The 62,343-nt window shown below is 41.2% G+C and overlaps 2 pseudogenes and 6 gene segments (V, D, J or C); all 8 read right to left on the bottom strand.

Annotated features, from left to right (window-relative positions):
* Positions 1-14,034: 14,034 nt before the first annotated feature.
* On the bottom strand, positions 14,035-14,616 carry LOC113838264. The segment is given in 2 exon segments: positions 14,035-14,489; positions 14,571-14,616. Coding segments are annotated over 2 exon segments (501 nt in total).
* A 4,572-nt stretch (positions 14,617-19,188) lies between these two features.
* LOC113838263 lies at positions 19,189-19,732 on the bottom strand (annotated as a pseudogene).
* A 3,580-nt stretch (positions 19,733-23,312) lies between these two features.
* Positions 23,313-23,972, bottom strand: LOC118238999. The segment is given in 2 exon segments: positions 23,313-23,821; positions 23,927-23,972. Coding segments are annotated over 2 exon segments (555 nt in total).
* A 2,402-nt stretch (positions 23,973-26,374) lies between these two features.
* Positions 26,375-26,996, bottom strand: LOC118239000. The segment is given in 2 exon segments: positions 26,375-26,868; positions 26,951-26,996. Coding segments are annotated over 2 exon segments (540 nt in total).
* A 3,657-nt stretch (positions 26,997-30,653) lies between these two features.
* Positions 30,654-31,147, bottom strand: LOC113836153. The segment is given in 2 exon segments: positions 30,654-30,982; positions 31,102-31,147. Coding segments are annotated over 2 exon segments (375 nt in total).
* A 7,515-nt stretch (positions 31,148-38,662) lies between these two features.
* On the bottom strand, positions 38,663-39,132 carry LOC113836151. The segment is given in 2 exon segments: positions 38,663-38,976; positions 39,084-39,132. Coding segments are annotated over 2 exon segments (360 nt in total).
* Positions 39,133-44,365: 5,233 nt separating this feature from the next.
* On the bottom strand, positions 44,366-44,846 carry LOC113836154. The segment is given in 2 exon segments: positions 44,366-44,703; positions 44,801-44,846. Coding segments are annotated over 2 exon segments (384 nt in total).
* Positions 44,847-53,950: 9,104 nt separating this feature from the next.
* LOC113836155 lies at positions 53,951-54,531 on the bottom strand (annotated as a pseudogene).
* Positions 54,532-62,343: the final 7,812 nt, after the last annotated feature.

A 62,343-nucleotide genomic window follows, 5' to 3' on the forward strand; every position in this document is an offset into this window, starting at 1 on the left:
GTGAATGTGTGTGTGAGTATATTGTGAATATATATAGGAAAGTTCATCCGACTAACACATGAATGTTCGAAAGAAAAACTTTAAGTCAGACAGGCCTGTAAAGATGTATGCCTAGAACTTAAAGAAACAACTCTCAACCCAGATAATTACATATAGGAAAACTATATGTAAAAATTAAATGAAAAAATAAGACTTTTCCACGTGGAAAAAATGGTTAATGAAACGTTTGATCACTAAACAAGATATCAGGCCTTAGACAGTGGCTTCAAAATGTGACTAGTTTATCAAATTGACATACAGATGGCTGCTGTGATGATGATGACAGTGATAGGGAATTTAAAACCTGCTGAGTTTGAAACTGACAGCCTCCTTTCAGATATATGAAATTAATATTTGCCTTTCCAACAAATTTTACACTAAAAACCCCTCCCAAATGAACCAAAGCAAACATACCTCAGAAATGCTTGCACAATAATGATGGTTGCAGCAACATCCCAATTACTAAATTATGGAAACAAACTATGTATCTCTTCATGATGAAAAGTTTGTATAAGCAAAACAACAAAAGATTTTCATCCACATGGAATATGGAACTTATATCAGTTAAAGAAAATGAATGTAGCTAGAAATAAATGTATTAAGACCATCTCAGAAATCAGACAATAAATGAGACTAAAGTCAGTAGTTTTCAGATATTACATGCTTACATACAACTCTGAATACAGATACAGGATGAAGTATAAGTGAAATTGTCTAGTAGAATAAAGGTAAATTAAGAGGGAAAAGAATATTAAGGGGGGAGATTACGGAGAAAATAACCCACTGTACAAAATACATGTGTATAAAATTCTAAACCTATGCAAAATTGATATTTTTACATTTCATATCTTATATTCTTTGACATTTTATTCCATGTGTCAAATAAAGTGTTATCATATCAAGACCCCATACGCCCCACGGGTTCCTCTTGGGACTTTCCAATAAGGCTTGGGCCTCTTCATGACCGGTCTTTATTCATTAACTAATGACACAATGAATCCAATCAGTTCTATCTATATACACATAGGTGGAGTCTTTTACTAGAACACAAGAAATCTCCATAAAACTTCCAAAGAAAACTGATTGTATTTTTCTCATCAGTCATCAATGCCAATAGATTCTCAGCTGAGTGTGGGTCCTCAGGAGTTTCTTTCCATCCAATGTAACAGTTTTAAAAATTGTTATACTATCTTCAGTGGTGTGATCAGGAGAGACAGGCACCAAGGTATATTGTGATCCTCAGAGGAGAATTTATGGAATTCAGTTCGAGTATCCTATCATGTGGGTTCAAGCAATCAACCTGATGTTGCCAAGTTTGCCAGTGGACACCTTTACCCACTCAGCTACTTCACAGGCTCTGACAAAATAAAATGAACCCAATGTTATTTTTAAACTGTTTTCTCTCCTATCATACTGTGCATTTTTTGTTTCACATTTTGTCGGTATATCATAGTTACAGAGCTGTAGTTTTGGATTTTTTGTGTGCTGGTGTGTAAGAGCATTCATTGTTTGCTTTTTGTTTGGTCTTATTCCCTTTGCTAAATATATTTTGTTTATTAGTATTTTCCTGGAGAGAGAGACAAGGTGTAGATTTGGGTAGAAAAGGATAGATACATCAAAGATCTAGAAGGAGTAGATGGAAGGGAACCAGTGACCAGAATATATTATACAAATGCAAAATGTAAACTGAACAAAATAAACAATAAAATAAAAACACAAAAAATTAACAAAGAATGTTTACTGTATTTGAGCATGGAAACATCCCATGTCAACAACAGCAGGTGCAGGTCAGCTAGTAGACTCAAGAAAGGAAACCACAGAGAACACAGAGTCCCCTCCACACCAATCTCATCTCTCTACTGGGATTCTTGACTATATTGTGCCCCCTGTTGTTTCTGAGCTCCCTTGTTGGTTGGTCATTGCTTACACTGAAACTACACTCTCTGTCTTGATCAGTGACATAGTCCTGAAACTGCAATGCTCACAGAGCTCAGGTGCAGGGATAATCAGCCTTGTTTACTGGAAGATGCTGACTGGATGTTTCAGAGATGGATTTCATGTGGTGTCAATATTACTATCAATGTACCTCTCAAAGCCAGGCTACTCTCAGGTGGAGTAGGATCCAGCTCTAGCAGTTCCCAATATAATAAAATGGCAACAATATAGAGCAGGGTATTTGCTGCCTTCATCAGGCTACACCTGGGGTAGAGCACCTGAGGTCAGAGACAAACAGTAGGTCTTCAGGTCAGCTGTAGTCCCCATATCCATGTATGGCACATTCAGATACAGGAGTCAAGGGAACCAGCAGGCAGCACCTTGGTTCTCATAGAGAGGTTAACAACTATAAAAGATATATTACATTGAGAAGGATGTAGAAACCAAACAAATTTACACTGTAAATCAATTTCCTGTCCTCCAGTTGGGGAAAGAGAGGAAATTACTTTGACAAGAATTCTCACGGATATAGATACATATCGTTAGACACCTCTCTCTCCCACACTCTTTCCCTCATCTCCTTCTCTCTCTCTCTCACTCTCTCTTCCTCCCTCCCTCCCTCTCTCTCTTTCCCCCTCTCTCTGTACCTCCCTCACTTTCTCCATCTCTCTCTCACACTCTCTCTTCCTTCCTGCCCCTCTCTATCATCCCCACTCTCAAACTCTCTCTCTTTCACTTTGTCTCCCTCTCTCTCTCAACCTCTCTCTGTGTCTCTCCTATTCCAGATCCATGGTGCTCTTATCCATGGACAGGGCATGGGGTAATATAACTCTCCAGGATTTGAATGTTTTCACTCATTAAGGATGGATCTGGAAGGGACTCCCAGGAGTGAGAATAGCAAATATAAGTGAGTATAACATTGTTTCCATGTCAGTATAAATGTCTTAATTGTAGCTACACATATTAAAACAAAAATATATGACACAGAGACTCAGCTGACTGCTGTGTGTTTTGATCTGATTCAATATCAAGAATCAGAAGCACTTAATGTTGCCAGAAAGAAGCATCAGGAGCTAGGAGCTTACATAGCTTCCCTTCTGTCTAATCCACAGTATCTTAATGTAATGATGTTGGCAATGAAATCTACACAAAACATTGGAACCTGTTCAGTACACAACTTTCTTATCAGCTTCAGCTACCATTTACTTCTTAGGGACTGGGGCATCTACAGTGCTGCCTGCAGGTTTGGAGAATCTACTGTCATAAGTTTGTCTATGGAATCATACACAGTGCCCAAACTATGGCTATAGACAACTTGTTTATCCACCAACTGTGGAAAATAACATTAATTCATGGAGGTTGTAGCTACTCCTCAACCTGTGAGAATTTAAAGAGAATGGTTTTCAGATGACTTAGAATTTTCTGAGATTTCCAATTGAGCTAATAACCATCACCAACTCCTAGAATTACAGATTCATTGAAAAATATGGAAAGGTTTATTCTTATGTTTATTTCATCAGATATAACATGCAAATGGATGCTTTAGATTCTCCATAGGTAAAAATTGATACTCTTATTAGAAACTAAACAAATAGTGGTTGTGATGGGTTATGACATTGCAAGGGGCCTCCAAAGGATTGTTTAAGCAGGAAGGGGAAGCTGCTTATTCGAACATCTAAGCAGCCAAAAGTCTTGTTTTTGAGAAAGCACATGGAACAGTCCCCATCCTCCCATACTCTAAGACATGTTTGCTAGTTCTAAGCAGCCTCAACAGTTCTTCATTGTCTCTGTTTGTCTTGAAAACAGGGATAATTGTGTCTGTGCTCACACTGAAGTTTCCTTCCCATGTCTTTGCAAAGTAATACATGGCAGGTGGTTCAGATTTTAACTATTGGCTTTTGGAGATATCTCTGTTAATATTGACTCCAACTAGAAGCTGTTTCTCCAAAAGTCAATACTATGATACCAGACTATTCTAATCCTGTGGGTCTTGACTTGTCGGATTTGATGCATATCCATTTCTTCATTCTTGCAAATCTCGTATTTGAGTCTTGCTTATGTATTCCTGACCTTTGGGCTATGAATAAGTGAGATATAGTTTTTTAATGGCATTGGAGAGGCAGGTGTCAACTAAAGGCTGTAAGGGCTCCCTAATCATGATCCAGTAATAATCATTGGTTGGAGTAGCCTATATATATATATATATATATATATATATATATATATATATATATATATCCTTATCCTGTTCCTCTTTGTCTGTGATTCTATGAGAATTTCAGAAATGTTGTTCAGGCTTCATGCCTCCTCTTCCTTTTGTCTCAAATTTCCCTAATGATGAGGTAGAATTATATAAAGATTTCACAGAAACAAATGTCACTGCTGTTGAGTGAATTGGGGGAACTGTACCATGAGACCACTTACTCTGCTGAGTATGACTATGTGGGTGAGGCTCTGTGTTTCAAGATCAACACTTGTGTTGGATTTCATTGCTATGACATTTGTAGGAGGAGATCACAGAACACAGACCCAGGTAGGGTTATCTGAACACAAAATATTCCCTGCTTTGAGGATGAGTTCATGAGCTTGGTTAGGTCTGAGCTCCCCCTGCTGGCTCAGAGCTCCTCTGCAGGGAGGTTTTTGTCTGGGCTCATGCTGAAGTCCCCTCACTGTGTCTCCTGCACAGTAATATGTGGCTGTGTCCTCAGTGGTCACAGAGTTCAGCTGCAGGAAGAACTGGTTCTTGGATGTTTCTCTGGTGATGGAGATGGGGCTCCTCATGGATGGGTTGTAGACAGCATCTCCACTGTGGGTTATGTACCCCATCCACTCCAGCTTCTTCCCTCTGGACTGCCTGATCCAGATCCAGTAATAACCACTGGTGATAGAGTAGCCAGTGACAGAGCAAGTGAGGAAGAGCGACTGTGAGGGCTTCACCAGGCCAGGTCCTGACTCCTGAAGCTGCACCTTGGACAGGAATCCTTCGGACAGGAAGAGTCAATTCTGTCAATCACATGTTGTCACATCCCCTCATGGACACATGTATGAAATGGTCACACTCACCAGGAAGGGCTGTCACCAGGTACAGAAGACCCAAAAGTCTCATCTTCTGGGCTACACCCTCTTTTCTCAAAAGTCAGCCTCTGTGAGAGAGATGTGAGCTCCCACAGCCCAGGAGGGGATTTGACTTAGATCTATAAGATCCATTTGCATGTGGGGAGTCAGCCTTGTCTTTATAAATGAGAAGGGTGGATAACACTCCATTTCCTTTTAACAATATGGCCATCACTGTGTCTGACTTCCTACACTGTGAGTCTGGAATAGAGAGCATGGGGACTACAGGGATCCCAGGAAACACATCTTGTCAGGACCACACCTCCTAGCCCAACCTCCCACCCAACACTTCTTCCATGCTTATGTTTTGTAGACACAGGAAAGAGGAGCCAAAATGGACACCTGAAAAACTTAGAGGCTCTGAAAAAAATTGGCTCTTAATGTTTTCTTTAAGAATGTTCCAGGTGTGTTTCTTTTGAGTTTTCTTCTTTAATCCCTTTCTTTTTTCTATTTGTTTGCTCTCTACAGTGATGAAGATATTTGTGGAATTGGACAGTCCTTGTATAAGAAGAGAAAATTGTCCTAACTTGAACCAGCTTAGTCCAGACAGTACTTGATACTAGCCAGAACATCAATCACAAAAAGAATATAAGTCACCCAAATTAGAAAATTGAAACCTATTTACTATTTCAGAAGACATGAATACACTTACACACACATACACACATATACATACATACATACACAAAGCAGTCAAGATTACAGAAGATAGTAGAATGATTAAACAAATTGATAAAGATGGTGGTATACAACATAGCTATACTCTATGACACATTAAGTAAATCCAAAGGGAAAAATAGAGACATACAGGCATACCCTATGCTTCCCAAACTCTCACTCCTAATTATAGCTTACACACACACAAACACACACACACACACACACACACACACACACACACACACACACACACAATATATATATTTGTTGTATTGGATATATATATATATATATGTATATATATATATATACATATATATAAATATGTTCTCAGGGATGACCACTTCACATTGGAAGTTTGAAAATCACACAGCATAAATATATTCATAAGCCCATATAAACATATGCATGTAACTCAGTCACAAGAAGAAAAAAATCAATTAAAAAGTAAAAATACTTTATAGGCATTTATATAAACAATACTAATCTGTGTTCATAGATGCGTAAAGAATTTCCAGGTTTAATTATTATTGATTCACAGATTAAATGCACATGAGAATGCCCATCACATAACTTAGTATAACTTGTCAGAAACAAGAGATAACAAGGGCTGATGCTCAGATCAGGGCATTTCATTGGTTTGTATGTAGACGAGTCTGGTGAGACTGGTGTGCACTCTTCACCAAACAAAACACAGCTTCACCATAAGTTCTCCCAGTCAACCAATAGGCTACAGATGAGAGACAGGAATGTGTGTTCATGAGAGGTCTACACCAACATCTGCATCTATTGCAGGGTCATTCCTACCTAGGAGTCAAGGTAAGAAAAGGACTTCACTATGAAGCTGAGAGTGGTTTGTGGGGTGTGGGAATTGAGGAGTTAATGGGATGATTGGCTGATCACTATCATCAAAATATGTCATAGATGCATAAAATGATTGAAGATACAATAAAATGATTCAGAAGAAATTATTTACAGAATAAGTCATTGACAAAGAAAGGATGGCAAAGAGAATCTGTGAGAATACAGTGATGTGGTCTTGAGATGAGGAAAACTCTGTCCTGTGTGTGAAACTGAATGGACCTGAGTGAGTTACAGCAAGTGAGATAATCCAGGGACAGGAAGACAAATGCTGCCTGACCTGAGACACATGGAGAATGAAAAGGTGGAAATCCTGGCATGGACAGCATTGTTCTGATTCCCAGAGGCTGAGGTGAGAGGGGGAGGTGACAGAGGAGGAGAAGAAAGTCAGAAAACACACTGGGAATTCACATTACAAAACTGTTTCATGATGTAAACTCAGTATTTGAAACAGAAAGAATGATATGAGTTAGTAAGTTAATTGCCCAGGCTTCTGTTTCCACACCAGCTCATAAATTTCATATAAGGCAATGTTATTGATATAGAAATTAGTGATTTGAAGCCTATGACTTTTGAAAACCAAATTTCAAATACACATTTTCGCACAGCGAGGGCCTATGAGTTTAACATCCATAGATGTGCAGACTGTAGATCAGGTTAATGATTAGGGAAAACATTGAGTCACTGGAGACTCGGCTGCCTCAAATTCTTTTAGTCCTAATGTTGAAAGATTCATTCACAGGTTTCTGTAAAAGATAGTGGATTCCAAGTTAGGAATACTTATATTAGGAGATGCTATGAATTGACCATTTGGCTTAAAGTCTTTACAATAGGAGGAAATCACCTTGATATCCTTCCTTACCAGCCTCCATTGTGCTCAGACCTTACTAATCGCCTAATCTGTGAGTCCTTCAGGGACAGAAAGTGAGGTTGTCCCTCATAGGCTCCCAGGTTTGAATCATTGGTTCTCACTTGGTGGAACTGTTTGTAAAGTTTAGTATGTGTGACCTGGTTGAGGAATATGTGTCATTAGGGAAATCTCTGGGGATTCTAAACACTCGGGCTATTTCAGAGACCACTGGTTCTTGCTCATAGATCGAGCTCTGATCCCTCAGATGCTGTTCCAGTCACCAAGCCTTTATTCAGCCATCATCCACTGTAAGGCTCTGAAGCTGTAAGCCCAGTGAACTGCTTCTTCTGTTTTTTTTTTTTTTTTTTCATTGCCTTGGCCATAGTATTTTATCACAGATGACACAGCCATGAATTTCAGAAGGAGGAAGGAATGAATATGAAAGGTATTTGAGTGGGGATATTAATGGGTCCTTCAACTAGATAGAAAATATAAAAAAACTTTTATTTAAAAATATTTTCATTTAAATTTAATAAAAAATCTTATTATAAATACCAATCCCAGTAGAAATCAACAAGGAAATCTGCTCTCACAGTGAAGTCAGGGAGAATGTTCTGAGCTCAGTGTTGAACATGCAATGGGAATCCTGGGAGTAAAGGGCTGGACTCCTCAGCCAGAGCTACAGGGTCAGGGATGGCTATTTATTTATGAGCATAGGGAGGCCTCCTCTGCATTTCCTGCTGCACAATGAGTTCTGTGGTGAAAGCATTAGCCATGAATGAATTGAGCAGATGAAGGAGACAAAACTGAGAACCTGGGAAATACTTAAGGAATTGCCTATTATTTATTACATGTGTGTGATATAATCCAAAGTCTTATTTTATTGTGTTATCGACTATAGACACCTCTCTGCCTGATTCATGCCACAGAGGCCAATAATATAAAGTTTTGATGATTTTAGAAGGAATATCAAAATTTTATGAATATTGAATCCAGATATTAAATTGTAGGAATTGTATACAAGGAGGTAGCTTAAAGCAGATTCATGAAGTCAACTGGTATGTGACACTCAGTTTCAAAAAATAAACATATTTAAATTGTATAAATTATTATTTTTCTGTAAATAACTTTTGAAAATTTACACTTGTTTGTGTTTGTGTGGAGTGGGCTGTGTTTCATGCAGCGCTCCTGTACATAGGTCAGTATTTCTGAACATTCTCAAAGTAATAAAGGAGCCTGTCTGAGAGTACAGAGAGATCTTAACACTCCACTGTGGGACCCTGCTCTGATATCCTTCCAACTCTCCAGTCTTGCCCAATCCCTCTCTACTGAATGGAGGTGACTCTCAGCATGAAGAGCCTTGAAATCACCTCTACAAGTGTCAAAGTGCCAGTTTCTAGTTTTCTAATCGAGGAATTCATTCTACCATAGGTAAACTCTCTACATGGTCTGGGGAATGCCTTTGAGTTGTGTCATTTCTGTTTCTGTAGCATCCCCATGAGAGTGACAGATTCTAGGAACTAACTGAACTCATCTCTGCCAGATCTGGTGTCCTTCAAGGCATGGGCTCTAGCTGACATCAAGAGGTCTCCTGGGTCTTGCATGTGGTTAACTGACAGGAAAAAACCTCAGGGTAGAGTAAGGAAACACGCTAGCTGTCCCCTCTCTGCACCTGTTTTTCAGGTCTGCACAATTAACTTACTTTGGTTTTCCTTTTTGCTGCTTCCTAACAATGCTACTGACCAGATGAACGTGATTCTATTTGCTGAGTGACAAGTGACACATAGATAGAGTCTCCTCAAGCAGCACCATGGAGGACGGGGTGGAAAGACTGAGAGAGTCAGATACAGAGAGGAATGCTCTGTAGTGCTGACTTTTGTGAAGACAAGGACATCACAACCATGAACAAGCAGATTCTGTGACATCCTGCAGTGAAGTAAAGGGAGAGAAACAGAATGAGAAGGTTGTCAGTAGGAGAGGTAGATGGAGAAAAGATTGCAGAGGAAGCTGAATATGCTTACGATTCTTTCTTTTTCTATACAGAATTCTTAAAAAATACATCAATATGTTTTCTCCCACTGCATTGATTCCTTACTCTGTTAAACACTTCCACACACACATGAACTCCTTGTCCTGCCGTCTGTCTATGCCGTCATGAGGAAAGGTTTCACTTGTTATCACCACAGAAATTACAGTGTCTATAGTGTTTTCATTTTGTGTAAATGACACTTGCTTTCTTCTTGTCACTATTTTTAATATAATATCTATAACAAACTTGCACAAATCTCTGAGGGGCCAGGGTCTTTCCTCTTCATGGATCCTTCACAATCCCACAAGCCACTAAGCACACTGTGTTTATCAACTGTGTGACTGAAGCTAAGCTAAGGATAGGATGAGCTCTAACATACAGATATCCCTGAGAGTGCAGTGTGTGAGTGAGAAACAATGAAACCAGATTTTTATTTGAAAATTAATGCCATGTGTGAACAGCTGAGTTCCAAAAAATTCTTTTCATCAAAACATATTCCTCAACACAGAGAGACTGCTCAGCCTGTAAAGACTTCGAAAACTTTCAAAATGACAAGAATATTACTGTACACGCTGTCCTGAGAAACACAGTGAGACACAAACAAATGTGAATTTACATAAACACAACATTTCAGCATCAGAGTGAGAAGAGACCCCCTGTCTTCTCTGTGCATGTGGAGTGGGAATCAAAGGCAGAGGAAACCAGGTGTTTTTCTTTTGCTGTTCTGAAGAATTACAGTTCCTATGATTTCTTAGGGCTGAGCGCCCCCTGCTGGCCCAGAGCTCCTCTGCAGGGAGGTTTTTGTCTGGGCTCATGCTGAAGTCCCCTCACTGTGTGTCTCCTGCACAGTAATATGTGGCTGTGTCCTCAGTGGTCACAGAGTTCAGCTGCAGGAAGAACTGGTTCTTGGCTGTGTCTCTGGTGATGGAGATGCGGCTCCTCAGGATGGGTTGTAGTCGGTGCCACCATAATAACCTATGTACCCCATCCACTCCAGCTTCTTCCCTCTGGACTGCCTAATCCAGATCCAGTAATAACCACTGGTGATGGAGTAGCCAGTGACAGAGCAAGTGAGGAAGAGTGACTGTGAGGGCTTCACCAGGACAGGTCCTGACTCTTGAAGCTGCACCTTGGACAGGAATCCTTCGGACAGGAAGAGTCAATTCTGTCAATCACATGTTGTCACATCCCCTCATGGACACATGTATGAAATGGTCACACTCACCAGGAAGGGCTGTCACCAGGTACAGAAGACCCAAAAGTCTCATCTTCTAGGCTACACCCCATTGCTCAGAGGTCAGCCTCCTGTGAGAGAGATGTGAGCTCCCACAGCTCAGGAGGGGATTTAACTTAGAGCTAGAAGATGCATTTGCATGTGGGGAGTCGGCTTAGTCTTTATAAATGAGAAGGGTTCATACCACACCATTTTGTTATTACAACATGGCCATTATTTTCCCTGACTTCCTACACTGTGAGTCTGGAAGAAGAGAGCTTTGGCACTCAAGGATCACAGGAAACACATCTTGACATGATGTCCACTTCCTGTCCCAATGTCCCCACCAAATTCTTCTCTCCTATATTTTTAAGTATCAGGTCAGTCCTAACCATTTTTTAGCCTCTTGGTTTCCTGAGTTCCTTGTTTCTGATTAGGAAACCCACACGGCTCAAGTTTTTCTTCCCTTCTCCACATGTATGATGGGTTTCCATCTGTCTCATGAATTTTGCTCGCTGTCATCTTGTTGTAGCACAGGGTCCACACCTACTTCTCGCTCCCTCCAGACTGTGGAATGTAGAGGAAACACCTGCTGATAGAGTCAGCTGCATCCAGAACTCCCTCCTCCCTCCTCAACTCCCAAGTCCTCCCCATCATTGTACAGCACCTTGCTCTCTTTTGAAAACAGACATCTATCTAGTGAATGTGAATAATATTAAATCAACTAAAATGATATAATTAATATGTTAATACAAGACTAAACAAAACAAAAACTGAAGGGAAAGAGCCCAATAAATGGCACAAGAAATAGGTATGGTTGCAGAGACCTCCTGATTTACATACTCAGCAATCCCATAAAAACACAAACTTAGAAGCTGTACTCTATAGTCAAAAGAACTGTGGGATAAAATAAGAGATAAATAAATAAATGTATAAAATGACAATAAAACCGGGTGGTATTTAGCGACAGGGAACCTCCTGAATGCATTTGATTGGATTCCTGATGACATCAGTTAATGGACCTCAGCCTATGATTAGGAGTGTTTGATTTCCTCAGTTAGACTCCTTTAGAGAAATCTCATTTTTCATGTGAAGAATGTTATAAATGGAAATAGCTTCTGGTTACATGTGCACTTCTGTGCACTCTAGAACCGCAACTGCTATCAAACCTTGCAGATCCTACTTTTTCATTACAGAAATTGATTCTACTGTGAGATAAATTGTCTTCATGGTGGTTGAGAGAGCCTTTGAACTGGGTCATTTCTGTTATTGTAGCATTCCGAGGAGACTGACATAGATTCCACGAACTAACCGACCTTGTATCCTTCCAGGGGAGGTTTCTAACTGTCATTGCAGACGGTCACTTGGGCTTGTATGTGGTTAGCTGAGAAAAATAAACTCTTGAGTAGAGTCAGGAAATGCCTTTGCTGGCCACTCTTCCCTGGTTCCTCAGGCTCTGCATAACTCATTCATTTAGGTTTTCCTTTTGGCTGTCTAAAGCAACAATATTTAACAAAGTTATTGATCACACAAATTTAATGTCATTTGAAAATCATAATACTAAATATCAGACTTGTCACACTGTGTTGACTTTGAAAGCACATGGTCTTCAATAGATTAAACTCATTCCCAGGGAGGGATTGCTCTGAAATGTTTGTAGACAGATTTGTAATGTCTCCACTCATGCACAGCTCAGGAAGGATGTCCTAGGAATCTTGTGTGACTAGGCATCAGGGCAGCTATAAGAAGGAGTTCTGTGGAGACTGGAAGCTTTACCTTCTCTTGAGAAATCCAGTGTGTCCCCACAAATGTCAGTCCTATTAAACTTGTATCAGTCCAGCAAGTTCAATTCTAACAACAACCCATTATTCATATCACTGTTAATCTTTCTGTTGAAGTGTCCCTGAAATGCACAGATATGGGAGCTTTCTTTCCTTTCTATCCTGACAGGAAGATTTCTATTTGAGCAAGAGAGTTCATGATGTCATAAAAACTTTACCTTCCAAAGACTAGAGGGCACTATGCCTTTGTGGACAAAGGAATTTTGTTCACCGTTACTTGTTGCAGGAAACAATCCTGAGTATCATGTTATCTGCTAGAAATGGCCCAGAGGTTAAGGAGGGATAACGAGGAACTTTGAGAAGAAATTCCAGGAGGAAAATAAATACACTGGCAAGAAAACAGACAAACGAATCAGCTCTCAACCTGAGGATGCTCATGTATGTGAGAGGAGACAGGTCACATGGGAAGGAAATTGGATTTGCTAGCAACAAGTTTGGTTTAGGCAGCTTGTTGACTTTATATGAGTAAAGATGTTTAAGTCAGAGAATCCACTTTGGTGATTGTTCTTATTATTGTTCTCTTAATATACATTGTCAGATTTTTGCCATGATATCAAGACAGAATTATTTCTGTTTTAGATATTCTCTGTTTGTACAGTCAAGGTGAATATACATTCTCCTAAGTAAAAAAGAATAGAAAATCAAAATCAGCATTCATAGACAGAAATAATCAGGTTCAGATATGTCAAAGTTATAATAAAGCATTGAATCAACAGAAGTCATAAGTGACCCTTTCTGCCTCTTAGAAGAGAAATATTGTGTATGGGGGAGGTGTATTGTGCACCATACACCAATGTCCAGTAAATGTCAACCAATGTCAATCTAGAACCTGTGTCAAGAGATTCCAATTTCAGGGAACAGGGGAATGATTACCTAGGGATCCTAATGGCATGAATTCTTCTCTTACACTGCCAGCTTGGAAACACATGGCTCTGGCCCCAATGTTATCTGAGCATGAGCACAAAGTAGCAAATCCCACACCCTGAGGACTCCATTGCATGACATTCAGCACCTTCTCTAACATGAAAACAATAAGAAACTTAACTACAACTTACAAAAACAATTCAATTAGAATTACATATAAATAAATGTCTAAAATTAGATTCATGAGAAAGGTAATCTGTCTCCCCACAACTCTATGGGAACAACATAGTATTTGGTGTGATATCAGGTATAGCAAACTGAATTTTGAAGAGGGTTTTTCTTTGCCCTGATATTGTTGGGTTGTATTTTACTGTTCAAATTCATATAAGAGTATATTCACAGCTACACCAGCAAAAGGTCCAGTCTCTTGCATTTAAAGGATGTTTGTATCCTAATGTACTGACACAGCTAGTCTTTGTTTTGGTTTCATTAAAGAAGCATGTCAATGGAGGTGGTCACTGTTAAAGATGTGGTCAAGCCTGGTAAATTGTAGGGCTCATCTTGAATCAGCATCACATAATTCTCAGACATCCTTTGCTTTGGAAAAGTTGACAAAGGCACTATTGTATTATGAGGAGGAGACAGTCAAAGGGACACTCAGATTGAATATTTCTGAGTAAGTCCCTAGGCTGATCTTCTCTATCATCTTAGCCCCAAGGCAGCTTCCTGCTCCTCCAGGGTTTCTGACACTCTCAGGATGTGGTTGCAACACTGTGTCTCTCGCACAGTAATGGACTGCAGAGTCCTCAGATGTCAGGCTGCTGAGATCCACGTAGGCTGTACTGGAGGATTTGTCTACCGTCAATGTGGCCTTGTGTTGGAAATTCTGATTGTACCCAGTACCACTATTTCCAGGGTCAATCCATCCAATCCACTCCAGACCCTGTCTAGGCTTCTGTTTCACCCAGCTCAAGTAGTGGCTGGTGAAGGTGTAGCCTGAAGCCTTGCAGGACAGCTTCACTGAGGCTCCAGGCTTCACCAGCTCAGCAGAGGACTGATGAAGGAGGACTTGGCAGTGGACACCTGTGGAGAGAAAGGCAGAGTGGATGTCACTGTCACCTGAGGGCATGGCCCCTCCTCAAGCCTGGAACTTGGAGCCCTTACCTGTAGCTGCTGTCACCAGGAAGAGGATGATCCAGCTCCATCCCATGGTGAGGACCTGTGTGCTCAGTGACTGTGGAGAGGACACTGATCATGTGTAGTTGGTGGTGTGGACATCCCTGTATTTACATTCATAGACTCACATGATTTGCATATTCATGAGCAGGGTACTTTGTAGATAAGAACCGAGTCCAGCTGGAGAGGAAGGAGGTGGAGGACACCAGGGTCAGGCAGCAGGAAGCTGAGGTCCAAGTCCTCATCCTGTCTGTGGAAGTAGCCATTCCTGGACCTGTGCAGATGCTGTGGATATAATATGAGCCTAATCTCTCAATTTAAAAATAGAAATAAAAAACAAGTCACTATTGTCTTTTCCTGACAAAATTGATTCAGAGCTCCTAAATTGGGAGAATTTCCATTCTTTTTCAATATATAAGCTATTAATATTTTCTTTTCAGCATGTTGTGGATGTGTGTTCATGGTGGCTTTTTTTTTGTTTTTTAAAATCCTCTTCTTTTTTGTATTTGTTTCCTTTCTCTACAGAGAATGAAAATTTGTGGGGTACTGGTAGGAATATGGAAGAGATCTGAAAGGATTTTGGCGTGGAATCTCATCAGAATACATTGCAGGAAAAAACAGTTTTACAAAAATAAAAAGTAAAAAAATACAAAGAAATGAAGGGTAAAATAAAAATCTATGTAATATGCAACAATGAAGTTTTCTGTGTGAAAATTTTAGACTTCACATATCAACTGTAGGAGGTATTCTTCAGCTAAGAAACTTTAAGAAGGGAGTCCACAGCGGCTCTGGTGTCCCTCCAATCCTCATCTGATTGACATCCTAGTGATTATTGGCTCAACTGTGCCCCCTACAGTTCTTACAATTTTTATACTCTTATTATTTTGATAAGAGTATAAACAGTTGAATTGCTCACAATTATCTTGCTACAGCTTCTGTCTTGCAGTGTTCCCTCCATCCTGGCCTGGTTAAAATTCACTTCTCACTGACAATAATCAAGAGACTCTGCCTTGATGAGTAAGATCCTTTGCTTACAAGGTTTGTATCAACGTGACTGATACGGTTGTTGAAAAAATATTTGCCCAAAACAAAGCAGAAATAGGTCATCTCACAGTCATTAAATATAGCTTATGCATGTATGCCTTTTCTTCAGTAACCCTGGGAAATATTGAGAAATTAATCCACAGACTTCTGGTGTCCAGAAGTGTGCCTAAATTTCAGGTTCCCTGTGGTCACCCTAAGTCACTGACAGCCATGTGGCCTTAGCTCACCCTGGTGTTAGGGAATACACACTGGATCCCTTGGTTTTCACCTTCACACTGTGATGTTCAATAGACTGTATTTGTCTTGACCTCACTAACCTACTATTGTGTAGTCATTTAGTTCTCAAAAACATTTTCTCCCACAGCTGAGGTCACTATAATTAAATCCAGAGAAGGCTCAGGACTGGAAAAGTAGATTTTCTTTTCATTTTTCAGATTCCTGAAACCTGCTATCCTTAACCCTGAACCAACACCAACCATCAACTTCTCCCAGTGATCTTCTCTAACTCACAGGTAAACACTGCAGCTTCCCTACACTCAGCTGAGTCACAGTGCTCACAGCAGTGAGCATGCAGACAACATTAACATGAAAACAGCAGAAAACAGAAAACTGAGATAAGGAACTGTGTTGCCAATGGAAGGAAGATAGAACAGAGACCTGAGATGACATCACCTGGCTGGTGCCCAGTGTCACTTAGACTTTCCACAAGATGGGAACAAGAAAAACCTGCAAAGGAGACATTACATGGGACTTGGGTTTAAATTAATCCATACAAGGATATTAAATTTCCAGCATGCATTGTGTAAAAATGTGAATTATCTGTACTTTATTAGAGCATTACCACATGGGAAGCTGGCACAGGTACACATCCTGTTTCCCGTCTACCTGTGGTAATAGAATTCACTCATGGAAGCTCTCCATTCCATGCCTCATGATAGGAAATAAATACAGAGATCTTTAGATTATTTAAATTTCCCTGTGATTTCCTGAACTTATCATCACCAAGTCTGAAAGTTAGAGACCTGAGAGGAAATACATGGAGAGTTTTATTTTATGTGAATTTGACCTAACAGCAAGTGGCAGATGGGTATCTTAGTTGCTCCATGGGGTCATAATGATATGCTTATTACAAAATAAGCAATTATTAATTGTCACAAATAAGTTGTAGCAAAGGTTCCATGGGATTTTTATTACTCAGCATGTGAAACCACATATTCTAAGTTGAAGTTGAAATAGGCATGTCTGTCTGGAAACTCACGGGCACACTCATATGACATGAGGACATCCAGGTGTTTTGAGTGAGCTCAGCAGTTCCTAAAGGGCTATGCATTTCTCAAGATCCTCTGAAGGGTGGTTGTATCTGAGTTCACACCGAAGTGTCCTCCCATGTCTCTGGCACAGTAAGGCATGGCAAATGTTTCAGATATATGAAAACATGTCTAGTGGATTTATTTTCAATGACACTGATGCTGGAGTTGAAGTCCCAAATACCAACTGTGTTCTAGTAGTTTATATATGGTCCCAGATTCTTCTATGACACATTTACAAAATAATGATTATGAATGTAAATGCATGAGAATTTGTTTAATGTGATATTTTAATCACAATACAAAATTTGTAACTTTTGAATGAATTATCCCAACTTTCAGTAGGGGTTAGACCTTCACAAGAGTCTTTGTGTCTCTGTCATGGACATCTAACCTCAGGAAATCCCTGCCCTACATTACAGGACGGGTGATATAAGTGCAGGGATGGGATGATCACATTTTAGTCTGTGGCACATTTCTTAGGCATAGCAGCAACTGTTTCATGTTAATAATCTAGGAAGTGCTGTGATGTGCACTTGTATCTGAGAGTGGAAGGAATGACGAATGAAACATAGAATTAATATGTAATGGGACAAGTACTCCAGTGCCAAGTCAGCTAACTTTCAAAAAGATGATTTTATAAAATATATATTCCTAAAACAGGAGAGAAGGCTCAGTTCTTATGTGCTAGAAACAAAACCAAAAAGCCAAGAAATAGTACTATGCAATCTGTCTCCAGTGAGACAGTGAGAAGGATAAAATACGATATTAAATAAAGATAACATTCCATCCTCAAAGAGAGAAAAAAACCCTGTCTTCTCTGGGATTGGGAGTAGGAAGCAAAGTTACAGGAAACCAGGTGTTTTTCTTTCCACCTCTAAAGACTTAGAGTTCCAGGACTTCATGAGGGATGAGCACCTCCTGCTGGCCCAGAGCTTATCTGCAAGGGGGTTTGTGTCTGGGCTCATGCTGAAGTCCCTCAATGTGTCTCTTGCACAGTAATATGTGGCTGTGTCCTCAGTGGTCACAGTTCGGGTGAAGGAAGAACTGGTTCTTGGATGTTTCTCTGGTGATAGAGATGTGGCCCTTGAGGGATGGGTTGTGGTTGGTGCCACCACTATAACCTATGTACCCCATCCACTCCAGATTCTTTCCTGAAAACTACCTGATCCAGTTCCAGTCATAACCCCCTGTGATGGAGTAACGAGTGACAGAGCAAGTGAGGGACAGAGACTGTGAGGGCTTCACCAGGCCAGGTCCTGACTCCTGAAGCTGGATCTGGGACAGGACACCTGCAGACAGGAAGAGTCAATTCTGTCAATCACATGTTGTCACATCCCCTCATGGACACATGTATGAAATGGTCACACTCACCAGGAAGGGCTGTCACCAGGTACAGAAGACCCAACATTGTCATCTTCTAGGCTACACCCCCTTTTCTCAGAGGTCAGCCTCCTGTGAGAGAGATGTGAGCTCACACAGCTCAGGAGGGGATTTAACTTAGAGCTAGAAGACACATTTTCCCTTGGGGAGTCAGCCTAGGCTTCATAAATCCGGAGGTTGAATACAACTCCATTTTCTCATTACTGTGCGTTTTTATCTTGCACAGTACCATAGCTTTGAGCTATGTAATATCTGTAAATATTCATTTCTTGATATATGTGTGTGCTTTACCTTCAAATACTCACATTCACTGTGAGGCTCCTAAGTAGACCTAATACAAGCACAGTTGTCTGTGGATATTCAGTGTTAACAATGAGTGCTCTGCATGCTAGCACTTCCCAGCACGGCTGTCTTCTCCTTCTTTGCACTCTCATTTGTAAGCATGTAAATCACTGGAGTGTTCTTCTCTATGACAGCATGACAGAGCTGACGTTACTGTTTCCAATATGTGATTTCATTATTGTTTGTTAAAAAATTACTGCATTTATATGGGGCTGTGTTATAATAACTGTAGGATTTTTGTTTTGTTTTGTTTTGCTTTGTTGAGACAGGGATTCTCTGTGTAGCTTTGGAGCTTATCCTGGCACTCTCTGTAGACCAGGCTGGCCTCGAACTCACAGAGACCTGCCTGCCTCTGCCTAGGAGTGCTGGGAGCACCACCAATGCCTGGCTAACTGTAGGTTTTATATCAAGTTAATGATGCTAAACAATGTCCTCTTTCCTATGCATGTGCCTCAATTGTCAACCCAGAGCTGTGACAACAATTCAACCAAAGAACAAAGATCAATTTCCTGTGTGTCTAATCACGAACATCATAATCCTAGTCTTTTAGGAGGCAGATATTTCCTCTGTTGCTGTCTGGGCACAGAAGAACCACTTCCTTGAGCTTTTCTGACACCCTCAGGATGTGGTTTTCACACAGTGTCTCTCGCACAGTAATACATGGCTGTGTCTTCATTCTTGAGGCTGCTGATCTGCAGATATGTGGTGCTGACAGAGTTGTCCAAAGAGAAAAGAATCTGTCCTGTGAAGTCATCAGCATATGTTGTCTTCCCTGTGTAGGTGTTGACCCAGCCCATCCACTTTATGTCCTGTCCCGGTGACTGCTTCACCCAGTGCATTGCATATTGTGTGAAGGTGTACCCTGAAGCCATGCAGGAGATCTTCACTGACTGTCCAGGCTGCTTCAGCTCAGCTCCTGACTGCACCAGCTGGACCTGTGTTTGGACACCTGTGGAGAGAACATGGGGAAGTGAGAGGTCATGGAGCTGCCTCAGTTTACCCTGCAGCTCTGAGCTCCGATGTCTTACTTTGTGCAGCTGCCAGCAGGAAAAGGAGCCTCCACACCCACTCCATGCTGTATGAGTTTGGGACTCTGTAGTTTCCTGAGACTAATCAGGCACTCCCTTGCTGGGTGATGGAGATGAGCCTCAGATTTCTACTACAAAGTCTTTGCATGAGATTCATTTGCATATGAACAGGTAGTGAACAAAAGTGAATGTAAATCTGATATACAAGGATCCAAGACTTCAGTTGGGTAAAACCACGTCTTTCAGTGTCTGGTGTTTACGTTTTCATACTGGTTGTGTATTCCCCCAGGCCTCTATTTGGTCTACACAGGGACATATGCACCTGTGCACATGTATCAGGGCCCTGGTGACCCATGCCTTCTCTTCATCATGAATCTCTCCTATTGTGTACACAGCCTCAGGAATTTTATCCTTAGGAGTGTAGACCCCCTCTGAGCACTGAGACCTATGCATCAGTCCTTTATGCAAATTGCTTCTGCTTGTGTGCTGTGTGAACTCTTAGGGTCTTCTGCAATCCCATATCAGGTCTAAACATAATTGTGAAGCAGGCAGAAATAAGATACATTTCCATTTAGAACCGTAAAGTCTGTGCTCTCCCTTTACACATGTCATGGAATAAATGCTATAAATTTGAAAAAATGCAAGGGGTTCCATGGGGAGGTTTAGAGGAAATGATATATTAATACAAATCTTAAAGATTATTATAATTAAAATGGTGACTCTGACTTATAATAAAGAACAGTATAGAGGTTTGAAGAGATGGATCAGTGGTTTTAAAAATGTACTGATATCCAAATGACATGAGTTCAACTGCTAGGTAGCTCATCAAGTAGCTCACAACCACCTATAATTATTGATCCATGGGGAGTCAACTTCATCGGCCTCCTTGGGCACCTACAATTTTGTTCATGTACCCACACAAAGACAGGCACACATAATTAGAACTGTAAGTATTTGAAAATAGAATAGTTTAATAATAAATTAACATATGTGAAAAATCTCACACTAAAATATAAAATAGGTATTCATTTCTTGGAGTGTTGTAACAGACAAAAATATGAAGAAATTGCAGCAGAGAACATGTGTTTGGGATAAACTGAAACCTCATTACAATCCCTTGCTCAATTTAATATCATTTCTGCTCTTCTCTCATCTTAATGTAACAAGAGTGCTTGACATTACAGAAATATGACTCTACCTACCTCCCACATTGGTGCTTGTGATGAGATACAAAGATCAACAGTACATTGACTGATAGAAACATAAGGGGCCTGGAGCCATCAGAAGCAGAGCTTTGAACAGGCATTGAGTGGGGAGAGACAGTAGGGATGTCTCACATCTGGTTTCAAAATAAACAGTGTTGTTTGAATGTGGATGGTGGTCTGGGCTGATACTATGGACTAAGGACAGGCAATTATAAGATGGTGCAAAACATAAACAATGGAAGGGAAACAGGAAATGTGGACCAGAGTGCTGTGAGCATAAACCAGACGTTTGTACCGAGCAGTCCATGCTCTGGACAAATAACACAAATGCTATTTGTCAAAGGAAGTCACCAAATGCCAGCTTCAAGGTCTTCCAGTTTCTTCTGCACACTGGGCTGGGAGAGGAAGTCAGGGCTCACAGGAAGTGCTCTCTGGCCTTCTGTGCACTTGCTCAAGGATCTAATTGAAGCCATGGAGATTTGGCGCCCCCTGATGGAACACTGACCCCCTGCAGCATGCTCGTCCCACCCTGATGGCCAGAGCATCATGGCTCCCTGTAAACAGAACAATGTCCTGCCTCAGAGCCACTCCAGGGTTTGGACTTGGGGAATGTGAGACTTCAGAATTACATGATTTTCTGATAATTTCAGATTAGCTTTAAAATCATTTTTGTTTACTTCTGTTATTTGCATGTGGATCTCATAAACATCGGTGACTTCTTGTATCAAGTGAAACCATTTGTCTACCAACAGCATTTAGATGTAGCCATTGGAGGATATTAACCTCGCCTTTGATAGATGATTTGTTTTCTGTTGTGATGTGGCCTAATTTCTGCCACAAGTGTACACATATGTGTCACACAAAGTGACATAACGTTGAGTCTTCTTCTTAGATGTTTCTCTCCACATCTCAACAGGACAGGGGACAGGATATTATTGTCTCTGATGTCTTACTTGTTTCTATCTCATCATGACATCATCTCTGTGCCTCACTCATAACAACAAGTATGCTTTCTTCATGGTAGTGTACCATGTACTGTATCATTCATAGGGTTATTAATTTCAGTTCAAATCATTGTTTGTCATTTAATTCTTTTTGTTCATCATCCTCACGATTTGTGTGAAATTCACATGAGAAACCATTTCTGTAAGCAGAAACCTGGCAAATACAGGGTTAACACTGCTGGGGATACCTCAGGTCTCTGATTCCTACAATAACTGCAGACTCAAAGGAATCCATGAATCCCTAATTCACAGCCAGGTTCCCAGGTCCCCCTCTTCATTTGCCAGACCATCTCAATGGAGTCATCTGGCCTTGATTCTCACTGAAATGGAAATGTGATGTATGAGATAATAGTCTGTGTTCCTTTTCACTTTCAATCTCCTGCGGATTCATCCGCAATGTGGCAGAGAAATCACTACATGCACGCTACATGTTGAGAGACAACATGACATTTTAAGGAAATGACACACATGTTCAGTCATTCAACAGTTGATTGTTTCAGGCGTAGGGTTCCATACATTATAAGGCTATGACTACCTGTGTAAAAGTTCTTGTAGGAACCCCAAACTTTTGTATTTTGTGGAACATTACAAAGAGCCAAGTCGATGGACCAAACGCTAACTTTTTTGTTTGGGATCTTGAGACTATCTCTCAATCCATATAGTATTCCCTTTCATTCTCACTCTTTTGTTTCTCTCTCTCTCTCTCTCTCTCTCTCTCTCTCTCTCTCTCTCTGCTGTTTTAAAGTCCTGTGGTTGTGTACAGTTGTGTACAATGATGAGTGTGCTTGTGTGTATACACACATAATAGAGGCAAGAGTTAGTCCTTGGGCATCTTTCACCTCCCACCCTATAACCCATCTTTAATATAGGGTTCCTAACCAAACATAAAGTTCATCAATTAAGCACAAAGAGCCTCTCCATAAGCTTCCTTCCAAAACTGCCTGACCCCAGTGTTAGAACTATAATAACCCACACTCATTCACAACTTTCATCAACTGAAGGGATCAGTTTAAACAAATTTCCATGATGAACAGAGATGAAAGTCATGCAGCAATAAAATGAATTAATTAAAAGCACAGCTGGGTCACACCTGAACTGAAGCCCACAGTCCTCCATTAGAGGAGAGAAGGGAAGGTTCCAGACATGCTAGGGCTGATGGTAATGATCTTGCCCCCACCTATCCCTTGGTTTTCCCTCAAACATACATCTCATGAGCGCTATAATCAAGAAATCTGACCAAGGCTCTGCTGAGAATATGAAAAGTCTCAGGAGTTTCTACAAACTCCTGATGATGCCATTACGTGACTATCTCAGGGTCTTTCATGTCCTCACATGAATCTAGTTCATACGGGACTGTGCTTCATATTTTTAAAATAGTACAAAGAGAATATGTAATGTTTTGAGGACACTGTATCCCTTAAGAGCATATGTGTAGAAAGAAGTTACAGGAAACAACAGGAAAAAGTGCAGCCCAGAACCTGACAATGGTGCTTCCTCTAACCTTGTCTGCATAATCTCCTGGGATGATCCTGTGTTCAGTGTGTGCTGTTCGCCCCCTGGTGGCCGTGAGCGGCCTCACAGTGAGGTTTACGTCTGGGTTCACACTGAGATCACTCACTGTGTCTCTAGCACAGTAATAAGTGGCGGTGTCCTCAGACTTCACACTGTTCATTTGCAGGTACAGAGTGTTCTTGGCATTGTCTCTGGAGATGGTGAACCGGCCCTTCACAGATGGTGCATATTTTGTGGTACTGCCATCATAAATATTTCCAACCCATTCCAGCCCCTTCCCTGGAGCCTGGCGGACCCAGTGCATCTCCTCGATACTGAAGGGGAATCCAGAGGCTACACAGGAGAGTTTCAGGGAGCCCCCAGGCTTCACCAAGCCACCCCCAGACTCCACCAGCTGCGCTTCACACTGGACACCTGCAAACATAAAAATTCCTGGTCAAGAAATCATCATACATGTCCATTGTCCCACAGATTAATGTCCACTCACACAGTCAGCATTTACTGCTCTCCATAAATTACCTTTTAAAAGAGCAACAAGGAAAATCCAGCTCAGCCCCAACTCCATGCTTATCCCGGAGTGAAGTCTTGGGATCCACAGCTAAGCTCCTCTGTCTGAGCTGTAAGGTCAGGACTGGGCTGCTTTTCATGAGCAGAGAGAAGGCCCATTTGCATGTCTTACTGCTTTATAGCAAGCACTGTAGTGGAGCCTGGAGATGGCAGGTCCTGGATTATTTGTTAGTGTGCTGGGTTTATAATGTTAATGATGGAAAATTGGCATGAATTTAATCATTTCCAGTTGTCATCTACTTCCTGATTAATCTTTGCAAACTGAAGACATGTTCTGATCTTCATTTCAACTCAGCTTTCCATGCCATAGTTAATAAATAGCAGTAACTTTGCTTTCTATTGCTCATTTAGTTAATCTTAGATGTACTGTGTGGGCCTCTATCACTGAAGGACATAAAACTTCCCAAGTCTGCTCCAGCTACGAGTGTAGCAGCTTCCTCAGAGTGAAAACTCCCTCTCTGTAGTGGGATCAAGAGAAGTGCCTGAATCCCAGTGTTCTGCTAAGCACCTGCAGTTAAATGATTTTCCTTTATAAGTGTTACCATCATCATGGTGTCTCCTCACAGCAATAGAAACCCTAATAAGATGGAAGTCATCTCAAATTTAATGTGGTTATCACCCAAAGGACTAATGGAAAGAAGGGTTGTCAAGGACTTGGATGACATGGGAACCTCATGCATTGCTTGTTGGAATGTGAATTAGTCCAGATTTTAATAGGAGCAGAATGGAGGTTCTTAAAATATGGTCAACAGAATCATCCCAAAGAACTGTCACACTCCTGGGTATTTATCACTTACAGGAGAATTATTTTGTCTCTGGATTCTGAGAGCCTCAGATTCTAAGGCAATGTACAGTTTGTACATAACTAGTGTTTGCCCCAGGCCTCATGAGACAGGATCAGGGTCTTCCCTGCTAGCAGTTGGGTCCAGGTCATTTACTACCCACTGCTACTATAGAATGACTACAGAGAATTATGGCATGCTAAGTCACTGTACATTTGAAACTTATTATCTTGTTATTGCTAGAGCCATCACATTTCTCAAGGAACCATGGGGTTGGTCGAGTTTATATCCCTTGAGAGGCACATGACAGAGGTTTTCAAGTAAGAGTCTTTGGCTCCTGAGACACTCTGTGACTTCCGTCCCTGGTAAAACAAAGCACTCCCTCAGTCAGATAAGATTTCAGGCCACCTCTGCTTCTCTGTGTTCCCAAGAATGACTGCTTACTTTGCCTAATCTTGATGGGATGTCCTACACCCACCCACCCACACCCACACCCACCCACACACACACACACACACACACACACTGCCTCAATCTCTCCTTCTCTCTAACTCTCTCACACAAACACACATACATTTCTCTTTGTCTTGTTCTCTGTCTCTGTCTGCCTGCTTTTGGCTCTCCTCTCCCTCAATTACAAGGTACATGGGCCTAAAATTTTCAAATGCACCCCAAATAAAAATTTCCTTAAACCTATTATTTTACCCTCTCTCCCTAGTCTATTTGTTGCATCTGATTTAAAATCAACTGCAGACTGCTCCAGGAAATAGCTCCATGTTTTCCCTCAAAAATCTGCATCCTAGGATATGTTTAAAGTCTCTCTCCAGATGGTCCTGCCTCAGAAATTGCTCCAAATGATGGCCACATGTCTCTAGCTCTAGAAGTTTCCTCAGAGCCTGGTCAGCCTGAACTGGGCCAGCTTTTTTTGGTTCACCCTGTTGTGGAAACTCCCCCACCCAATAGACTTTGAGGTACCAGCTCTTTTCTGTTGGGGTCTCAGGTGCAGCATGCAGACTGGGAGGCGAGCTCTTATCTTGGGTGGTGTTCGCAGATCAGGTCTCAGCTTCCAGGACTCTGAGCAGATGACCTCAGTGTTTTTCTTCCTCAATATTTTTTATTCATAATGATTCCCAAATAAATACCTCACTACCCTTTATCCGAGATTCTGTGGACTCTATTACAACTGACCATTACACCACCCAGAAATGATGCCTCCGTGTCAGCAGTAAGTAGTCATAGAGAAGATTACACATGGCTCCTAATCATTTATTTATAATCAATTGAAGACTGGAATATGAGTTTCAAACCTGGGACAGATGGATGAGGTGACTATTTAAAATGGTGATGCATTTTGATACGTACCTCACATTCGAAGAGACTGGAAATTCTGCTAGATTACACAGCAAGAGTTGGTTTTACATCTGATTCATATATTAGTTTATTAAAACCTACACTAACAAAGATCCCATTCTTAGGTTGTCCAGAGATATTTTACCATAATGCATAATCACACATTTCACTTTAATTGTTTTATTAATAAAGAAACCAATGAAAATAGTTTGTCACCGGTGAAGAGAATATCAAGGTGTGGTGTTCAGTAGGGCATCCTACATCATCATCAATTCATGCAGAGTTGTGATTTTGAGACGTTGGTAAAACTGTCTGAAGTAACAGACAAAGGGACACTCCGGATGATTATTTTCAAGCAAGTCTCCAGGCTGATCTTCTGTCTCATCTCAGACTCAGGGCCGCTTCCTGCTCCTCCAGGTTTTCTGACACACTCAGGATGGGTTTGCAACACTGTGTCTCTCGCACAGTAATAGACTGCAGAGTCCTCAGCTGACAGACTCCTGAGATCCTTGTAAACTGTGCTGGAGGATGTCTCTGCAGTCAGTGTGGCCTTGCCCTGGAACTTCTGATTGCAGCTAGTACCACCATTTTCAGGATAAACATATCCAATACACTCCAGGCTCTGTCTAGGCTTCTTCTTCCTCCAGTGCATAACAGAGCTAGCAAAGGTGTAGCCTGAAGCCTTGCAGGACATCTTCACTGAGGACCCAGGCTTCACCAGTTCAGGACCAGACTGCTGCAGCTGGACCTGGGAGTGGACACCTGTGGAGAGAAAGGCAGAGTATATCTCATTGTTACCTCAGTAACTGTTTCCTCCTCATGTTTGAAACTGGAAATCCCTTACCTGTCATAACTGACATGAGAAAGAAAATAATACAGCTCCATCCCATGGTGAGGACTGTGGAGAAGACACTGATCGTGTGGAGTTGTTGTTGCTGACATACCACAGACTCTCATGATTTGCATATCCGTGAGCAGGGTTCTTCTTAGACAAGGGTCTAGTCAAAGTGGATAGGAAGGAGGTGAGGGACACCTGGGTCAGGCAGCAGGATGCTGAGGTCCAAATAGTCATCCTGTCTGAGCATGGAGCCATTCCTGGAACCTGTGCAGACCCAGTGGATATAACGTCAAGGCTTAATCCCTCAATAACAAATAGAATCCCAACCTGAGAAATTATTTCATTTCCCTGACAAATTCACGTGTGTTGGTATTGATGACGAAAATTGTAAATGGAAATTTCAAAACCTCCTAAATAAGGAGAATTTACACTCTTTCGTGTATAAGATATTAATATTTCTTTCATCATGTTGAAGGTGTGTGTTCCTGGTGGATTTCTTTTCTTTTCTAAATACCTTTCTTCTTGTGCATTCTTTTGCTTTCTATAGAGAAAGTCTGTGGGATTCTGGTAGGAATATGGAAAATAACTGAGCAGAATGGGCATAGAATTTCATCAGAATAATTTTCATGAAAAAGTGTTTTACAAAAATCCACAATAAATTAATGTTTTTTAAAAATTAGAAAATATTAATCAGTGCAATACTTAGCCATGAATTTTTGTTGTAATTTGAAAATTGTAGACTTCACATATCAGTTGTAGCAGGTGTTGTTCAGCTAATAGACTCCAAGAAGGGAGTCCACAGAGGCTCTGGATTTCTCCCCAGTCCTCATCTGATTTCCATCCTAGTGATTAATGGCTCCATTGTGCTCCCTGCTGTCCTTACATTTATATACTCTTGTTATTCTAATAAGAGTATAAAAGTTGGATTCCCAGCAATAAACTTGCCACAGCTTCAGTCATGTTGTGGCTTCTCCATCCTGGCCTGTTTAAAATTCAGTTCTCACTGAGGAGTACCTGGCTGGTGCTTTCAAGGTTTGTATCAACTGGACTCGAATGGTTGTTGAAGGATTATTTGCCCAAATCAAAGTAGAAATAGATCATCTCACATTCATTAAATATTGCTCATGAATGTGTGTCTATTCTTCAGTAAACCTGGGAGATGTTGAGTATTTAATCCACAGACTCCCGGAGTCAAGAGTCTGTCCAACCTGCAGGTTCACTGTGGTCATCATATGTCACTGTCAGCCATCTGGGCTGACCTACGCTGGTGTCAGGGAACAGAGAGTGGACCCCTGGTTTTCACCTTCACACTGTGATGTTCAATGAGTTCTGGATGTCTGGATGTCAGTAATCCCACATTCTATAGTCTGTTTTTTCACCACAACTTCTTGACACATAGCTGAGGTCACTATAATAGCATCCCGAGAAGGCTCAGACCTGGTAAAGTACCCAAAAGACAAATATGGTATATATTTACTTGTGTGAGGGTGTTTACTGCTAAGGCTTAGGTAAGCATGCTGTACTCCAGGAATCCACAAATGCTAAGTGTAGAGTAGGAGACTAGGTAGGCAGGAGGTAACTGCCTAGAAAGGGGAAATGGAATGCAGGGTTGGGAATGGGAGGGGTGCAATGGGACAGCAGGGTCACAGGGGAGAGGGGTAGAAGAGGGGAGCGTGAAGGGTTTGTGGGGAGGAAAAGTAAAACTAAGGAAAAAATGAGTGTTCATATGGAAACCAAATGAAATCAAAGCTGCATAAACTCCATACATATATGGAGGCAATCTTAATAGAATTCCATACAACAGGGTGATAGAGCCTCAGCTGAACACCTCTCATAAACAAATGAAGCCTCAAAATCTGGACATTGGTTATATCAAAATGAGTTGGTGGTCAAGGAAGTCCCATAAGCTCCAAATAACCTAGTCTACTGCTAAGTGTACTATTAATTGTTTGCCACACACTGACAATAAGTAACTATTGATGAAGACAGTGCCTACAAAACTCATTGAACATGGGTAGGTTGAGATGTTGTCTAACTAAAGCCTTCCTTCCTACTGAATAGTGTTCACAGACCTAGAAGACATTATGCATGCTTCCAGAGTAGAAAGTTAAATGCCAACCCATTTATAACACTATGATATATCAACTAGTGTGATACTGGTACAAAGCTTGTGGCAAAAAACAACCCTTGTATAATTGCTTTCAAGGACCACTACCTTGAGACGGAAAACATCTGTAACACTGCTCTTATGGCCAAGAACTTGAAAATTATAGGGCAGGGACCTAGGACAAAGCCAAATACTGCTATTCTCCCAAAAGAACAGCAAAATTTACTTACAAACGCATTCTGCTATACTCATAGATTGCTCCTTTACTTGGCTCTCTTCAGAGAAGCTCTCTCCTTCATTAGATGGGCATAAATACAGCGACCCATGAATTACAATGTGCAAAGTTTGAGACACCATGGAACAGTCAGTCAGATGGGAACTCTGTAGAGTAGGAGGAAGAAATAGTGTAAGGACACTTAACTAATGCCATGATTAAGACTAATAAAGTACCAAGAATCCTTTCTACATGAACATTAAGTATTGAATTATCTCAAAAAGTGACAAAGTTCTATATATTTTAATGTTTATATAAGAAAGGCCATCATAAAATTGAACTTGAAAATTAATTTTAATGTAACATGTATAACAAAAAATGGATTTTTATCAAAATTTAGGAAATTCATTTTCATGAATGACCCAAACATTATAAATAAACTTCAATCTTCCATTTTGTTTAATGCCATAGCTTAATATCATACAAATAAACTTCAAGTATGAGAAGAGATTTGCTGTAATATTTTTCAAAACACCAAATTCTTAGTTTTGTATAATATTGTAATTTTTTTCAAAAGAAACACCTAAGTGCAATCTATGGTACAAATTTATATATTGATGTATTTGTCAATAATTTTCACAGAAATATTTCTAAATGCTACACAAAATTTAAAAGAAAATATATCTATGTTTTCACTATTTCACATTTTCTCAATTGTCTGTAAAATGTCCATAATAAATAGAATTTCAAAAGTATCTTAATGTAATTTGTATAACACAAAAGGATTTTTATAAAAAGTTATGAAATTCTTTTGTAAAAATGACACACCTTGTGTAAATAACTCACCATTCTCAAATTTTGTTTAAAGTAATAGCTTGATATCATGCACATAAATTTCAAGTATGGGTCGCAATAATCTTTTTCCAAGTCTAAAATTCTTGGTTTAGAATAAAAGTGTAATACAGTTATAAAAGAGAACAAATAAGTGTGAGGTGTGTGTGTGTGTGTGTGTGTGTGTGTGTGTGTGTGTGTTCAACACCTTAAAATATTGCTCAATAAGTTGCAGAGAAATATGTCTAAATGCAACATAGACTTAAAACATAGCTGTGGTTTTAATATTTCTATTCTTGTCTCTAGGATTTTCCTCTTGCCAAGTAGAGACTTACACCCACATTAGAGTTTCACATAGTTCAGAAATTCTGTGCACTTGCTAATTTCCTACGCAGAGACTTCTGCATTAGATACAGCATTACAAGTTCCAGAGAACTTTCCTGATGGTAATTAGTGTATGGAGAAATAATACACCTGTGTTTTTAACTGGTCATGAGCGCCCCCTGTTGGTGCTGAGAAAATCTGTGAGGAGGTTTGTGTCTGGGCTGTCACTGAAGTCACCTCACTGTGCTTAATTTTGCACAGTAGTAAGTGGCTGTGTCCTCGGGTTTCAGGCTGTTCATTTGCAGGTAGAGGATGCTTTTGGAATTATCTCTGGAGACGGTGAACCGGCCTTTCACCGATGCGCTGTACTCTGCTGAGTAACTATTATCCTTGTTTCTACTCACTGCGATCCACTCCAGCCCCTTCCCTGAAGGCTGGCGGACCCAGTTCATGTAGTAGTCACTGAAGGTGAATCCAGAGGCTGCACAGGAGAGTTTCAGGGAACCCCCAGGCTGTACCAAGCCTCCTCCAGACTCCACCAGCTGCACCTCACACTGGACACCTGCAATAGTAGAGAATTCAGGTCAGGAAAACGTTACACACATCCGCTGTCCCTCTTACACACACCCTCTTTTTACTCAGGCTCCCACACACTCAGCATCTCTTGTTCCCATAAACGACCTTTTAAAATAGATACAAGGAAGATGCAGTTCAGCCACAACTCCATGGTGAGAGGTCTGTGTTCAGTGCTGATCCCTGAATGGGAGACAAGGGAAGTCAGGACTGGGTTCCCCTTCTAGATCTACAGGCTCAGTCTGGGCTGGTTTTCATGAGCAGAGGGAGCCAAATTTGCATTTCTTCCTGCTATATCATAGGGTGCTTGGGTTGAAGCAGTAGATGAGGCAGATACTAGTGCAGAATGCAGACGTTAAATGGATGAGTAACCATGTAAGTTTAGACATTTGTTGGAGCAAGTCAGCATTTTGTGGGGGTGTGTTTATCATCTTTATGCATTAACTCAACTTTAATTATAATACACTTAAAGGAAGCACAGCTTCCATATCTGGGACCACCAAGGTGTCTCCTGCCTGGTGGATGTGTTCAGGTGACCTTCCATCTACCTGAACCCCTTGAAGAGGTGGCACTTCTGTAGAGTTTATACAATAAGTCACAGGAAGAGGAATCTTATTTCAAGATGACATAATGACATGGTACATAAGAAGAAAATGTTGAATTATAATTTTTATCCTGAAGAATTTATTCTCTATGAAAGAAACCATCTTCATGGTGGATTTGGGGCCCTGTGGATTGTGGCACTGTTGTTTCTGTAGTTTCCCAAGGAAAGTAATCAAGGTTCAAAGACATAACTACAGTTTTGTATCCGTTTTGCTGGAACCTTCAGGGAAAACCGTACAACTCCTTAGGGTCTCTTGAAGATTTTCTTTATTTAAAGGGAAAACACATTAAGTGAAAGGAGAAATCCAGAAAGAAGTGAAGAAATGCTCTTCCTTGCCACTCTCTGAAACTGCTCCTCCAATTCCTGACATGTGACATAGGTGGTGACCTTCTCAGCCCCTTGGAAGGGTTGCCTAGGAGTGGCATAATGGAATATATTATTTTTTTCTTTCTAATATTTAACAACTGATACACTGATTTCTGAAATTGCTGTGAACCATTTCACCTTCCTAACAGCAACATTAAGTGTTTGGTTTCTTTGTACCTTCATCTGATTTGACATTTTTTTTCTTTTCTCCTTGGTTTGTAGAGACATGTTTTCTTTGTGTAACAGCCCTGGCTCTACAGGAACTCAATTTGTAGACCAGGCTGGCCCCGAAGTCACAAAGATCTGCCTGCCTCTGCCTTCTGAGTACTTGGATTAAAGGCATGAGTTACCATTGCCCAGTGACATTTGTTTTCTTGATACTAAACATCCTGACGGAGGGCTAGGGGTGCTGCCTGTTATTCAGTATCCCTTCTTGAGTCCACAAACCATTAAGCACAGTGTGGCTTTACAACTAGTGTGAAGAAAATCTTGATGTGCAGGAAACTTCAGGAGGATCAGAAAATCACACATGCCTTCTTTTATCCTACTATAAATGATGAAACTTCTCTCTTTTCTTGTAGATCCATGAGTTACTAAATGAGGGGTGTGTAAAGTAAATGGAATGGTTTTCCAACTTGTTTAAAAATGTACATGAATGTACATTTCAATAATATATTTTCTGAGCTACAGCTGCTCTAACACTAAAAATTGTTCAATGAAAATGCCTGCTTTCTACTGAAAATGAGTTGATAAAGGGAAAACAAGAAATTAATTTTTCTTTACTTGAGGGCAGTATGTTGTCAGCTTTGTTTCTACTCTAGCAACCCCTTCCCTGGAGCATGAAGGACCCAGCTCATCCACTAGTCACTGAATGTAAATCCAGAATCTGCACAGTCCAGTTTAAGGGAAATTTCAGACTGCAACAAGCCTCCCCCTGACCATAGTCAGGTATCCCTTTCTCCTAAGTAAACACTGGCACTTACAATCTCTAATATGAAATTGGTTAAAGGGGTTCATGTCTGACCCAACACATTCCTCATTTGAATACATCTGCATGAAGGACATGACATTCATATTTGTCATATGGAGAGAATGTCTGACAGAGGATCATGCAAAAACACCTGGGATTACCAAGCACCACAACATTTATCCAAAATCAGATTCTCCATTGAGCAAATGTGACCAATAATTAGCTGTGAGAGATGATGCTGTGTCAATGTAGATCCTTGTTCTCTAGAGGTGTGAGATAGAAGGGCAGGAATCTGGGCCTGGGAGTGCAGAAAATATGAAACCAGAGTATAATGCATAATGTCAGAGCATATTCTCAATTAACATGTACATACATTAGCTCAATGGATGAGTTTTGTGAAAAGTAATTAAATAGCACCTTTAACAACTCTCTTAGGGTTTTATTTCTGTACAGAGACACCATGACCTTGATAACCCTTAGAAGACATTTAATTGGTGTTGGCTTATAGTTCCAGAGGTTTTGTCCTTTACCATCATGGTGGGAAACATGGCAGATATGGTGCTGGAGAAGGAGCTAGAGTTCTACATCTGAAGAAACAAGCAGCAGAAAGTGAATATAGAACTCAATGCCCAGTTGTTGTGATAAACTTCCTTCAACATAGCCACACCTACTCTGACATGGCTACAATTCCTAGTAGTGTCTCTCACAATGAGCCAATGGAGACCTTTTTTAATGAAATCACTAAAACCAACTTGTAAGATTTATACTTGTGTGGCAGAACATTAGGATAATGAATGTGACTTACATTCTGAGACTGAAACTTGCTGAACCACACAACGAGAGTGACTAATATGACATAAGACTGCATTCTTACTGTCTACTCAGTCGCTTTTGTTAACTGGCATTTATGAGAATAAAGTAATAACCAATCTTACTTTTCTTGGTTTTCCCATGTAATGAACATTTACAACCTAAGACTATGTAAAGCTCTAATCTAATGTTACATGTTCTTCCATTCTCCTAATACAAGGCTAATACATAGTGTGTTTGTATGTGTGTGGAATAACCATTTGCTGAAAAAAGAACATACAATTTTGAACAAATCTTATAAAATGGATACAAGGTAGAGTAGAAAAATACTGATATTGGTTGATAAAAAGTAAAATTTATAGCAACTCCCTCTCACCTACCTTCATGCTCCCAATTAGCTCATGAGATCCTGCCAATTCCCATGAGATATTTACACACACACACACACACACACACACACACACACACACACACACACACTGAGAGAGAGAGAGACAGAGACAGAGAGAGACAGAGAGACAGAGAGACAGAGACAGAGACACAGAGAGAGAGACAGAGAGAGAAAGAATGAGAGAGAGATAAATATATAGGACAACAAGCTCAGTTTTTTTCAGTGTTTTATGTACATGATTTCAGAGATGAGCACTTCACATTGGAAATTTGAAAATATTCACTCAGTATGAATATGATCATGAGATCACATACACATACGCACATAGCTCAGCTGAGAATGAGAAAAATCAATTAAATAGTAAAAAATACTTGATAGGCATTTATCTAAACAATACTTATCTATGTTCATAGATGTCTAAAGAATTTCCAGTTTGGGATTATTATTGATCCACAGGTTAAATGCACATGGGCATGCCCATCAGGTATCTTAGTATAACCTGTCAGAAACAAGAGATAATAACGGCTGATACACACATAAGGCATTTCATTGGTTTGTCTGTAGACGAGTGTGGTGAGACTGGTGTGCACTCTTCACCAAACAAAACACAGCTTCACCATAAGTTCTCCCAGTCAACCAATAGGCTACAGATGAGAGACAGGAACGTGTGTTCATGAGAGGTCTACACCAACATCTGCATCTATTGCAGGGTCATTCCTAGGAGTCAAGATAAGAAAAGGACTTCACTATGAAGCTGAGAGTGGTTTCTGGGGTGGGGAATTGAGGAGTTAATGGGATGATTGGCTGATCACTATCATCAACATATGTCAACATAAAATGATTAAAGTTACAATACAATGACTAAGATGAAATTATTCACAGTATTTGAGGAAGAAGTCATTGACAAAGAAAGGATGGCAAAGAGAATCTGAGAGAATACTGTGATGTGGTCTTGAGATGAGGAAAACTTTGTCCTGTGTGTGAAAATGAATGGACCTGAGTGAGTGACAACAAGTGAGATAATCCAGGGACAGGAAGACAAACACTGCCTGGCCTGAGACACATGGAGAATGAAAAGACAGAAAGACACAAAATAAATCAGAGGCATGGAGATTTGATCCACAGGCCATCTGCTGTAAACGTGTCTCATGCACTGGTGAAATCCTAAGCATGACTTTAAAACTTGGATCCAATTTCAAAGAATTCATGATAACTGGGATATCTCTGAGTTAAATGACCCTGTAAAGCCTGAATGCAAACACCTGACATGGGAAAGTTCTTCTGACCAAATAACCACGTAACTGACACTCCGTGATATGCCTAAATTCAGTTTTGTTTTCAAATGCCTGATTTCTGTTACAGTAAACAGCTTCAGGAATATTCTCTCTTCGACATACTTTGGAGCCTGTGGTTAAGAACTGTTCAGTCAGGACTCGTTAACCTCCACCTCCTATTTACAGGTTTCATCTGACAGCCACAATAGCTGTTTTGTTGCAATTAAAATAACATTTAATTAAAATACAGCACCTGATTTGTGGTTTTTACACGACTGAATAAAAACCCTACATAATAAAGTTGTTTACATCTTCTCTCCACTCTAGGAAAACAAATTTCTATCCCCTAAAGAAACAGCCAAAAGAAACCTTTATAGTTAGGAATTAAACCTGATCATCCTATTTCAAAATTGCCGAGACTGTTTCTAGTGGGCTTCTGGAAATGCACCTTGACACCTGGCCTGAGGGAGGAGTAAGGCACATGTGGATGTTACGGTCAGAGCGGGCAGGTGGCCCAGACACCTCGTCTGGTGTCCTACACGGCCCTGCCATGCAAAATCAGCCCTGGCACCACAGCTAGCACTGTGAATAGCATTTCCAGCCTGGTGGCTCCATCACGAGTTCAATACTGAAAGCATATCAAGGGGGAATTCACTTTTTAAAAGATGAGCTTTTCAAAATGCTCCATCACAAGCCTGGGCTGCGCAAACCTGCCAGCCCCCATGGATGTACTGAAGAGCTTTTCTAAGGGAACTGTACTTGGGGGGAAGCCCAGACATCGGACTGCTATGGTAGACAGCCCAGGCCAGGATGACCTACGTTCCCAGTTATATGTGTTTCCTCTCATTTTAAAAAAACAGAAAGGAAAATCACAAACATAGAAAAATTCAGTGAAGTCCTTGTTTTGTTCTCCTAATACTCCTGTGAAGTGTGGTTGATGTAACCTGGGTCTCTCTGCTGTGGAAAACTGACTTCCTCCCAGCCTTTGTCAATTGTGAGTGGCTTCATTGCTAAGAGTGGGACTTAGTGTCTACTGCCAATGCTCCATGGTTGTATTTTGTCTGGCTTGTGTGAATGGCATTCTTACTTGATCTAAAGAGTAAATATCTGGAGTCAGATATTGAGGAAAATGCTGAGAAATCAGAGAGAAGAAGGAGCAAGTCAAAGCCCCATTTACCTCCAAGATTCCCAGGAGAAAAGAGAGCAATTTCCTCTTTTCCAGTTTATATCCCTTCCCCACGCAAATCTCACCTCCTCCCCCTGCCCAGCCATCTCACTTCATGTCTGTCCTGTCAGTCCTCCAGACCTCTATGGTTAGCTAGTGGCAAGCTCCATCCTCTGATCTTCAGACAAGCTTTATTTGTCCAACCAAGAAGTCACCACAAGCTTGAGCTTCTCCATGTCTTGTTCACAGTCTCTGTGAGTTCACATGTGCATCTGTTATATTGTGTCCTAGAAACAGTTTCCTTGATGCTGCCCATACCTTGTGGTTCTTGCAATCATTCCAGCCACTCTTCTTCATAGGTTCCTGAGCACTGGCGGGAGGCTTGTGACAAAGACATCCCATTTAGGAATAAGCATGCCAAAGGCTCTCTCTCTCTAGAGGTAGTCAGGTTGTGGATTTAATTTTGCTCTTCTTAAACACAGCAGTGTGTGAAGCTGAGCATTGGGGCAGCTGTCTGACCTCTGCTCACAACTGCAGAGTCATTCCTGTCCCTGAGATATGACCTCATCATAAAATAGCACCTTCAGTTTTCATTAAGTAGAGTCTTGTGGAGTTTTCTACTATACAATGTGGAAATCACATCTGGCATAAAACCACTTTTCATGGACAGGACCAGGTCTGTCCAACCTTCCAGACTCAGCCAATGGAATCTGACATTTCTTGCTCTCCCTGACAGGACTGCGGCTCTCTCCTCCAACCACCATGTTCCTTGTATGTTACTAAATTTCAGTTCTGCATTCCTTTCAGTGACTGGGGCGGTGTTAGTTTGAATTACAAGGTCCCCCAGTGGCTCCTGTTTTGATACTTGGTCCTCAGTTATAGCAACTCTTTGGGCAGTAATAGCAGGTGTGGTCTTGTTGGAGAATGTGAGTGCATGGTAAAAAGCATTGAGGTTCTACAGTTACATGGTATTTTCAGTGTGCCTCTCTGCTGCCTGCTTGAGGATCAAGTTGTTAGCCCTCAGCTGCTGCTCCTGTCACTATGCCTTTGGTTTACATATCTTGGATACTAATGCTTGGAAACTGTAACAGCAATTAAATGATTTCTTTGTAAGCTGTATTTGTCATGGTGTTTTGTCAAAGCAATAAAAAATTAGGTAAGACAGACATTCTTAACCTTTTGAACACTGTGGGGATCAACTCAGAGAACAAAGCTGGAATTTCGGTGGCTCTTAGAGAAATGAGCTGTCTCTGTCACTACTCAGGTGTCACCCATAGACCCACCATGATCCCTGTTAGATTTAGATAAAATGGCCAATTGTGTGTGAGAGATTTTCTAGGTGAGCAGATCTAGCTTCTCATGAACATTATCATGTGAGGAGATACATATGTTCAATACTTTCCTGGTGATGCAATTCCACTTAGGGCTCTGTGGAAGACAATAACTCATGCTGAACACGCCATTTCCACACAGACACAGACTTTACCAAAGGAATCAGTCTGTACAAATTCCATGATGAACAGAGAGAGAAGTCATAAAAACTAAATTAGCCACAAAAAGAGGATGTCAGATGTGAACCTGATGTTTACAGTCAGCAGGGGGAGGAGGGAGGTTTGAGTCTTGGGAGTGATTGTGGTTCAGTATCTGGGTCCACTTTCCTCTTGATTTTCCCTTAAATATAGAAGCAACTCTAATAAAGAAATGTGATAAACGATCTCACTGAACTTGAGAAAAAAGACACCAGAACACCCATGAACTTCCTCCTGTGACATCAGTGATATACTGGAGATGTTTTTACCCTCATCGGTGTCACTTTGCATTTTGTTCATCGGAGACTCTGCCTCCTATTCTTAAATAACAGCAGAAACACAGGAAATGTATTGAGGACAATAGTCACCCACTGCAAAAATATTAAGAGAGACTTTCTGGGAACGGTAAGATGAAAGGAGCTTAAGCTGCAGATAAGAGTAGATAGTTATGTCTTTAAAATCTCCTGGGACGGATGTGTGTTCGGTGTGTGCTGTGCGCCCCCTGGTGGCCGTGAGCGGCCTCACACTGAGGTTTTTGTCTGGGTTCACACTGAGATCACTCACTGTGTCTTAGCACAGTAATAAGTGGCGGTGTCCTCAGACTTCACACTGTTCATTTGCAGGTACAGAGTGTTCTTGGCATTGTCTCTGGAGATGGTGAACCGGCCCTTCACGGATGGTGCATAGTTTGTGGTACTGCCATCTTTATTAATATTTCCAACCCACTCCAGCCCCTTGCCAGGAGCCTGGTGGACCCAGCTCATCCAGTAGTCACTGAAGGTGAATCCAGAGGCTGCACAGGAGAGTTTCAGGGACCCTCCAGGCTTCACCAGGCCACCCCCAGACTCCACCAGCTGCACCTCACACTGGACACCTGCAAACACAGAAAAAATCCTGATCAAGAAATCATCACACATGTCCATTGTCCCTCAGATTAATGTCCAGTCACACAGTCAGCATCTACTGCTCTCCATAAATTACCTTTTAAAAGAGCAACAAGGAAAATGCAACTCAGCCCCAACTCCATGCTGATCCCTGAGTGAAGTCTTGGGATCCACAGCTGAGCTCCTCTGCCTGAGCTGTAAGGTCAGGGCTGGGCTGATTTTCATGAGCAGAGACAGGGCTCATTTGCATGTCTTCCTGCTTTATAGCAAGCTCTGTCGTGGAGTCCGGAGGTGTCAGGTCCTGGGTTATTTGTTAATGTTCTGGAGGAATCTGATAATGAAGTTAATGTTGGGGAAATATTAAATTAAATCATTTTCGAATCATCTCCTATTATCCCTTTTTCTATAAAGACTCATTTTCATGTTCATTTCAACTCCCTTCACCACTTCTGGGATTAAAAGAGAAGTGCTCATTTTTTATGAAGTCAGCACTATTGTGTTGATCTCTTCCCTGATGAACATAAAACTTCTAATATAGCTATAGCTTTGTGTAAAGCTGTTTCCTGAGCTTGGAAATTCCCTTTCTGTATGTAGGTCATGTGACATGCCTGAATTCCAGTGTTCAGCTAATCACATGTAAAAGCCTTTTCCAGATACTGTGTGTATTTCATGTGTTATTTTCTAATTCAGTTTTCCTTTGCTGCATGATTACTTATTTGACCCTAGAAATAGGGAATTCCTGAGAAGCTGAACTTCAAGGCAGAGCTCAGCATTTGACTCTGTGTCTGCAGGTGGCCCTGTGAGAGGAGCAGACTGTGGCAAATGAAGTTCAGGAGTCAGGCCACCAAGAGGTGAATACATGGGGGAGTGAATATGTGATAGGAAAAACCTGGAGTCCACAGACTCCAGAAAGTCTTTTGCCTTTGCTGTTCTGTTTCTTTTTTGCTGCTGCTATCTTTCTCTGTTACCTGGCATGATGTGATTGGGTCTGGGGAGATCCCCACTGCCTGTAATATAGTGTGTTCTCATGTGGAAACATCCCATTCTACTGGACATTTTTACCTGTGCATTATTGTTAAGATAATTTCATCATAACACACACTGTCTAATTGATAATAATAATAAAGTTAGTTTAAATCGACTAATGATGTTGAAAATTAATACAAGGGGGCTTCATATAGGGAGGGCCTATGAGTTTCACCTCCACAGCTGCATAAATTGTAGTTCTCGTTAATGAATAGGGAAAATAATTGAGTCCCTGGAAGCCAGGCTCTCTCAAATTCTTTCAAACTTATTATTGAAAGATGCATTCACAGGTCTCTGTAAAAGATATTGGAATCCAAGTTAGGAATACTTATATTAGGAGATGCTATGAATTCACTCTTTCGTTTAAAGCCTTCTCAACAGAAGGAAATCCTGCCTGGTGCTGGAAACCTAGTCAGATGCCCAGGGTTTCTCACATCATAGATGGTGGAGGAAAACATTCAACTGCCACTAACTAGCATGATTTCTAACTACACTCCAACTCTTTGTCTTCAAACTCACAAATATGTGTTGTTATCTCCACTCATCAAGAAAACTTGTCTTGGCAAAAGTTGGAGGCCATTACAGAAAACCACAGCAGATAAAATGCAGAGTTGTTAAGCCCAATCCTCACCTGATACATCTACAACCCATCTCCTACATCATAGGCTTAGGGATTGTTGTAGAAGAGGAAGTAGAAAGAGTGTGTGCACCTTAGGAAGGGTAAGCCTGCTCTGAAATTATGTCTCTTATACATATTAGAGAAGATGTGTCCATCTAGTCCACCTGACAAGGCTCTTGAAACATGAGTCAAACAAGAATGAAAACAGCAGACACACTAACATGGAAAGAGGAGAGTTTACCAGGCCTCAGCTCTACTCAAAATTTTATAGGCACTAAGGAGCCCAGAGCAGGAGAAAGAGTCTTCAAGAGAATAGAGTTTACCTCTAGGTTTTCCAATACCATAAAACCCTGAAAACTTATTACATAAACTGTAGTTGAATTTCATTATTTAGAAATACAGAAATCACACACACAGACACACAGAGAGAGAGAGAGACAGAGAGAGAGAGAGAGAGGGAGGGAGATCAATATTAATAATTTTAAAAAGAATGAATTTGAAAGAAAACAGCAATCTCCAAAGGAAGGTTGGTAGGGAGAAAATGGAATAGGAAAATGAAGTATATTATAACCTAAAAAGTATTCATATTAAGTGACAATAAAAACCAAACTCCTTGTTTCCTGAGTTTCTTTAATTGTCAGATAGACATAAACATAGTAGAAAATGCATGAGTGATTGCCTACTAGGTAAAAAATTCACACCAGGAATATTCCCTGTCCTGGAACATGCATTAAACCCTAGAATTCTGGGGTGGTTCATTAGGATCAAGAACTATAAAAACTCCTTGTATTTGTAACATTAGTGAGGCAAGCCTGGGACTCATGATGCTGGTTTCCCACAAAATATAATAAAAAATACTTTTAGAGGTGATTTCACAACACATATTACAGGAAGAGATAATTGCCGGCACAGGAAACAAATCTTCTGCATGCTCTGCACTTGGTTCATGCGCTGTCTTCCAATGTGTGCTCTACAGACTTTGGCAGACTTGGAACCTTCTTCAACCCTCAGCCGCTAGGGAGCCAGGGACACAGTTCTCATCAGGTTGCTTCCTTTGGATCTTCTGTTTGTGCCTCCTCTCTGCTGTTCATCTTCCTGCCCAGTCATGATCAGTACATGACTGTCTGCCTGTGTTTTTATGCAAGTTTTCAGTCACTTGAAATTTTGAGAAGATATGAAAATATTAAATTCAGTGTGTGTGACATTTGCCTTGCAATGCATGAGCTGCAATGTCATCCAGCCATTAATAGTTGAGTCAGGAAAGAAAGTGAATACCTTAAGAGAGAGAAATCACCATTAATCTCAGGAGTCACCATAGGAAGCCAAAATTTTACAAAGCCACCAGTGGAGCTGATTCCTGACCCCTAATAAAATGTTCTGGAAATGAATCTGAACACCAGGACAGATCAGGTACATACACCTGGGACATCACACCGGACTGAAGGACTCTCATTCTTTAAATACAAGAAAGGACCATGCTGAAGCTGATCCTGGCTGAGTTCTAGAGTGTTGTGAAGAGATGAAGGTAGCCTGTGCATCAGGATATCACATGAAACATTTTCAGAACTCTTGTGTGAGTCAGAAAACCATTTATTAGGCTATGTATTATCAATTTGACTTAAAACCTTTCATTTTAGAAAAAAATATGCACTGAACAATGAGACATGGAATCCTAAATGCAGTGAGGGACTCACTGTGATTATCCCCAGCTTTTTTTCTCTCCTTCCCCTGAGCTGAGGGCTGCACAGGGCAGTGTATCACACCTGGGCACAGGTCATCCACAGCAGAGCTACGTGGAATCAACACTGTGACTGGAGCATCCAGGCCTGAGATCCCAGATCACAGTCAAATATTCCAGCTGAGAAAACCCCTCCCTCAGGGGACAGAAGTTACAGAGAGAATTACAGATGTTGCTGCTGCTGGCTGTGATGACGATGACTGGGTGTCTGAAACCTCATGTGTGAAAATGTGTGGCCTTCTAACATGTATGTCCAATGGGTGTTGACCTTCCTATAAGGTTTCCATGTGTGAACTAAAACACACATGGGCAATATTAATTAACGAATAATTTTTAGTCTACTAAGTTGGAGTCTTGTCACAGTAACTACATCGCGTGTATCACGTGGTGTCTGCAGTTATTTGAGGTCAGGACAGGAAACCTTAGGATCCCTGAGGACTTCCTGATTCTCCAGATGTTTCTCTCATCTATTACATTTTCTTTCCCAGTGAAAGTTGGGTCTACAGCGCCCCCTGCTGGTTGAGGTTGTTTCTGGGCACTCAGGGAACCTGCTCACTGTGTCTGCTGCAGTGTAAGGCAGGGCTGTGTCTTCAGTGGGAGCAGAGCTCAGCTTCAGGGAGAACTGATCCTTGAATGCATCCCTGACACACTGTGACAGCTGCAAAGTTTCTCCAGTCATTGTCCTCCATTCTCTCACGTCATGCAGGCTCTTCCTGAAGGGGAACACCCAGGAAGAGGATCTCAACTCTAGAGACACAGGTGTTTTGTTTGTGACCCATTGATTCATCCAGGACCCTGGAAGTAATCCAGATAGTAAGACTGTTGAAAGGAGCCTCATGGTTTCCTTTTGTTCCTAGTTAAAACAAGGTATCAAATGGTCACAAGTGCCCTGGAACCAGCTGTGTCCTGAGACTACCCTTGACCTGCTAATCTTACTTGTCTACACTTCCGGGGTGCTCAGTATGTGAGCTTCATTCCAATGAGCCAGATGATTATAGGAAATAACATTTTCTTTATTTTAACTTGTAATTCATTTTGAGTTTTGAGTGGCTGTTTTCTTTCATGTATTTATCCATATGTTTTCATTTGCAAGTAAATATGAGAATTTCCTCAAGATCAAAATATTTTTTCCAAAATATTTACCCAATACTGGTAGAAGCATACACTCTCATTATTACCAACATGGACACTTATGGGTCAGTGTTGTCAACTTAAAACTGCTCAATCTCTGAGTCTTGGAGATAGATTGAGCATGAAACTTCTGAATATAGTGAGAATGGATTCATAACCAAAGGCAACCAGATCAGGATCTGAGTCTCCACAGTAGAAGCTCACAGGAAGTACTCTGCCCAGACCACACAGCAGCCATCCCTTAGCTCCAGGTGAGCGGCTGAGCTCTGAGTTACTGCAGAGAGGTCAGAACTAGAATATTCTAATTCAACATAGAAGCAGAAGACACCATGTTGAATGGAGTAATGAAAGTAATTTAATGAAGATTTCAATGTTATCACTTCTTAGCCTTATATAAACAGCTGTGCAGAAGAGGAGAGGGTGTTGGGCAACTCAGATGCTTACTGTGACTGAGCCTGTCTCAACTTCCTCTTGGTTCGCTCTGAATTACTAACACTGTTCCAGACGAGGGTCTGCCCTAACCTCAGTATGAGGGAAAAGTCCATGTGAGTCTCCAGAGATTCCCCAACACCTGACCACGGAGAATCACTCTTCTCTCATAGACTTTCGGTATTTTGTGCAGGGAGGACTAGATGGCATATTTGTTTTAATAATGTTCGTCAAAACAGAAGTCATAATTTTAGAAGCTCTGATCAATTCCTGAGTCTATAATTATTAAAAGGATCCCCCAATAATACAGTAAATTGAGAGGATACCCAGATAAAACAGAAAAAAAATAAATCAATTATGTCTGAACCTGGGCTTAATGTGTGCTGAGCGCCCCCTGCTGGTCATGGGAACCCGGCAGGGAGGTTTTTGTCTGGGCTCACAGTGAAAACTCCTCACTGTGTTGCTTTGTACAGTAATAAGTGGCCATGTCCTCAGTTCTCAGGTTGTTCATTTGCAGGTAGACCATGCTTTGGGAATCATCTCTGGAGATGGTGAATCTGCCTTTCACCGAATCCGGGTAATAGGTTGCATAATTATTAGGTTTAGTTCTTATGCGAGCAACCCACTCCATCCCCTTCCCTGGAGCCTGGCAGACCCAGTTCATGGCAGCATTACTGAAGGTGAATTCAGAAGCCACACAGGAGAGTTTCAGTGACCCTGCAGGCTTCACCAATCCTCCACCAGACTCAACCAGCTTCACCTCACAGTGGACACCTGCAAACAGAGAGGAGCCTGATGAAGAAACTGTCACAAATTCTACTGTCTCTCTCACTCATGTCTCCTCACACACTCAGTATCCCGTGTTATATACCTTTTAAAAGAGCAACAAAGAAAACCCAGTGCAGCACCAACCCCATGTTGATTGTCGTGTTTTCAGTGCTGTTCACTGAATGGGAAGACAGGGCTAGAGTCCTCTGCCTGACCTGCGGGGTCAGGGCAGGGATGGTTTTTATGAGCAGAGGGAGGTCATATTTGCATATATTCTTTCTATATCTCATGCTCTGTTGTGTGAGCCCTTGGGGCAGCAGTTAATGGTGTAAATACCTGAGAGAAAATGAAGCAACAGTGTAAGCATGATTTCACTAAAATGTTATTCATATTGTATTTGTAATAAAACTTCATGAGCGTTAATTTATTTTCATTGTGCTTTCTGTGTAATGTCTGTTAGGAAAGGCAGTGCAGAGTGCATGTGCCTCAGGAAGGAGAGGAGTCTGTTACCTGGTCTCTAGTGACATGATTGTGTGACCTCCCAACTCTCCAGTTAACCTGAGAAAGTAGAACTTCCTTGGTGGCTGTGCGATCAGTCCAGGCTCAAGAGGACCCTTGGAATAGCCACCCCTTATTAGAAGAGATATTGGGTCCCAATTGTCCAATGGAGTAATTAAATGTACTGTTAGAGAAACTGTGCTTCCTATGGCTAAGAGGGTTGGTGGATTATGGCATTTTCATTTTTGTGGCAGTACCAGGGAAAGGGACCTCATTAAAGTAACTAAGTGTAGTGAACTGGTGATCTGAAGTCATTTATGATCTGGCCCTTAAGTGATCAAACCTTTTCTCTTTTGGATTTCATATACTTAACAGGGTTATATGTAGGTAAGTGAAAGGAGGAAACTCTGGGTCGATGCAGTAACCTCTCTTGCTGTCCCTTGTTGGCACCTGCTCATCAGGGCCTCTCGTGTCTGAGAGGCCAGAATCACCTGCTGACCTGCATTTCCTTTGAGTGTGGATATGGACTTCTGTCTGCTGCCTGGCTCCCCTGGAGCTCCCTGCCCCTGTGCATAGTAGGTGTTGCCCTGTCAGTGACTTTCTTCTAACAGGAACAGCTGGAAAATTCTCCAGGGATGATTATGACAGATGTGTAACAGGGTGGAAGGGAACCATGTGCACATAAAGCAGGTGTAGATTGGCCTCATCATGTCTCTTCGGAGTAGAAGGGATTCGGATACATCTATTTAATAACCCCAGGAATGACTGTATAAAACAAAATGATCATTTTCACTTCAGCTAACAGAGAAGTGATAAGAGCAAAGCCTTGGGGGAATTTTCAGTTGATGTTACCCCAGCTGATTTCAGGGTCCTGGTGCCCAGGTGTTCTATAGAGAGAACCTTGTTCTCAGCCCAGACCCCTGATGATCTAGAACTGTGCTTTGTATACAGTGATGACTTGAATCAAATGAGGCTCCTGATGAACTAAGGGCTGACAAATCCTTGGCAAGCAATTTGTTTCCTGAATGTTTGTGTCTCAAATCCCAACAAAGCAAATAGTTTTTTCCAGTCCCATGGACTTCTATGTATTTTATTTTATTTTTCTCTGTTTTTTAAATTGCCATATGATGTATTTTGATCCTTCCCACCCATGTCCCACAATGCTGTGCCCTCCCAGCCCCTCCTCACTTCCTCTGTCCCTCCCTCCTGGTTCTTCCTGTCTATTCTTCCTCCTCACTGTTCCTGCTGTAGACTCCAAGGTTCTGGGGATGGTGATTCTGGACTTAAGAAGAAACACTCTTCAGACTTAGTACCTGGTAATTGGTCTTTTGTGCTAACTGGGTCTATAAGGAGGCTTCTGTGTGGACAGGAGTGGTGGCAGGAGCAGAAATCTGAAAGTTCACATCTTCTATGTAAACACAAAGCAGAGAGCCAATCTGTGGAGGGGTTTATGTAAGAGCTCACATGGAGGTCCCCTTTCTGTGACTCTAGCTCAGTAAAACACAGGAGTGTCCTCAAATCTTGAATGTTTATTGGAGGTAGACAGTGTTGTTGGGATTGTCTCAGGAATCAGTGAGTATATCCTTCAGAGTCTGGTTGTTGATTCCTTTCTTAAGATATTCTTTATCTATTTTGTTGTTGTTGTTGTTCCTGGAGAGGCAAAGACAGGTGTAGATTTGGCTAGGAGGAGATGCATGAAATTCCTAGGAAGAATAGGTGGAGAGTACTCAGTGATCAGAATTCATTGTACAATTTTTTTTGAAAAAGTCAATGTCAGTGAAAACAGAATACTATTAACAAGAAAATATGAACCCATAAATAGTTTGACAAAGAATCCTTACTGTGTTTGATAATGGAAACATCACATGTCAACAACAGCAGGTACAGGTCAACAGTAGACTCAAGAAAGGAAACCACAGAGGATACAGTGTCTCTTCCACACCAACCTCATCTCTCTGCTGGGGATTTTGGCTCCGTTGCGCCCCCTGGTGGTCTGAGCTCCCTGCACGATGGTATGTCGTGGCTACACTGAAGTTGCGCTGTCTCCCTTGAGCAGTAACTTATCCCTGCAACTTCAGTGCTGAAGGAGCTTACTGCAGGGAGAAAGGCCTAGTGTTTGTCTGGAGATGCTGACCAGAGGTTTCAGTGACTGATTTTAAGTTGTCTCTGTACTATCATCATTGCCCCTTATTCTTGGACAGGGCATGTGTTAGTTGAGCTTCTCAGAAACTGAACATTTTCATGGAAGATGGATGGATTTTGAATATGCTCCCCAATAGGACAATCCAATAACACTATTGAGGACTATGTGTGCATGTGTCTTTAAACGTCTGAAGAATAGCTACTATATTAAAACAAATGTACATACTACATAAATTCAGGCTATTAATACACCTTTCTTTCTAATATCAGGTCATGAATCAGATGCACCTAATGTTGCTGGATATAAGGAGCTGGGAACCCTGTGGTGCACGTCTCCTCATCTGTCACTGCTCAGGATCAATGTGATGAGGTCTTGAGATCTGTCAGATTAGATCTATTCATTATAGAGGAACATTCATCCCTACAATTCAGGGTGCTGGATGGGTTTATCCTGGTATTCCACTATCTCTGTTTATAAACCTGCATTTCATACTCCAGTACATGGGATGCTGATGGCTATCATAGGTTTCAGTGGACAAGAGTGCATGCCAACTTAAGTAGTATTGAGACAGGTCTTCTTACAATTCACAAAATTCTGGGACATGTGAGAATATAAACAGATATATTAGCTTAACCTCTTGAATTAAAGTCATATTAGGATTAGAATATGTGCAGATCCAGTGCAATAAATGTAAAAGTGAGCAGGAGGTTTCCAGGAACACATCACACATTGATTTCTAGCTTTTTTTCTGTTCTTCCTCCTTCATACCAACACCTGTGTGTACAGAGCTCTTCCATCCCAGTGAGAATCCAGTCACCACATCCAAGTTCAGTAAAGTGAATCACACTTCAAGAGTTCAAGGGTCACCTGAATCTCCTTGTGGTCAACCATATGTGTGATGCTGAGGAGTTGCATGACCATCCTACGCCCATCAGACACTGGCACAGAGCTTTGGAGGCTGCTGTCCATTCAACACCTGTGACCAGAAGGAATGTGCTCAACTCTGGTGTCAGCTGGGAACTCCTAGGACACTTTTCCCAAAACGTGGCCAGTGTCCTGGAGCTCAGATACCCTTGTGATTTACTGATAATTCTTTCATGAACTATTGTCCTATCCAGCAGCTGTATGAATCCATTCTGGATACTGGTAACCACACTATGAATTTTATTTAATTAATAACCCCTCCAGTGTTGCAGCATGGAGATTGCACATGTCAGCTACATCATGGTCTCTGAATGTACTGAGACTGGCAATGAAATCCACAGGTTTGGTGAAATCTCCTCAATGTACAACATCTATACCTGCTTCTGTTGCCCTGTACTTTTTAAAGAATTGAAGGATCCACAATGCCTATTGCTGGTTCTGAGAAGAGGCTTGGTTGAGTTCTCACACACAGATTACAGTACCCCTCCTTCTACAGTTCCTGGGCCCTTCCTACCAATCCCATTAAGATCCACTCCCTTTTTGTTTCTCATTAGAAATTAAGAGACTTCTCAAAGTAAAAATATTAACAAAGCAAAACAAATAAACAAACAAAAAACAACGCACTGAAAGTGGACAAAGCAAATCAAAAAAGTTAATAGAAGAGAATCCGAAGAAACTTAGACCAACTCATTCACACACTCATGAGTCCCGTGAAGATAGATGGTAACAAATACAGAAACATAAGATGGACATTTTGTAGAAAGAAGGGCCTTGAATGCCACAGCTATACATGAGATTTCTACATAAAATCCCACCCCTCGGAGCTCAGAGCACCTCACCGAATATTTGACTGGAAGAATGTAAGAGACACAGTAGACAGAGGACATCAGGAAAGACACTCTAAATCATCTGAGGAGAGTCCATATAAACTCAAAGAGACTGAATCAGCAAACTGCTTTAAAGTCAACATAGTTTTGAGCAGTCTCTAACAGAATTTTCCAAGGGATTCATGCTTGCCACAAAATACTCAGCACATAACTTTCCTCCATTTGAAGTACATGGCATTAATAATTTTAAGGGGAACGAACATGCAAAATTAATTTTTTGAGTCAAAGTGTCATCTTACTAAATCAAACCTGTGAGATCTCAAAATACCACAGGTGTCTCTGTGCTGGTCCATATTCAGCCATTTATGCACAATTAAATGCTCTGTAGAATAAGGTGACCTCTATGTATCCAGTGGGCTATGAGAGAGAACTCTGTGTCAGTGTAGGCCAATGTTCTTTAAAGGAAGGCTTGAGAATGTAGGTCAGCAGACTAGGATTAGGAAGGCAGTAAATTAAAGAATTATGTATAATCTTAAACCTATTCTCACATAATATATATATATATATATATGTGTGTGTGTGTGTGTGTGTATGTGTGTGTGTATACATATACATATATGCTGTGTTGATAAATGAGTTTACTAAAGGAAATTCAATAATAATTTTGATCAAACTGAAAGATTTACACTTATGTGACTGTGCATTTTGATATGAATATCTCTTATATTCATTGAGACCAGAACTTCTGCTGGAGGGCCAAGTCTGAGATGAAAAACAAACAGATCACTTAAGACTTAAGACTATGAGAGGAGTCTCGGTGTGGTCTGATGTTATTTCTGTAGTTTTGAATGGTAAAAGTCATATTATATTGTATTCAAAGCTACTCCATCAAAACTTCCAGTCTCTCAGAATCAAGATACATTTTGTCACTGTGCAGTATCAGAGTTTTATTTTGTGCATTGATTTAATAAGGAGAAAATATTCCATTGGGGTTGGTCACTGTCAGGATAGTGTGGGGACACCTTGTATTACAGTGGTGAACTCAATTCATGTCACTTTATTCACAGTTGTAATTTTGAAAATTACACATAGAACCCATACGACCAGAGGGATGAGGCTCACAAAGAGACATTAGGAATGATTATTTCTGAGCAAGTCGCCAGGCTGATCCTCTTTGTCATCTCAGTCCCAGGGCAGCTTCCTGTTCCTCCAGGGTTTCTGACACACTCAGGATGTGGTTGCAACACTGTGTGTTGCACAGTAATAGACTGCAGAGTCCTCAGATGTCAGGCTGCTGAGCTCTATGAAGACTCTGCTGGATATTTTTGTTGAAATTACTGTGGCCTTTCCCTGGAACTTTGGATTGTACTTAGTTTCACCATTATAAGGAAAAACATATCCAATCCACTCCATGCTCTGTCCAGGCCTCTGCTTCACCCAGTGTATATAGTAGTTTGAGAAGATGTGTACTGAAACCTTGCAGGACAGCTTCACTGAGGCTCCAGGCCTCACCAGCTCAGCCCCAGACTGCTGCAACTCATCCTGGGAGTGGACACCTGTGGAGAGAAAGGCAGAGTGGATGTCACTGTCACCTGAGAACATGGCCCCTCTTCAAGTCTGGAACTTGGAGCCATTACCTGTAGCTGCTGTCACCAGGAAGAGGATGATCCAGCTCCATCCCATGGTGAGGACCTGTGTGCTCAGTGACTGTGGAGAGGACACTGATCATGTGTTGTTGGTGGTGTGGACATCCCTGTATTTACCACATAGACTCACATGATTTGCTTATTCATGAGCAGGGTGCTTCTTAGATAAGAACCTAGTCCAGCTGGAGAGGAAGGAGGTGGAGGACACCTGGGTCAGTCAGCAGGATGCTGAGGTCCAAATCCTCATCCTGTCTGTGGAAGCAGCCATTCCTGAGACCTGTGCAGACCCTGTGGATATGTCTTGAACTAAACCCTATACTTAGAAATAGAATGCCAACATCACATACTTAGTATTCTTGGTTAAAAATATTGGTTTCAGATGGGTTTAATAATTGTGATTAGATATTTCAAAAGCTCCTCATTTGGGAGAATTTGTGTTATTCTCTGATGAACTAACAATATTTGGTTTTCCAGCTTGTTAACACTGTGTGTTTCCTTTGTGTGTGTGTGTGTGTGTGTGTGTGTGTGTGTGTGTGTGTGTGTGTGTATCTGTCAGTCTGTCTGTCTGTCTGTGTATGTATGGTGTTTTATCCTTTTCTTTTCTGTCTGTGTGCTGACTTTTTATAGAAACATTGTAAAGTTGAGTGGTAAGGAGGCATTAAAGATCAGGGAGGAATTGGGTAGTGAAATTGTGATCTAAAAATAATATAGGAAAGATATTTTTCAAACACCAACAACAAATCTTAATAAAACATGCAGTATTTACTGTGTTTGAATATTGGAGATGTCACTTACCAACTGCAAATTGTGTTATTCAGCTAACAGACATTTAAAAGGAGTCGACAGAGAGAGTGATGTCCCCTCCTGCCCTCATCTCATTTCTATCCTGCTGATGTGTGGCTACACTGTGACCCCTGCTGGTCTTGATATGCCTTGGCTTACAATAAAGTTTCAAAGTGTAGCTTGAGTAGCAACATATTCCAACTACTTCAATCTTCACAGAGCTCATCTTCAGGAAAATAGGCTCTTGTTATCCTTGAAGCACTGAATGATGTGTCAAAGATTGATTGTAAGCGGTGCCTCTATCATTACTAATAATTCTCTCAACACCATCGACTTCCCTGCTGGCAGCTGGATCCAGCTCATCACTACACACTGTTACTGCAGAGTGACTACAGAGAATTATGGCATGCTAAGTCACTGAACCTTTGAAAATTCATCTTCTTGTTACCTCTTTACCTGTCACATTTTACCAGGAATCATGGAGTTTTTCCAGTCCTGCTACATTGAGAGGCACATGTCATAGGTTACCAGGTCAGAGTCCTTGGCCCCTGGGACACTGTGTGCCTTCCAGTTCCTGATAAACCAAAGCACTCCCTCAGTCAGGGATGCTTTCAGGCCACCTCTGCTTCTCTGTGTTCCCTAGTATTCCTGCTTACTTTCCCTACTCCTGAGGGTGGGATGTCCTTCACTCTGTATCTCACTGTCTCTGTCTCTGTCCCTGTCCCCTGCTCTTGGCCCCCTCTCTGTGAATCACAAGGTCCATGGAACTAAAAAAGTTTCAAATGTACACACAGACAAAAAATCCCCCAAACTTCTGATTTTACCCTTTCTGCCTAGTCTATTTGTTGCATCAGATTTAAAATATATTGCAGACTGTTCCAGCAACTAGCTCCAGGTATTCTCTCAACTCTGAAACTTGGGACAAGGTTAAAGTGGCTCAACTTAGGTGGTCCTGCCTCACAAATTGCTCCAACAAGTGTCCACATGTCCATAGTCCTAGAATTTACCTCAGAGCCTGGTCAGCCTGGACAGGGTCAGCATTCCAGCTTCTTTGTTCCCACACTGCTGTGGGAACTCATCCATCCAATAGTCTTTGAGGTAGTAGCTCCTTTCTGTTGGAGTCTCAGGTTCTGCATGCAGACTGGGAGGGGAGCTCTTGTCGTGGGTGGTGTTTGCAGATCAGGTCTTAGCTTCCGCGCCTCTGGGTAGAAGAGTGAGGTGGTTCTCTACCTTATTACATTTATCCCTGAGTGATTCTTAAATAAATGCCTGGCTAACCATTAGCCAGGCTGGCATGGACTTTATTACAATCAAACATTACCCCACCCAACAATGATGCCTCAGTGTCAGCAGGAAGTAGTTGTAGAGAAGATTACACATAGCTCCTAATCATTTGTTTATCATCAATAATAGACTGGGATACAGGTTTCAAACCTGGGACAAATGGATGAGGTGCCTACTTAACATATCAAGGCAGTAAATGGACACCATATTCTTCCCGTATTCCTCAGACCCTACCGGTTACAGGCTCCTCCTGGCTGGCAAGTCCTTCCACCTTCCCTAAACATTGCAGCCCTGGGCTGGGCTTCCCTACCTGAGCTGCTCCTCTGTATTTAATCCTACTGTTTCAGTTACCTGGTCCTTTTCATCTCTCCTTTGTGCCCAGTGGCAGCTTCACCTGGTTCCTCTGTCTTCCCTCCCCAACCCTCCCCCATTCCTCACATGACCCAGGGTAATGTCCACTCTGGACTCTCCCAGATGTCCATGCCTCTGGCTATGCTCTCCTATATGTCTATAATAAACAAAGTTCTCCTCCACCATACCTGCGAACACTCATGGCCATAAAACTTTCTTTTCCTTCTTTTTAATTCACTAACCATGTTCCCAGAGTCCCATAGAGTGACAGCCTAAGCCTCAGCTGAGTTTCATGTAACTGGCTCATGTCTGTTTTGAACAAAGACAAGGAGTTAGAAGAACAAAATGTAACGGGAGACACTATGATGAAAGTTACAGGTGAAGTAACTGCATCAGGGAAAATACAAACCAGTTACTTCTGTGTCTGATGTGCACAGTCCTCAGGGAAACAGAAGACCTTAGACCTGTTAGGGTGTGGGGGTCACTGAGTGTGGTCTCACCTCCCTTGTGACTCCCCTAACCCCAAGCACTGTCCTAACTGGATAGCATGAGGGAAAATCATCACCAATACTGCAGACCTCACTCAGCATTTGATGCTGTGTCAGCATTAGAGTCATTTCTGCAATCAGAGGTGAGATATTTCCATGCAATTCACGTTAGACTGCGTGGTGTGTATATTGTAAATTGTGGCAGAAGAGAACTCTGTTATTGCAAACCCCAAAGAACATAAACACAGAGCGCCTCCTTAGAAACCAGTAGATGGGGTGACAGCTGTGACCACATAAACCAGCACTCAGTCATGTCTGCACCTGTTCCTGCCCTGTCCCTCCCTCCATGTGTGACCTGCGCCCCCTGCTGGTCCTGAGCGCTCCTGCAGGGAGATTTGTGTCAGGTTCACACTGAAGTCCTGTCACTGTGTCTGCAGCACAGTAATAAATGGCGGTGCCATCAGCTTTTAAGTTGTTAATTTGCAGGTAGACGCTGCTTTTGGAGTCGTCTCTTGAGATGGTGATTCTGCCACTCACAGACTCCGCATATTCTGTTGCATAATTGTAATCTATGTTTCTAATTTGTGCAACCTATTCCAACCCCTTCCCTGGAACCTGGCGGACCCAGTGAGTGCAACCAGGTATCATTGAAGGTGAATCCAGAGGCTGCACAGGAGAGTTTCACGGACTTTCCAGGCTGCACCAAGCCTCCCCCTGACTCCACCAGCTTCACCTCACACTGGACACCTGTGAAATGAGAATCTTGTCAGTAAACTCTCACAAATGTCCACGTCCCTCTCACTCAAGTCCACTCACACAGTGTCTTTTCTTATACATAAATTACCTTTCAAAAGAGCAACAAGGAAAACCCCGCTCAGTCTCAACTCCATGCTGTGTGTTGCATGTTTAGTGATGACCACAGGATGGGAGGACCAGGGAGTCCAGTGCTGGTCACCTCTGTCAGAGCTGCAGTATCAGGGCTGCATTTCATTGGCAGAGGAGGGCATTATTTGCATGTCTTCCTGTTATATCCTGAACTCAGAGGCAGGAGCCTTATTGAAGACAAATAATGGTACAACTGTGTGAGATGAAATTAGGAACCACTTGGTGTTTATAACATCAAAGCATCAATCATTTTCCCAGCCATGTAGCTTAGCTGCTAGAGTATTGTTTTGCATGCCTGAAGCCCTGTGTTCATCTCCACCATTACATGATAGGCAATAGTTTGGAGTAGGAGAATTTTAGATTTTACTTATGCTTGGTCTATACGAAACTGTTTGCCAACAGAGAAAGAAAGAAGGAAGAAAGGAAAAATAGACTATTAAGAATGAATTCTTAGATTTACATAAAAATATGTTTTTAGACTTTCTTTATTGTGCTCTCTAATTGTAAACTTCTCTGCTCTCTTTGTATAAATTATTCAATTGATTCCTAGGAACTTTAATAAGAAAAAACAACATATAATAATTTAATAAACATTGTATAAGGTTCAGTAAATAATGAATGCCTACCTTTAACTGGATTAACAACATGTAGTTGAGGCCAGAACAAAGTGCTATACAATTTCATGCATAAAGCTTGGAGATTGATCCTCAAAAAATAAAAGAAATGTTATGTAAATATAAATACTATTTGAGATCATTCTTTAACAATGATTAAAACACATTTTGGTGACCCATATTTTGCATTTAGCTCCTCAAGGGAAGAACTTCTCCATCTAACAGACCTGCTCTTCTCCATCAAAAGATACTTCCAGCTCTTCTGTGACCTCCCAAAACACCCAGTAGGACTATTTCCTTCCATGCCATTTCCTTCTGCTCTCTTATTCTACAATGATTTGCCTTTCTCTCCATCAGCTAGGCCTGCTGTTTCTCACCTGGACCTTGAGAGACTTGCCTGCATCTGCATGGAACCACAAGGTAATCCCCCTCCTTCCTCTCCCATAGCCTACTGTCTTCCTGTGACCTTCCTCCCCATGCCATCATGTTATCTTTGCTCTCTCCCACATCTTAGTCAGGGTTAACCATGGTCTTGCCTCTCTGAAGTGCTGGGTAGACTTTGTTCTTACTTTGCATGCAAACCTCCTATTTCTCAAGGTTTTTGGTTCTCAGTGCTGTCAGGTGGACTGTGTTTTTCAGAATCTTTCCTCCTCAAGCCATCTTTAACAGAACAGTACTTTTTGTTTTCTCCGAGTTCTCAGTGATATCTAATATCATTTTTCTTGCCCACCTGAGCTGTGTCAGAAATAGGTACACTATCTCATGGAGTAGTCCTTAATTGAATCAGATATTGACATTTTACTGCAACAAAATGTATTCTGCCTGCATTGTTCCAAAGCAAAATATTAAACACCAACCCAGCTATAAACACTTTGACCTTCAATGGGACTCTGCTTGTAACTCTCTCTCTCTCTCTGTCTCTCTCTAACTTTATTTTTAAATGTATCCTTATGTCTTCAGATAAGAGCTCTCCCTCCCTCATCAATGATGTTCTCATTTTTATAATTGCAGATGGAGACTATTACAGAGATCCATATCAGGAAAACTTGCATAAAACAAGTGACCCAGGGATGCACAACTACACTGGATACATCTTCAATATTAACACAACACCAAAAGATTAGGAAAATCCCAGAAAAAGTACAAGGTCTAGAGGACCAGGATGCCACCATGAGATGGTATTTTCTAGAGAAAAGAGGATGCTGATCCCATGAAATCTTGACAATATAGAGGTGGAAACTGGACACCCAGAGTATAGGGTTGCATCTCACAGTTTCCAACCTAAAAATGAGGAACTACTGGTAATCAGTGGCTCCTGAGAGAGGGAGAATCAGTTTTCATCAAGGACAAGCTCTGTTATAATTATTCAATTCCAAGTTCACTGCTCTAAACAAAGGTACATGTACATAGTATAACTGTACTCAAAGTGTCACACACACACACACACACACACACACACACACACACACACACTGGTAAAAATTTTACTAAGTTGAAGAACTCAAGAGTTTGTTGGAGAAAATGAAAGTTGGATATGGGAGGATTTTGAGTGAATATGTTGATACTTATAATACTCAGGTTAAGAAATTCTGAAAACTTTTTATTTAAGAAGCAACAAGGATATCTCCTCTTACGCACAACTCCTTGGTAGGTGCTGTGTGTTCAGTGCTGAACACTGAATGTGACCAGGGTGGGGCTCCTCAGTCAGAGCTGCATGGTTAGGGTTGGGGTGTTTTGTGAGCAGAGGGAGAGCTTTTCTGCAGTTCTTGCTACTGTAGAATGAATTCTCTGGTGAATGTATTGGATATATATTTGCCTTGAGAAAATGATAGAGATGAAACTGGGTTATAGGGAAAGGATGAAAGAATTACCTATTATTTATTTTGTATTTGTGATAGAAGTCAAAGTCTCACTTCATTGTGCTCTGCCAGAGGCCATTATAATAAAATTTTGATCATTTCAAAATGAATAACAAATTTTATGAATGTTGAATCTTGATATTAAAATGAAGTAATTGGTTTCAAGGACTTAGTGTAGTTCAGATTCATGCAAAATGATTGGTGTGTGATACCCAGATTGAAAAACAATGACACGCTTGACAGTGGTGGAGCACACCTTTAATCCCAGTAGTTGGGAGGCAGAGGCAGACAGATCTCTGTGAGTTCAAGGAAATTCTGTTCTACAGAGCAATTTCCAGGACAGGTTCCAAAGCTACAGAGAGAAACCCTGTTTCAAAAAAAGGAAAACAATGGATTTTAAATTCTATAGAGCATTATTTATCTGAAAAAAACTCTTCTAAAATGTGAACATTTTTGTGTTTCTTATTAGTCTGTGGTAGGCTGTGTGGGACATAGCATTCCTGTACAGCAGGCTACTATTGTTAATCTTTCTTAAATAATGAAGGGATCATTTGTGTGAGAACAAAAATTTGGAGAGAAATCTAGATCCTCCACTCTGGGACTCTGCTCAGGTGTTTGTCCATCAGTCCAGTCCCGTCTCCTCCCCAGGACATGACACTCTATTCTGATTAGGTGAGACTCAGCATGAAGAGCCATTAGATGGCCTCACCACCAGACAAGACTGTCTAGTCCTGTTTTCCAACTGAGGAATTCATTCTAATATGAAGTGTACTGTCTTTGTGGTGATAGAAATTGTCTTTGCATTGTGTCATTTCTGTTTCTGTAGCATTCCCAGGGGAGTGACAGAGTCTAGGAACTACCTGAACTTCTCCATGTCACAGCTTGTATCCTTCTACACATGGAATGTAACTGACACAGAAGATGGTCTCCTGAGTCTTCTATGTGGTTAACTTAGTGGAATAAACTCTGGATAGAATCAGGAAAAACCCTTGATGGTTTCTCTGCACTTACTCCCCAGGCTTTGCTTAACTACTATATCTAGGTTTTCCCTTTTGCTGTCTCATGGCAACAATATTTAGCAATGTTCTTGATTATACAAACTTGATGTCATTTTACAATCCTATCTTAAATATCAAAATGTTACCCTTTGTGTTTTCTTTGACAGAACATGGTCTCCAAGAGACTAAACTTATTCTCGTGTAGGGATTGCTCTGTAATGTTTTTAGACAGATTTATGATGTTTTCATACCATGTGCAGGTCAAGAATGTTGTCCCAGTAATCATGTGTGACTGAGAGACATCATGGCAGCCATGAGGTGGAATTCTGTGTAGCAAGCTTTGTCTGTACTTGAGAAATCCAATCTGTCTCCATAGAAGTCAGCCCTATGAACCTTGCATGAGCCCAGCAAGATCACATATAGCAATGACTGGACCCATCATTCATATAACTTTTAATCTTTCATTTGATGGTTCCTGGAATTCACCAATAAGGTAACCCCTCTTGACTTTCAATCCTGACACTGAGGTTTATATTTGAACAAGATTTTTCATGATGTTGTAGACACTTTATCTAGCATAGCCTAGAGCAGGTAGACACTATGCCTTGGAGAATGAGGGAATTCTGTCCACCTTTAATTGGTTCAGTGTACACTTCCTGAGTATCATGACATCTACTGGCAAAGGCCCAGAGGATAAGGAGGGATAATGATGGAATTTGAGAAGAAATTCCAGGAGTAAAATAACTTTACTGGTAGGAAATCAGACATCCCAATCAACTCTCAACCTGAGAGTTGTGTGTTAAAGGATCTAGTCAGATGGGAAAGAAAATGGTTTTCTAGCCCTAGGTTCTTGTTTATACAACTTTTTGGCTTCATGTGAGTGAATAATAATAAATAAATAAAACAATTTGTGCCAGAGAATCTCACTATCTACTGTGTTGTTTTCTTTTTTTCTTTTTCTTATTATTCTTTCAATAGAAATAATCAGTTAGTGGTCATGGTACCAATGGCAGTATTAATTCTGTTATTGACAATAAGCCATTGTAAAGTCAAGCTGCATATGCATTCTCCTTATTTAAAATAAAAACAAAACATGAAAAAGCAAACACAGACATAAATAATTGTATTCAGACAAGTCAAAGTTATAACAGAGCCAAGAATGACGAGAAGTCTTAAGTGGGCCTCTAACAACAGAAAACTGCATGTGAGTGTGTATGTGTGTGTAGAGGCTCTGTGCACTGGACACTGATGTCCATTCAGCATCAATCATTGTCAGTGTAGACTTGAGAAAAACACAATCCAGCTTCAGGAAACAGGGCAGTGAGCATGCAGGGCTCCTGATAACAGGCACTGGTGTCTTACATTCCCAGTGTGGAATCCCACAGCTCTGTCCTAAATGTTACCTGAACAGGATGATAAAGGATGCCAATTGGAGGAGTATTCCTCTTTCTCCACATCCTCTCCAGCTTAGACTGTCAGTGGTGTTATTGAGTTTAGCCATTCTGACAAGAGTAATATGGTATCTCAGAGTGGTTTTGACTTGCATTTCCCTGATGACTAAGGACACTTTCTCAAGGGTCTTCAGCATTTTAGATTCTTCTGTTGAGAATTCTCTATTTAATTCTGCACTCCAATTTTTAATTGAATTGTTTTGTGTTTTGGTGGTTAGTTTCTTGAGTTCATTGTATATTTTGGTGATCAGCCCTCTGTCAGATGTGGGCCTGCCATTGCAGGTGGGAGTGCAAACTTGTACAACCACTTTGGAAATCAGTATGATGGTTTCTCAGGAAAATGGGAATCAGTCTAACCTCAAGGTCCAGCAATTCCACTCTTGGGCATAAACCCAAAGAATACACATTCATACAATAAGGACATATGTTCAACTATATTCATAACAGCATTATTTGGAATAGCCGGACCTGGAAGCAACCTAGATGCCCCTCAACTGAAGGATGGATAGAGAAATTGTGGTACATTCCCACAATGGAGTACTACTCAGCGGGGGAAAAAAAAACAAAGGAATATTGAATTTGCACGCAAATGGATGGAACTAGAAGAAACCATCCTGAGTGAGGTAACCAGTCACAAAAAGATAAGCATGGTATGTACTCACTCATATGTGATATTTAGACATAGAGCAAAGGATTGCCAGTCTACAATCCACACTGCCAGAGGAGCTTGGAAACAAGGAGGACCCCAAAGGAAGATTGCATAGTTCTTTGAAGAAGAGGAGGGGGACAAGAACCTCTGAACAAAGTGGGAGCACATGGGGAGAGGAAGAAGGTGGGAAGGGAAGAAGGCGAGGGGGAGGAGAACAAGAGGACTGAGACAGGGGAGGAATAGAGGAGGGCAAGAATGGAGATGTCTTGATAGAGGGAGACAGTACAGGAATGGAGAGAGGTCTGACTCAGAGGAAATGTTAGCAGATCCACAGGGATGGCCCCAATAAGAATCCAGGCAGTGGTAGAGAGGATGCCACTGATGCCCTTCCCCTATAATGAGATTGATGTCTACCTTGGTTACCATTCCTAGAGCCTTCATCCAGTAGCCGTTCCAAGCACAGACAGGCACCCACAGCTAAGCACTGAGCCATACTCCTGCAATCCAGTTATGGAGAGGAAGGAGGATGAACAAAGGAGCCAAGACAGCGATGCAGAAACTGGCAGAAACATTTGGCCTGACCTATTGAGAGCATGGAGTCCTAGTCATAAAGCTGGGGAAACAGCACTGGATCAAACTAGTCCCTCTGAATGTGGGTGCCAGCTAGGAGGCCAAAGCAGTCTATGTGAACTCTAACAGTGGAGCCAGTGTTTATCTGTAGAGCACAAATGGACTTTGTATGTCCATTCTCTATGGAGGGTTACTATTGTAGCCCAGATACAATGAGGTCCTAGGCCCACTCCTGAATGATATGATGGAATTTGAAGGTCCCCTGTGGAGGGCCTCACTATCCCTGGGGAGGAGTTGGTGGATTGTTTGGGGGTGTTGTTGGGGAACATGGAAGGATGGAAGGGTGAGGGAATGGGGGGATGGATATGTTAATATGTAATTAAATAATTTAAATAAAAATAACAAGGAAGCCAACTGGGGTCACTAGGGTTTATTAACTGATGAATCAGAATCAGTTTACTACAATCCAGGAGAGAACAAAACTGCTACACTGCTCTGGGTCCAGTTCAAAGCTGCTACTCCATCTGTTCTGCCTTGTTCCTCTCTTTCTGTCTCTCTGTCTCTCTGTCTCTGTCTCTGTCTCTGGTCTCTCTCTCTTTCTCTCTCTCTCTCTCTCTCTCTCTCTCTCTCTCTGTCCCTCTCCATCCCCAAGCGCTAAGACTACTCTTACTCAGGCAGGTCATGACCGGTAAATGTTTCAGAGGCTTGAATGTATTTTCTATAAGCTTAGCAAATGACCATTCTGGACTAGAAAAACTATGAGCCCCAGGGACATGACTCCTGTGTTTGTCTTGGGCACACACACTTTTGACTTGTAGGCTCATGGCAACATCTAAATATATGCCACATTCAGAGTGTAGATGCATTTGTTTGGATGTAAGTTGCATGATTATGGGTTGAATGTATTTCCTTCCACTGAAATTTGTCATAGGGTTAAAGTTTCAAATATGTTGTGATACTTCATTTTATGTTTCTTTATGTGAATTGCTTTGACTTCGTATATATTCAAGGCTTCCTACCAGGAGGGATTGTTGAAGTCAAGATCCCATACTAAATAAATGTTGTTTTTGGTAGATGTTTTTGCTAACATGGTTTCTCTTCCTAGCATTGCTGAAATAGGCACTTGCCTGTCAAGTTATCCCAGAGTAAAATGAACATTTAGGTGACTACCTGGGCCCAAAGATTCTCTGCTTGTTGAAGAACTCTTAGGAACATGAACTTGTGTCTGATGAGAAAACAGCAATTTTAAGGACCTTGATGAATTGACTAGGTGCTGTAGAAACTGGTTACCAGCTAAAACTAGTTAAATTACATTGATCACAATTCTTGTTCACCAATTGTGTATTTTAAATTCATTTAAAATTTTTCATTACATTAGAAGAAAAAATAATTATAATTGAAAACCTTTTGCATAGCGAATTTTTTTGCAAAAGCAATGAAATCACTGTCACCTTAGGTATTTCCTTTTAAAAATTATGTTCTCTTGAATGACTGACCCAATATCTCACACATCCAAGAAGAGTTTTCTATCATCAGTCACCATGTCGCCATGGTGTCACCATGGCTGTGACACAAGCACCATTTTGCTCTGAGCTCCAAAAGGGCCACACAACCTTCTTGCACTGCCTTTTCTTCCCAAGTCCACTGTTTCTCTAGTCTTGAGTCCACCAAGGACT

The sequence above is a fragment of the Cricetulus griseus genome, chromosome 5, assembly GCF_003668045.3.
Source record: "Cricetulus griseus strain 17A/GY chromosome 5, alternate assembly CriGri-PICRH-1.0, whole genome shotgun sequence".
NCBI lineage: Eukaryota > Metazoa > Chordata > Mammalia > Rodentia > Cricetidae > Cricetulus > Cricetulus griseus.